General features: G+C 41.1%; 1 protein-coding gene across 2 annotated transcripts; it reads left to right on the top strand.

Annotated features, from left to right (window-relative positions):
• The first annotated feature begins 20564 nt into the window (after positions 1-20564).
• On the top strand, positions 20565-45365 carry CLDN18 (claudin 18). Of its 2 annotated transcripts, none has more exons than XM_063115294.1 (5): positions 20565-20784; positions 38324-38488; positions 39534-39651; positions 43673-43783; positions 45194-45365. In XM_063115294.1, the coding sequence occupies exons 1-5, from the start codon at positions 20565-20567 to the stop codon at positions 45363-45365; spliced, it is 786 nt and encodes a 261-aa protein (XP_062971364.1). The 2 variants fall into 2 exon arrangements, with proteins under 2 accessions (XP_062971364.1, XP_062971363.1); XM_063115293.1 differs by lacking the exon at positions 20565-20784 and adding an exon at positions 30073-30292.
• The last annotated feature ends 26724 nt before the right edge of the window (positions 45366-72089 follow it).

Genomic DNA, 72089 nt, shown 5'->3' with positions numbered 1-72089 from the left:
TGTATATCCTTTGTTACTTTCTTCCTCCTTGATGTTTATCTTTGCAGTTTGGTGGTTTTCTGTATTTAAAAGGTCCAATTCCTTTCTCTTTCTAATTTGCGTATCTACTCTACTAGTAAGTTTTACATTTTCGGGTATTTTCATGATGGTTGTTATTATTCTTTCTCTTCCAGATGTAGGATTCCCCTAAGAATTTCTTGTAAGGCTAGTCTCATGGTGATGAATTCCCTTAATTTTTGCTTGTCTGAGAAAGACGTTATCCTTCCTTGATTTCTGAAAGATACCTTTGCTGAGTATAATATTCCTGGCTGGCAGGTTTCTTTTTTCTTTCAGTGCTTTGAATATATCATCCCATTCTCTCCTGGCCTGTAGGGTTTCTGCTGAGAAGTCTGATGTTAATCTCATGGGGACTACCTTATAAGTGACTTGACATTTTCCTCTTGCTGTTTTCAGAATTCTGTCTTTGTCTTTAACTTTAGAAAGTTTGACTATAATGTGTCTTGAAGATGACCTATTTGGGTTGAATCTATTTGGGGACCTCTGAGCTTCCTGGATTTGGATGTCCACATCTTTCACAAGTTTAGGGAAATTTACAGCTATTATTTCTTTAAATAGGTTTTCAATATGTTTTTTGTTTCCTTCTCCTAGAATGTTCATATTTTGAATATTTGTTCACTTATTAGTCCCATAGATCTTGTAAACTTTGTTCATTCTTTTTTCTTTTCTTTTTTTAATCTTCCTGTGTTATTTCAAAACTGCACTTCAAGCTCAGAAATTCTTTCTTCTGCTTGATCTAATCTGTTTTTGAGACTTTCAAATGTATTTTTTTATTTCATTCATTGAATTCTTCACTTCCAATGTTTCTGCTTGATTTTTTAAGTGATGTCTATCTCGTTGTTGAATTTCTCATTCAGACCATGAATTGATTTTCTGGTTTCATTGAATTGTTTGTCCATATGCTCTTGTATCTCAATGATATCCTTAAAATCATTAATTTAAATTCCTTTTCCAGCAATCAGCTTTTTGGAATCAGTTAATGGAACATTTTATTTTTTCAGTGGTGCCACATTACCTTGTTTTTTCATGTTTCTTGTTTTGCTGTGTTGATATCTGTACATCTGGTGGAACAGTCACCTTTTTGATTTTTGTGTAGTGGCTTGTGTGAGAAAAGACTTTCACCTGCAAATGCATCCTAGGGTGTCAGTTGGGTAGAATGCAATGGCTTTGTTCCAGATGGATGCAATAGTATAGACTCTGTGTAGATTCTTCAGCTGTAATCCACTTTTGCTAGGTCTGCAAGTGATTTACTGACTTATGCTTTGGAGGTTTGTGGTGGCAGTGGCACAGCTTTGCAGGGGGAGGTATCACTATGTTGATTCACAGGCTGGAAGTGTGTACATACACCCTGCATGTCAGTCATCTCAGGAGCTAACTCACTGGAGATGTAGTTGCTGGGGTGATTCTCAGGCTGGGGGTGTGGGCATATGGTGGGTCAGGATCTCCAAGACTGGCTTGCCAGTGGCACGGTCACCATTCTGCTTCTCTGACCAGGGGTGGGCCCACCAAGAGCATGTCAGCCAAGCTGTTTCTCACTCAGATGCATGTGCCTGTGATGGCTCAAAGACTCAGTGGCAGATCTTCCAGTAGCATGATAGCTGAGCTGTTTCTCTGAGCCAGGGGTGTAGGTGCACTTTGGCTCCGCTAGCCGAGTACAGGTCTGCTGGTGGTCCTTCTGTTATGCCAGTTCTTGGAGCCCGATTTAAGGTAATGATTTCCTCTGCAGTTTAGGAACTGGACTGCCAAGGGTGGAGCTGCTGATCTGCTTCCAAAAAAGTTTTTTTCTTTATCTCCTTTCTTGAAAGATATGTTTGCTGAATGTAAAATTCTAGGTTAGCAGCTAACTTTGTTCAGCACTTTATAGATATCATTCAACCATCTTCTGTCTTCCACCCTTGCTGACAGTCTAACTGCTGCTCCTTTGAAGGTAATTGTGTTTTCAGTGTCTGCTATTAAAATTCTCTTTATCTTTGGCTTTCTGCAATGTTGTGATGTGTCTAGGAGTATTTTTTTTTTAATCTTGCTTAGGATTTTGAGACTTCTGGAATCTGTGCATTGGTGTCTTTCATCAGTTGTGGAGAATTTTCAGTGATTATTTCTTCAAATATGCATCTGCTGCATTCTCTCTCCTCCTTTTTGGATTGCAATTAAATATATGGTTATACCTTATCACTGTATCTTCCAAGACTCTTACTTCATCTCTCTCTCTCTCTCTCTCTCCTTCTCTCTCTCTCTCTCTCATGAAGTCTTACTTATGTGCATGCCTGGTTATTTTTGGCTATATATTGCATATTATGTTGTATATTATATTTTTAAAATTACTTGAAGGAATAATTTGAGGCCCACAAAAAATAGAACTCAATGGAAAATTCGAGTCTGCTTTATGCCAGGTGCCTGGGGTCATTGACAGTGTGAAAGCACCTTAAACCAAATTATCTGAAATACCAGGGAATTTTTTTAAAGTTATAATTCTGAATTTCTGCATCACTCTTATTCTAAAGATTTAGCCTTTTGAATTTCCAGTTTATTGTGGGATAGTCTCTTAACTCCCCAGCTTCAACTTTCATGGAACCTTGATTTTTGTTCTCTGCACAAAGCCCACAAGGTTGTCAAAACAAAGGTCCTAATTTTGAAATTGGGCATCTTCAAATGCCCTCAGTGAAAAATGACTTCCATACTCATTTATTTCTCAAGGTTCTGTATTTTCCTTGACTTTTAGCCTAGTTAAATATTATCTTGGGGTTTTTTTTTTTCTCTTTTTTAATGTTTTAAGAAGCTTTTTTTCTTAATATTTTATTCAGCCTTTTAAATCGTGTCTTGTTTACGAATTGATCAAATAACCTAGCCCACCATTCCTCGAAACAGGAAGCCTCCCTGTGTTGTATTTCTACTGCCCATTCTGAGGTCAACAGACCAGCTCTCCCTACTCTCATCAGCATCCTTTTGCTGCAGAATCAGGAATCCAGCTTCTTCTCCCCCTTGGAAACTGCTACCACCTTTTCTCTTCAGAGTGGGATTAAGGCCAGGCCAACCAGACAGCTGATAGTAGTGACAGTCCATATGGAATATTAAATCATCACTGAATAAGTTGGAAATATGATGTCAATTAATTCAGGTTTTCTCACATAACTCTTTCCCTTTTTGGTGAAAAGTTAAACAGTGCCATTCTCTCCAAAGTAGAATAGCCACTCTAGGAGAAATTTTTTGAACACATCTCTCCAGAATCTATATATTTCTCTTACACTGCACTAACCCAAAGCTAGCCCATTAGCAGCTGCCTAATGTGTCTGTCACAGAGAACTAAAATCATAAAACTGAATCATACATTGCATAGTGCCATTTACTGAGATTTTTTTTTTATTTTAAACTCTTTAACAAGCCAAAAAGGAGATGTCTACTTTAGAAAATCATATAACTATAGGGTAGAATGAGACCATAAAAAAGTGAGGAATATTTTACAGAAAGTTTTTAGGACAGCTTTGATCAACGGAAGTGAGTTATTAATATAAATAAGTTTTTCTTGCCACTTCTAAATAGACATCGAATAACTATCTAATGACTGTAGTTTTCTAAAAACTTTTGGTTACACAGAGGGCTCTGAATTATTAGTCTGCCGGAATGTTCTTTGATTTCTTCTTCCCCTAGCTTAGCTGCTCCACAAAATACACTCAAAGCCAGTTTGTAATACAGGTTGTCAAGATTTTACTGTTAATCACTCTGGAGGGGAACATATAGAAATAAAATAACCAATATAATGAAGTAATAAAAATCTGGGATTTTCCAAATCTCTTACAGCACTGGTCTTGTATTAGTATCCCTGATTTCTCTCTGCAATAATAACCAGGTCCCATTAGACATCAGTTCTCCACTTTTATTCCTGACCATCAAAATTCATAACACTACTGATTATCTTCTTTACCTTACTTGAGGGAGGGCTGCAAGCTACTTGCACACCTTCCCCAAAGATGCAGAATGGACGAGGCCTTCTGGGTGAGACAATATATATCTCCTTGTCTCTATCTGATCACCACAAACTGTATTTTCCAGTAGTCTACCAATTAAAAGTTAGAAAAGCCCAGTTCAAACTGGCTTTAGCAACAGGTGGAGTGGGATGGTGGACGCAGAGGGAGCCGTGTTGCCTCACATAACTTCTCCACCTCTCCTCTCTACTTTTCTCTATACTGGCTTTATTCAAGATTCTGAATGGTGGTTCTTAGCATCTTCAAGTGCTCCTCAGACTTGCTGCCAGCAATCCAATAAGAACAGCCCCTCCCAACAGTCCCAAGGTACCTTTTTTAAGTCACAACCAGACATGATCTGGTTGTATCATGTGCTCACCTGTGACTCAGTTACTGTGACCAGAGAGGAGAAACATGCTGACTGGCCAAGCTTTGGTCACATGTCCACCTCTGGAGAAGAAGCCACTCTACCAGGATCTAGTGGACTGTGAGGGATAAGAGGCTATTCCTAAAAAGAGCGAGCAGAAGGAGCATGCCCAGGGTCCTAGGCAGGAGCCAAGGGCAGCCCACACTGCCCAGCAGCAGGCAAGGAAGATGTCAAAAACATCACTTCCACACAGGTGACACACCACAGCCACTGCCACAGCCATGGCTGCCACAAAAGTGGCTCATCCCCACAGTACTGGTCACAGCCACTATGCAGGCAGCTCACCAGACACTCGACTACATTGACACAAGGAGAGTCACCAGCAAAGACCAGAAAAAGAAGAGGAAGTCTCTGTCCTCAAAGCCAACTTCAGAGTAGTAGAACAAGCAACTGCTCTACCAGATGACCAGACATCAACGTAGAGATACCAGAAAAGTGAAAATTCAAGAAAATATGACACCACTAAAAGAATAGAGTAAATTTCAAATACCAGACCCTACAGAGCAGAAAACCCTTGAAATGACTGAAAAGGAATTCTGAGCAACAATCTTAAGCAAACTCATTGAGATAGGAGAAGACTCAGTTAGATAACATAATGAAATGAGAAAAAAAAAAATCCAGGATATGAAGGAGGAAATTTATAAAGAGATTACTACATTAAAAAAGAATGTAGCAGAACTCATGGAACTGAAAGATTCACTCAATGAAATAAAAAACACAACCTAGAGCTTAAGCATCAGGCTAGAACAAGCAGAAGAAAGAATTTCTGATCTTGAAGATAGTCTTTTTGAAACTACTCAGGTAGACAATAAAGGGAAAAAAGAATTTAAGGAACTAAAGAAAATCTAAGAAAGCTAGAAGACAACTTTAAGAGCACAAACTTTAAATCATGCATGTTCCAGAAGGGGAGGAAAAAGGAAAAGTCATGGAAAACCTCTTCAATGAAATAATAATGGAAAACTTTCCAAGTATACAGGGAGACAAAGACCTTCAGATCCATCATGCTCAAAAATTCCCAAATAGATTGGACCTAAAAAGATCCTCTCCAAGACACATTATAGTCAGACTGTCAAAACTCAAAAACAAAGTGAGAATTTTAAAAGAAGCAAGAGAAAAGCATCAAGTCACCTATAAGGGAGACTTTGTCACAGTAAGTCCTTGAACTCTCAAAAGGGGAGAATGGAACAGAGGACACCAGAGGTGGGAAAAAAAGGAAGGAGGTGGGGGTTAAGAAGAAAGTGGTAAAGGGCCACGAAAAAATGTTTACATTGTGTAATGATAAAATTTTTAAATGTTTTTTAAAAAGAACAAGCAAGGTGCTATAACTAAGGGTAACGAACCGTCCCAGTTTGCCTGAAACTGAGGAGTTTTCCTGGACCTAGGGTTTTCAGTGATATAACTGGGATGGTCCTGAGCAAAGCAGGATGGCTGGTTTCCCTAATGTTATTGAATGACTGAAAAAGCTAACACTGAGCCACAGTGCCCTGTGACCTATATATCAAAATCAGTGCACAATTCTCCCTTGAGATTTATGGCTTTTCCCTCTTTCAAGTCTCATGTAAGCCCTTCCCACCCTGTTCTCTGCAGTTGAGCACAAGCCGTCAGTCATCCTTGTATGACAGTGTGGGGTATATCTCATATGGACAGCAGGTAAATCACAGACCCCGTGTTGGGCTGTTCACTTAGCTGGGTCCAAATAAGCCCAATCCACTCCAATCAGAGTTTCAAGCTCTGCCTCCAGGGACACTTGCTAGGTTGTTGATTGCCTATCTCTTCCCCTAGCCCCAAGATTCTTTCTCTCTCTCAACCTCTCTCTCTCTCCTCTCTCCCCATCTGAAAAGAAATGTGAAGAAAAGTGAGGACAATGTGGAACAGAATACAAATATGTACATCCTAGCTGTTGATGGCTGTCCTTTATTCAGAGATTGTGCTTTTCTTTTTATATAAAATATTTTCTCCTATAAATGATGTGATTATGGTAATTAGTTACTATCCTTACTTGGCAAAATAATACTTTGGCAGTCCTTTTTGGATCCTGTAATCTTTTGTATGAAAATTTACTCATTCATAAAATCCAAAAGTCTGGGGATCCCCAAATCAGCAAACAGAAAATGTTTTGCTTAACTTTGCTTTGAAAGTGGAGAGAAGTTGATTCCTAGAGTGAAATACAAATAGTCTAGAAGAGGTTATGAACAAAGCCTTCCCAATTAATCATGGTGCCTTAGCACATCTCTTCCCTAATGACAGATTTTAGAGATGGGAGGATGCACGAGGAGCCTGGGGCCATGAGCATCCAGGAGGAAAGAAAGTTCCAGAGAAAGGTGGGGATGGGGAGGAGAGGAGTTTGAGGATTATCTTATCTGTGATGTCATCACACCCTTGCCAAGGACTTCTGTCTTAGAACTTTTGTCCTAAAAAGATCTCCTATATCTCAGGGTGCACCTTGATGTAGGCATGTGCTGGCAACTGGAAAAACACAGTATCGTGGATAGTGTACATACTACTGCTGCAGCTTGCTTTATCACCAATGGAAGCAAAGTTCGAGCTTCCCAACTGAAACCCTACTTGTCAAGCAAATACAGACCTAATTCTCATCCAGCCTGAGATGATACATGTTGGTTCAAATTCTTTTTCAAATATGCTTGAATTTATGAAATGCTTTTAGGCATTTTTTAAAATTGAAAATTCACATGCCATTAGTCACTCAAACTGGGGCTCAAAAACATAGCCAGAACTAGAAAGCCAATGATCACTGGGAAGTTTTTTGGTTAGCCATGTTTTCTGGCTCTAGAATAGACTCGAGACTGCAAATGGGGTAGGATACTTAAGCCATGTATGCCTCCTGTCCACAGTCAGTGGAGTATTATCTTGTTACTCCCACAAGCCAAACCAAGTGGAAATGAGTCACTACTTGGCTGAATTCTGTCCTTGGAAACGCCCTCATTAGGCGGAAACTCAGGATTCCACAGTCATTTTTCTGAGTCATATATGACCTGGCAACATGAGCTCATGACAAAAACATGCTGAGTTTCTCCTACAGAATCTGAGATGGACATTCCACATGGAAAGAGCCTGTGGGCTCTCTCACTTCTGGAAATCTGAATTTTTGTCAGAGCCCATTCTTAGTGCTGAAGACTTCTGAACATAGTGGTATTCACAGTCTGTTATTTTTCAACATGTTCCTATACTGTGGATAAGAAATATTTCCTATTTCTTTGGAGAACAGAGGCTCGGGTTGGTGAAATGGTGTAAGTAAAACCCAACAATACTGTTAGAGTTAGGACATGAACTTCTTCACATGTATATGCTGAGATTGCTTTGCCCCTGATTCCCAGATTTGAAGGAAAAAAAATTCCTGCAAGTTTCTAAAGCATCCTTGACCATTGACAATCTGGACAGAAGGTTAGACATCATGAGAGTTATCTTGGCCACAGGCTAAGTTGTACATCTGCAGGGTCATCTGGACTCTGGAAGCCAGAGGGGCAGAGCTACAAGGAGCCAGCCTCCAAGTCACTGAAAGGCATTTTGAGTCACAATTTTCTCTTCTAGTCTAAGCCTCACACGTGCCCCATCACTGGGGGTTTGGATGTGTGGACTGACTTCAGTCCTGTCCAGGGCTGAGCACTTCACCAAGGTAGGACCCCTGTTCCTTTGACTTATCATGAACTGATATTTCCCCTAGGGGTTCCCTGTCCCTGAAGATCTAAATAAAATTTGTTTGAGCCCTCATTCCACACCTTGAGAAAGTCCACTGCCCTCCCCAAGATTTTTCAGAATACCCAGGAATTTTACATTTTCATGGTCCAGCTCCCTGCCCCTACTGAAGTCTGCCCCAGTGACACAGGATGTAGAGCATGTTTTCATATGCTTATTTGCCATCTGCGTACCTTCTTCGGTGAGTTATCTTTTCAGATCTTTTGTCCATTTTATTATTATTATTATCCTTTTTTGATAAAATATGTATACTTTTAAGGCATGCAACATGATGTTTTGATTATATAAACAGTTAAATGATTATTACGGTCAAGCAAATTAACATATCCATCTCCTCACATAGTTACCGTGTGTGTGTGTGTGTGTGTGTGTGTGTGTGTGTGTGTGTGTGTGTGTGTGTGTGTGTGTGTGTGTGTGTGTGTGTGTGTGTGTGTGTGGTGAGAGCACCTGAAACCTACTCTCAGCAAATTTCTGTGATTTTTTTATCCATTCTTAGATCACTGGGCACATAGGCTGTTTCCTTATCTTGTGAGTAATGCAGCAATGAACACGAGAACACAGATACCTCTTCAAGGTACCAATTTTATTTCTTTTGGGTATATACCCAAAAGAAAGACTAATGGATCATATGGTAATTATATTTTTAATTTTTTGAGGAAACTCCATACTGTTTTCCATAATAGCTGTACCAATTTACATTCCCATCAACCGTGTACAAATGTTGCCTTTTCTCCACATCCTTGCCAACACATATCTTTTTGATAATAGCCTTTATAACTGATGTGATATTTTATTATGGCTTTGATTTGCATTTCTCTGACAATTGGTCATGTTGAACATTTTTCATATGCCTGTTGGCCATTTGTATATCTTCTTTGGAAAAATGTCTCTTCAGGTACTTTGCCCATTTCTTAATCGGGTTGTTTGGGTTTTTTGCTATCGAGTTGTGTGAGTTTCTTACATATTTTGGATATTAACCCCTTATCAGATAAGTGCTCTGCAAATATTTCCTCCCAGTCCATAGGTTGTCTTTTCATCTTGTTGATTGTTTCCTTTGCTGTGCAGAAGCCTTTAGTTTGTTGTAGTCCCACTTGTCTATTTTGCTTTTGTTGCCTGAGCTTTTGGTGTCATATCCAAAAAACCATTGGCATGGCCAATGTCAAGAAGCTTTTCCTCTGTTTCCTTCTAGGAGTTTTATGGTTTTCGGTCTTATATTTAAGTCTTTAATCCATTTTGAGTTGATTTTTGTGCATTGTATAAAAAAGAGTCCAATTCCATTCTTTGTATGTGGATATCCAGATTTCCCAACACCATTTATTAAAGACTGTCTTTTCCCCTTTGTGTATTCTTGGTGCCCTTATCAAAAATTGGTTGACCATATATGCTTAGATTTATTTCTGGGCCCTCTATTCTGTTCCATTGGCCTATGTATCTGTTTTTATGCCAGTACCATACTCGTTTGATTACTATAGATTTGTAATATAATTTCAAGTCAAAAAGTATGACGCCTCCAGCTTTATTCTTCTTTCTCAAGATTTCTTTCACTATTTGGTGTCTTTTGTGGTCCCATACCAATTTTAGAATTGTTTTTCCTATTTCTGTGAAAAGATGTCACTGGAATTTTGTTAGGGATTGTGTGGAATCTGTATATCACTTTGGGTAGTATGGACACTTTAACAATATTAATTCTTCCAATCCGTGAACACAAGATATCTTTTCATCTATTTGTTTCTTCAATTTCTTTTATCAATGCTTTATAATTTTCAGACTATAGAACTTTCATCTTCTCGATTAAATTTATTCCTGAGTATTTTGTTCTTTTTGATGCTATCATGAATGGGATTGTTTTCTTGATTTCCTTTTCAGCTAGATTTCAATTCATATAAAGAAATGCAACTGATTTTTGTATGTTTATTTTGTTTCCTGTAACATTACAGAATTCATTTATTGGTTCTAACAGATTTTTGTGTGTGTGTGTGTGAAGTCTTTAGAGTTTTATCCATATAGAATCCTGTCATCTCCAGAGATAATTTTACCTCTTTCTTTCCAATTTGAATGCCTTTTATTTCTTTTTATTGTCTGATTGCTCCTGCTAGTACTTCCATTTTTAATCATGTTCATTTTCTTATTGAAAATGAGTTGAGCTTTAAGAGCTCTTAGGATTTTTTATCTTAGAATCTTTTATCAGATATGTCTTTTGCAAATATTTTCTCTTAGTCTGTGGCTTGTTAACTCAATGTCTTGAGGTTAATAGCTATTTTTCTTCTCAGTCTTTAAAGATATTCTACCATCTTTCTGTTTCAATTGTTGCAATTGATATAATGGCTATAATTCCTTTCCTTCAGGTTTTCGAAAAGGTTTTTCTTTTTGTCTTTGCTATTTTTCAATACTATAATACATCCAGGTGTGGATTTATTTTTACTTACTTTTCTTGAAACTTACTGTACAACTTTACTATGGGATTTATGTTTTTTGTCAATTCTAGAAAATCCTTAGCCAATAACTCATCAAATATTGTCTTTCCCTCATACTATTTATTCTCTTCTTCTGGTTCTCCTATTAGACGTCTGTTGAACTTCTCATTCTTTCCTCTGTTCCTCTTCCTGCTGTTCCATATTTTCCATCTCTTTACTTCTCTGTCTACATTTTGCATGCTTTTCTCAGTTCTATCTTTTAGCTTACGAGTGCTACCTTCAGCTGTGTTTAATCTGCTAATTACCTGTTTTTAGTTTTCTATTGCTGCCATAATACATTTCCAGAAACTTAGCAGCATCAAACAATACCCATTTATTATCTCACAGTTCTTGTACATCAGATGTCTGGCATGATACGCTTGAATACTCTGCTTAGAGTCTCACCAGGCTTAAATCAAGATTTTCTCCATGCCTCTGGTTCTCTTACGGGTCTTGGGGTTCTCTTCCAAGCCCACTGTTGATTGGAAGAATTCAGTTCTTTGCAGCTGTAGGACAAGGTCCCTTGACATGTTACCCCTTTCATCTCCAAGTCAACACTTGTACATCAAATCCTTCTCAGTCTTCAAATCTCTTCTGACTTACCTTTCTGATGCATCTTTCTTTCTTTCTTTTGTTTCTTCCTTTCTTTTTAAAAACTTGTCAGTGTGCAGGGATTTATTCGTGTATATCGTTCAAATTTTAATGATATGATTCAGTATGTCACTGAGGACAAATGGTCCCTTTTCAGCTTCATTTTGTTTGAACTGTTTTAATAAATACTTAATTGGATGATTTTTTAAAGTTTACCAAGATGCGGAAAATCTATATTTAGTAGAAACCCAAGGCATACTGTAAGTCATTTTCCAGTAGGATTAAAATTATCAGCATGTTTCTCAAATCCTAAAAGAAATACCAAATTCCTGACTATATTCAGTTTTATATTCTCAATTTCAGACTGACGTTCTTGTTCCATTGACAAGGGATTCTTTTTCCAAGATCACTTAATAAGGCTTCCTTGCCTTCAGGCTACTTCTATGCCTGAAAAATAGTGTGCAAGCACCTCTTCTTGCCAGCCCAGTGTCCTCTTTCCAAGCCACTCAATACTAAAGAGGTCTATTTCTTTAATTCTATTTCAATCTCCCACCCACCTTGGGTGAGAGGTACTGGAAGAAACCAGAATATATATACATGTGCCTTTATTTCATGAGAAACCTCTCTTTATACTTGTACACTTTTCTTCTCTATTGCTCTTCTGCATATTTCTGAGCTAGTAAAGGATTACAAAGAGAAAAGATAACAAATATGGAGCCTTCATAACATCCCCTGTCCAGATATTTGGAAAACAATTAAGCCACTCAGCAAATGCACTTTCTTAGAGAAAATTATACTATTGACCTTAATTTCTTTTACCAACATTTTTTTATCCTTACACAATGTAAACATTCTTTGTGGCCCTTCACCAATTTCTCCCTAACCCCCCCCCCATTTCCTCACTTTGGTGGCCTCAGTTCCGTTCTCTGCTTTTGAAAGTTCAAGAAATTTTTGTAATTGTTATATCTCTTTCTTTTAATGTCCTCACCCCCCCCCCAGCTTCCATTTATGAGTGAGGACATGGGGTATTTCTCTTTCTGTACCTGACTTATTTCACTTAACATAATTTTCTCTCAGTTCATCTATGTTGCTGTGAGTGGCACAATTTCATTCCCTTTTATGGCACAGCAGTATTCCATTGTGCGTACATTTGCCTCATCCAGTCATCTGATGATGGATATTTAGGTTGGTTCCACCTCTTGGCTATTGTAAACAGAGCTGCAATAAATGAAGGAGTGCAGGTATCCTTCCGACATGATGATTTCCTTTCCTTTGGGTATACACTCAGCAACAGGATTTCTGGATCACACGGCAGTTCAGTCTGTAGTTGTCTGAGTAACCTCCATATTGTTTTCCATAATGGCTGTACTCATTTACAGTCCAACCAAAAGCATAGGAGGCTTTCCCTTTCTCTGCATCCTTGCCAGCATTTGTTGCTCTCTGTCTTTTTGATAATGGCCAGTCTAACTGGCATGACATGATATCTCAATGTGGTTTTGATTTGCAGTTCCCTGATACTTAGTGATGTTGAGCATTTTTTCACGTGTCTGTTGGCCATTTGTATGTCTTCCTTTGAGAAATGCCTATTCAGCTCCTTTGCACATTTTTTAATCGGGTTACTTGGGTTTTTTACTAACTTGTTTGAGTTTCTTGTATATTCCAGTTATAAATCCCTTGTCGGATGCATGGTTTGTAACTATTTTCTCTCATTCTGTAGGTTGTCATTTCATTCCATTGACTGTTTCTTTTGCTGTACAGAAGATTTTTAGTTTGATACAATCCCATTTGGTTGTGTTTTTTTTTTTTTCTTTTGTTACCTGTGCTTCTGGGGCCTTATTCATGAAGTCTTTGCCCAGTCCTACTTCCTGAAGTGTTTCCCCTATGTTTTCTTTGAGTAGTTTTATAATCTGGGGACTTGTATATGTCTTTAATCCATTTTGAGTTGATTTTGGTATATGGCAAAAGATACAGGCCTACTTTCATTCTTCTACATATGGATGTCCAGCTTTCCCAGCACCACTTATTGAAGAGGAAGTCCTTTTCCCAATGTATGTTCCTGTTGCCCTTGTCAAATATCAGTTGGCTGTAAGTATGTGGGCTTATTTCTTGGTTCTCTACTCTGTCCCATTGGCCCAAATGTCTATGATTATGCCAGTACCATGCTGTTTTGGTTATTATAGTGTTACAGTATAATTTGAAGCCTCCAGATTTATTTTATTTTATTTTATTTTTTTGCTCAGGATTGCTTTGGCTGTTCAGGGTCTTTTGTTATTCCATATGGAATGTCAGGATTATTTTTGCTATTTCTGTGAAGAATGTCATTGGTATTTTGATGGGGATTACATTGAATCTTTAGATGACTTTGTGTGGTACGGACATTTTCATAATGCTAATTTCTTCCAGTCCAAGAGTATAAATTGTCTTTCTATCTTTTTGCATCCTTTTTTAATTTCTTTCAGCCGTGATTGTAGTTCTCATTGTAGAAATCTTTCACCTCCTTGGTTAAGTTGATTCCTTGGTTTTTTGTTTTTTGGTTTTTTTTTTTGGTGACCATTGTAAATGGGCTTGCTTTCTTGATTTCTTTTTCTGCTAGGTCATTATTGGAAAGCAAAATGCTGCTGATTTGGGGGTGTTGATTTTTCATCCTGCAACATTATTGAAATTGTTTATCAGCTCTAAGAATTTGTTGGTAGAGTCTTCAGCTTTTTCTATGTGTAGGATCATGCCATCTGCAAACAGGAACAGTTTGACTTCGTCTTTTCTGGTCTGGATGCCCTTTATTTCTTTCTCTTGTCTGATTGCTCTGGCTACTATTTCTAATCCTATGTTAAACAGGAATGGTGAGAGTGGGAATCCTTGCCTTGTTCCTGTTCTTAAGGGAAAAGCTTTTGGCTTTTCCCCATTCAGGATGATATTGGCAGTGGGTTTGTCATATATGGTTTTTTTGTGTTGTGATAACTTCCTTCTATACCTAATTTGCTGAGAGTTTGTATCATGAAGGGATGCTGAATTTTGCCACGTGCTTTTTCTGTGTCTATTGAGATAATCATATGGTTTTTGTACTTGGTTTTGTTGATGTGGTGTATTCACTTGTGTGTGTTGACCCATCCTTGCATCCCTGGGATGAATCCCACTTGATTGTGTTTTTTTTGATGTATTGCTTTATTCTGATTGCTAATATTTTGTTGAGGATTTTTGCATCTATGTTTATCAGAGATACTGGCCTGTAGTTTTCTTATTGTGTTGTATCTTTGTCTGGTTTGGTATCAAGGTGATGCTAGACTCATAGAATGAGTTTGGGAGAATGGCATCTGTTTCCATTTTTGTAATAGTTTGAAGAGAATTGATATTAATTCCTCTTTAAAGGTTTGGTTGAATTCAGCAGAAAAGCCATCCAGTCCTGAGCTTTTCTTTGTTGGAAGACTGCTGATTACTGTTCCAACCTCATTGCTTGTTATTGGTCTGCTCAGGTTTTCTATGTCTTTTTGGTTCAGTCTTGGTAGTTTGTATGTGTCCAAAAATTTATCCATTTCCTCCAGACTTTCAAATTTCTTGGCATATAGTTGTTTATAATAGTCTCTAATGATCCTTTGTATTCTGTGGTATTGATTGTAATGTCTCCTTTTTCATTTCTGATTTTTATTTAGAAATTTTTTTTTTTTTAGTTAGCCTAACTAATGGTTTGTCTATTTTGTTTATCTTCTCAAAAACCAACTTTTTGTTTCACTGTTCATTTGTATCATTTTGGGGATCTGTATATCATTTAGTTCTACTTTAATCTTAGTAATTTCTTTCCAACTACTATTTTTGGGATAGGATTGTTCTTGTATTTCTAGTTCTTTGAGGTGTAGCATCAGGTTGTTTATTTTAAATCTTTCTATTCTTTTGATGTGAATGATTATTGTGAGAAACTTCCCTCTTAGTACTGCTTTTGTGGTATCCCATAGGTTTTGGTATGATGAGCCTTTATTTTCATTAGTTTCAAGAAATTTTTTGATTTCCTGTTTAATTTCTTCTTGGACCCATAGATCATTCAGGAGCATGTTGTTTCATTTCCATGTACTTGTGTAGTTTCCAGAGTTTCACTTATTATTGATTTCTAATTTTAATCCTTTGTGCTCTGAAAGGATGCTTGAAACGATTTTAATTGTTTTTAATTTGTTGAGACTTGATTTGTGACCTAACATGTGGTCTATCCTGGGGAATGTTCCATGTGCTGATGAGAATAATGTACATTCTAGAGTTGGGTGAAATGTTCTATAGATATCTGTCAGGTCCAATTGTTCTAAAGTGTAGTTTAAATCCTGTGTTTCTCTGTTGATTTGTTGCCTAGGTGATCTGTCCAGTGCTGACATAGGGGTGTTCAGGTCCCCCACTATTACTGTACTGGGGCTCTAGCTCTTTCTTTAGGCCTAATAGTGTTTGCTTTATTTATCTGGGTGCTCTGGTGTTGGGTGTGTATATATTTATGATTATTATGTCTTCTTGTTGGATATATCCCTTTATCATTATATAGTGGCCTTCTTTGTCTCTTTTTACGGTCTTTCATTTAAAGTATATTTCATCTGATTTAAGAATAGCTACTCCTGCTAGCTTTTAGTTTCCATTCAAGTGGTATATCTTTTTCCATCCCTTCACTATTAGTTTGTGTGTGTCTTTACAGGTGAGGTGAATCTCTTAAAGACAGCATATAGTTAGGTCTACCTTTTTTAATCCAATCAGTAAGTCTATGTCTTTTCAGTGGGGAGTTTAATCCATTTACATTTAGAGTTGTTATTGAAAGGTATTGTCTTACTCCTGGCATTTTATCAATTTTCATTTGGATACTTTAAATATCTTTTGTTCCTTTCTTCCCTTTCATTGTTTGTCTTTGACGTTTGTTGGGGTTTTTTGGGGGGGGTAAGATTTAGTTTCCTTCTTTTTCTCATTTGCAATTTTGTTCTACCAGTGGGTTTTGTTTGTTCTTGTGTATTCATGGTAGTGATTTTCATTTGTCAGATTCCAGATCATTTTTCAGATTCCAGATGCAGGACTCCCTTGAAGATTTTTTTGTAGGACTGGTCATGTGGTGGTGAAATCTCTCAGTTTTTGTTTGTCTGGGAAATACACTATTTCTCCCTCATTTCTGAAGGATAACCTTTATTGAGGGTATAGTATTCTTGGCTGGCAGTTTTTTTCTTTATTATTTTGAATATGGCATCCCATTTTGTTCTGGCCTGTAGAGTTTCTGTTGAGAAGTCTGCTGTTAGTCTGATAGGGGCTTCCTTATAGGTGACATGATGCTTTTCTCTTGCTCCTTTTAGGATTCTCTCTTTGTCTTTGAGCTTTGCCAGTTTGACTATAATGCATCTTGGAGAGGTTCTTTTTTGTGTCAAATCTGTTTGAAGAACTTTGATCCTCCTGGATCTGAAGGTCCATGTCTCTCCCTATACCTGCAAAGTTTTCCATTATTATTTCATTGAATAGTTTTTCCATGCCTTTTCTTTTCTTTCCCCACTCTGGAATACACATGATTTGAATGTTTGTGCTCTTAAGGTTGTCTGCTAGCTCTCTTAGATTTTCTTCATTTTTTAAAATTCTTTTTTCATTTTTTCCTTTTTTTTTTTTTTTGTCCACCTGGGTTTGAAAAGATTATTTCCAAGATCAGAAATTCTTTCTTCTGCTGGTTTTAGCCTGCTCCTTAAGCTCTAGGTTGTGTTTTTTATTTCGTTCAGTGAATCTTTCAATTCCATGAGTTCTGGTACATTCTTTTTTAAGGTATTACTCCCTTTGTAAATATCTTCCTTCATATCCTGGATTTTTTTCTCATTTCATTATGTTGTCTAACTGAGTCTTCTCGTATCGCAGTGAGTTTCCTTAAGATTGTTGCTCAGAATTCCTTTTCAGTTATTTCTAAGTTTTCCTACTCTATAGGGTTTGATATTTGAGATTTACGCTGTTCTTTTGGTGGTCATATTTTCTTTGATTTCTGTATTTTTAGTATTTCTATGTTGATATCTGGTCATCTGGTAATGTAGATGCTTCTTCTATTACTCTGGAGTGGGCTTTGAGGAGAGAGAGTGCCTCTTCTTTCTCTAGTCTGCTGGTATCTCTCGTCATGTCAATGTAGTTCAGTGGGGTGATGGGCTACCTGCACAGTGGCTGTGGCTGCTACTGTGGTGGCAAGCTGTCTTTGAGGTGACAGTGGCTGTGGTGGTGGTTGGTGTGGACCAACTGCACAGTAGTGGTATTTTGGAGGTGCTCTTGCCTTCTGCCAGATGGTGGGTGTTGCCCATGGCTCCTCTGAGGCATCTTTCTCATTCCCCATTCTGCTTTCTTCTGCTGCATTTTAGGGCTCACTTGATTACATTGGGCCTCCCTGGATAATCTAGGCTAATTCCCCTAGTTTAAGGTCAGCTGATTAATAACTAACTATATCAGTAAAATCCTTTGTTGCCATGTAATGGATTATAAACATGGGAGTAACATAAGGGCTGAAGATCATGGATAGGAGGGGGAGGCAAAATTGTGCCTACTACACTATTCATTTAGTTTTTGTTTCATTATCTATATATCCATTCTCTAGAAATTCTATGAGGTATGGTGTCAAATCTTCCTGTTCTTTTTTTTAATGGTGACATTTATTTACTTATGGTTTTAGCTCCTTCTTTTATGCCTTTAATATTATCTAATTTTCTTGGGAAGTTTTATTGTAACGATTTGTCAAGTCTTGTGATATCATTCATAACCAAGTGATGTGCTCTAGTCATCTTACAAGAGCTGATGCTATGTATATTTTCCCAATTTTGCATTCAGTGACTTTGCATTCACCTTTGTAACTTGAAACCTGCCATGGTGGGAATATTTACACATAAAAATTAGCAAATGTTATAATTTAGAGTGATTTTTTTTTCTTTTGAGAGTTGGTTTACTAATCTACTATTGTTTATAACAGATTTTGAATTTTGGGTTTTGAGCTCAAATTTGCAAGGTCTTTAAGTTTAGAAGTCCTATGCAATCTTCATTGAGGGCTCTGCAGTTGCCTCTGCAAGTCATTCCAGACATAATCAGCCTGGAATAACCTTTTAAAGCTACTTTCTTAGTATGGAAATTCCAGGACCATGATTGGGATGTGTCAATTAAAACTCTGGTCATGCATGATACAGAGGTTCGAGGTAATATAGTCTCAGAAGATTTTTTCTTTTTTTCCACATATGGACCAACTCAGACTAAGGCTCTCATGTTTCCTTGTTTTTTCCCTGGGTCAGTGAGCTGATTTTTCTAGTTCATCCCTTCACTTTATGAATCATTGAATAGATTATTGAATAATCTTGTCCAGTGGTTTTCAAATTATGTTCCCTGGAGCCCTGTGGGACTCTAGTAAATGAACCCAGAGCCTACTTCAGGAAGTGAAAGAAAAGTAGGCAGATTCTTCCCTCCATCCTACAAACCAGACTAACAGGTGTTACCTCCTTCCTTCCCACTGCCACACAAGCATACACATGCAAACACAAACACACATACTTTATAGTTACATGATATATTGGTCTTCTTGACAATATCATGGTCAAAGAAAGGGATTTCTTTATTTAAAAAATTATGAAATTTCTGAGATATTCTGAACTCTTAACTTTAGAAATGGAGAAACAGAAACAAAGATGTTAGCCAACAATGTACAATATAGCTCCGTGAGATGGTAAAAAGAGTTTTTGAGACTTGAGTCCAGGTTGAAAATAGGTAGAAATGATATTTGGAAAAAAAAATTAATCCTTTTCTGTAACTAGAGACATTTTGTTTAATGAGTCTGGCATTTAATTTTTGATCATTGTGAAGACACCCAATGTGAGAGTGATTATCGACTACTAAAGCTTTTAGTTATGTTATTAGTTTGCCCTAGTAGTATTTGCTATTATTTTCTGAATACAGTGCTCCACATGCAATGCTTAATATTTCACATGTATTCTCACATTTAACCTACAAAACAATCCAGGGAGCTAAGCACTATTATTAAGTCATTTTACAGATAAAGACAATGAGGCTCTTAGAAGTTAAGTGATTCAGCTGTTGTCTCACACGGTTAGTAAGCAGTGGAGTGGGGACTGAACCCCAAAGCCATCTTGCTGTTTACCTCTGCTCTCTTCCCTCCTCCACAGTCTCTCTGTTGATAAAGGCAGAGTCGATGCCACAGAAGCTGCACACAGTTTAACCACATTAACTAGTCAGTTCCCTCTAATAACGACTATGGTTGATTATCATTATTCACATATCTCATATTTGAGAATTTGTCTATGTGCTAAAATTTGTTTTAATCCCCAAGTCAATACTCATGGCACTTCCACGGTCATAATTGGACGTGTGCAGAAGGTGAGAATTTGAGCTGCCCGAGTTGCATGTTCCCAGCTGATGTTGAAAAAGGGGCCGCTCTGCCTTTTTGTTTCAGTTCTCATAGTATAAACAGTACGTTTATACTGTAAATATACTTCAAAAGGTGTCCTTTTCAAAGTATCCTCAGTGCCACATTTCCCACATTTCTGTGCTTTTTATTGATTTCACTGGTTAAAATGGTAAAGTGCTGAAGGGCTGTCTACTGTTTATAAGCACCAGCAGGCTGTGATGGGTCTGATGGAGAAAGCACTTGTGTTAGATGAGCTTTGTTCGGGTATGAGTTACAGTGCTGTTGGCTGTGAGTTCAATGCTATGAATCAACCATCCATATTAAATAAGGTGTCTTTAAACAGAAACACACATAAAATAAAGTTATCTATAAATGATGAAAATGTTGTGACCACAGGCTCACAGGAACCTAACCCTGTATTCCCCCTATGGGCAATGACTCAGTATTTGCTAATTCGGTGTTGTGACCGTCTAGAACACAACGACTGTGATTAATGAGAATTGACTTCATTACACCTTATAACCAGCCTTGCCTAAGTTTTTTAACTAAGGTGGCAGCAAAAAACTCACTTAGGACAGCCACATGGATGAAGCCCTTGTATCTCCACATACTTTGTGGCTTAAGCACTGGAAGCCCTGCCAGACCAACCTGCAGACCCTCCAGGAAGCCCCCTCTGCACTTGCTTACCCTTTATGCAGGGGAACCTGGCTAATCAGAAAAGAAACTCCCTTGAAAGGTAAACAGTGAGTAGAGTGTACATATGGTGGAAAACAAATGGCTCTTGGTACCATGGTGTGCAAATTATCTCGCTTAGATAGATAAAGGAGCAGGGCGAGCCCGGGTGGCACTGGTGAGGCCCCCCCTCCATTACATGGCCTATTCGTGACGTGTGAATCAGCCTCTCCAAGAAAACTCCATCCCTACACTCAGCACTCTCAGAACTGGGCTGTCCACTTGTGTGGCATTCTGTGTCAACACTGCAAGCCACCATGGCCGTGACCATCTTCCAGGGCTTGGGGTTCGTGGTTTCACTGATTGGGATCGCTGGCATCATTGCCGCCACCTGCATGGACCAGTGGAGCACCCAGGACTTGTACAACAACCCAGTGACAGCTGTATATAACTACCAGGGACTGTGGCGCTCCTGTGTCCGAGAGAGTTCTGGCTTCACCGAGTGCCGGGGCTACTACACCATGCTTGGTCTTCCAGGTAAGGGCCAGGTGCTGGGCAGCCTGGCAGGGAGGCTGGAGGTGGAGAGGAGACAGCGGCCTCTGCCTGGGCCACCCCGAGAGGGACTGCTGGAGAGGGAGTGAGTAATTGCAATTCATTTGGGATAGGAGCAAAAGCCACCACCACCAGGGACGGAACAGGAGTACAAGAACGTTAGGAAGAGGAACTGTCTGGAGCTGTCGGAGCTCCTGTTCCACTAACTGGATGGTGCACAATTCTCCCCAAGGAGCGTATTTTTTAAATAACTCCTATGTGAGCAATGGCATAGTCTCAATCCCTCACAAGACCATGACTCGGGGGCCTAGACTTTAGCCACTCTCTTCCTTTAGCCCCAAAATTCCCCTTCGCTGAGTTGGGGACTGTCGATCTCCTGAGCAGAGTTCCATCTCCAGGCCCCTTTGTGCCTGGCCCCAGCTTCTAGGGTCATCTAAGCAAGCAGCAGCAATAGAAATGGGGCAGGGGAAAAGACTGGGTGTCTGTGTTTCTCCGGGGTGTGCTGAATGGGCCCCTGCTCTGGAGCTCCAGACCCCTGAAAGAATTGGCCACAAGGAACCAGACTCCGGGCACTTTCTGTACAGAAGCCTCTGCTATGACAAGTGAACTGTGCCATGTGGGGAAAGGTGTTGCGGCTGTCATGCCCCCTTCCCCAGCTTGACATATTAGCTACACAAGGACTGTGTATCTGTTTGCTTAGAAGGTTGGTCATTTTAACTTGATGAAAAATTCAAGTCACAAGAGTAGAGAATGTTAAAAGTGTCTTTCACTTAGGTAATACAGTAAGACAATAAGTTTGTCATTTTTATTTTTGCTTATTTTTTCCTTCCATAAGTATATATCGAAGTCTTAAGAGGGACATTGATGTCAGGCAGGCATCACAAGGAGGATCAGAAGTAGGAAACACAGGGCTTTCTCCTCCAGGGACTTGCCATTTAACCATAGGATCAAGACTTACACACACAGAAAAAGTAACAAGTGATGACTTCGGTCACACTGTGATTCTTTTATACATTGAACACTTACTTATGGAGAGCTCCCGATAATCTCAGGATTCTGTGGGCCTAGCGTCCTGCAAAATATGAAAGCATGAACCATGCTGGGTATGACAAGGTGCCAAGTGAGGAGGACAGAGGGCTGATGAGATGAGGGTGAAACTGCTCAGGGAAGACTCCACCAAGGTGGAAAAACCACAACAGACACTTGAAAGGTAGTTAGGATCTGGAGGGGCAGCACTGCAGAAAGAAAAGCAGCACGGGCAAAGGCCTGGACGCTACTGCCCAAGTCATTGGGGGTGGATGAGAGAATGACCGTGGCTGCAGGAGAGGGTTTCATGGGGAGGATTATAAAGGGCATCAAATATTAAGCTAAGGTGTTTGGAAGCCTATGTGAGGTTTGTTTGTTTTCTTTTTAATGATGCTATTTCAAGAATACTAATCTGGCAAGAGGCTGCAGAAGAGACTGAAGCAGGAGGACAGACAAAGGCAAAGGCAGGGTGACAGGGGACGACTGGGCATAAACAGGAGAGCATGAGCCAAGCGGGGGGGGGCAGGGAGGCGGGGACAGCTGCTGGTCAGTGGGGTCTCCCTCCACTAGGGACTGGAGAGAAGGTGAACCACTTGCCCTTGAGATGCTCCCTCACCTCAGATGCAAAATGCCCAAAATCTGTCCAGAGGCTAGGACCTGGGGTTCTTGCAGAGCTAGAGGCCATAGCAGACACAAACAACTTGCAGCTGACCTTATGCAGCATGCAAGCACCACGGTGACATCTGAGGGCTTCACATTGCTTCACAAAGGGAAATAACAATGGGCAATCACGAACGAGCGCTTGAGTAAGCAACTGCCTGGTAGGATTTTGTGTAATCTCTACAACCACCTTGTAAGCTTGGTGCTATTATTATCACCCTTTGAGACAAGGAAACAGAGTTTGAATGATTTGCCCAAGGTCATCGCCAGGGCTCAAGCCCTGTACTGTATGAGCCTAAGCCCTGGCTCGCAACCCCACACAGCACCAGACCTAAGCAAGAGAAGTCCTGGGTGGGCTCCTGGAACAACAACAGCTGTCAACACAACAGGTGTCAATATCCCCCCACACTTCTGTTACTAATGAAGAGTTAGAGACTCAGAGGAGCAAGGTGACCTGCCCAAGCTCAAAGAGCTAAAAACGGTCAGACTGAAACTGCCTGTTAGGCTTTCTCTTAGAAGTGTGTGTGTGTGTGTGTGTGTGTGTGTGTGTGTGTGTGTGTGTGTGTGTGTGTGTGTGTGTGTGTGTGTGTGTGTGTGTGTGTGAGAGAGAGAGAGAGAGAGAGAGAGAAATCCCATGACTAGATAATTTAAAGAAGTACTTTCCAAAGAAAATATGGTAGGAATCCCTTTTAAAAGAAAAAAATATTGCAGACCTTCAATGTTGATTTAAATTATACTTATTTTAATGTTACTTTAATATACACAAGTATAACAATAGATTTAAATTGTTTATGCATATGTCTTACACAAGTACAAAAACCAAATTTGCAAATGTATTACAAATAACACTAAAAACTAACAAACCCAAATTTAAAACTTAATTTAGTGTGAGAGACAGTGTTAGTTTTCACTTAGAGTATAATAGGACAAAGATAGCCTCAAATCCAGTTTTGTATTTCACCTGTGTCAGTGCTTTGATTTCAGTATTACTGACACGGATTCTCTATTCACATAGGTTTATTTTATAAAATAGTATTAATAACTTCAGGGTAATCACAGCTCACATTTAGCCACAACCCGATTGAGAAATCATCCTCTCACTTCTGTGGTAATGAGGTGTCTGCAACTTGACAGTTTTCTGCAATGGTCTTGTTTGTTTGAGGAAAAGTTAAGTTGTAGTGCTCCTGAAATCTGGCTCCAATGTCTGTCTTAACCCAATTATTCCTGGAAGTGGACAGAGAAAGATTTTTACTGTGCATTTATTGCCAATAGTTGTTGCAATCTGGCCTGCACAAAGACAGGACAGTACAAGGCTTGTGGGTGATGCTCATGTACTGACCACCAGGGCAGGGGGTTGAACTTGGAGTGTGCATACCATCAGGTGGGGAGAAACTCCCCCCACTTAGTTTCCTGTTTGAGCTACAGTGAACCCTTTTGTTCATTAGCAGTTGAGGACAACATTTGGCTGTTTCCTGGTGCAACTATGATCATGAACACCAACATAAACGTAAACCATAAGTGGTCAGCCAGAGGATCTGGAACATGCTTTGTTAATTTCTTTTTCATTGAGATTGAAATGAACGAACAGAATTTTTAAATTTCCTTTGAGAAGCTATGCACTCCCAAGAATGCAAACACAGACTCTCAGGCTTAGAGGGAAGAAGCTAGACACAACCAAACCCTTCAGAGAAACCCTAGGCATAGGACTGGTAGCCAATTTCTTAGACAATGTCATTTCACTAGGCCCATTACAGCAGTCAGCCTGTTCTGGGAAGATGGGATTTAGACAAGGTCCCTGCTTGGGAGCACAAGAAAGGAAAAGCAAAGGCCTTTGGTCTTCTCATGTATGCAGAAATAATAGGGAAATAATCAACAACATAGGAATTGTGGCATTAGAAGAAATGTTTATCCATCCAACAAACATTTTTTGAGCACCAACTGTGTCCCAGGCTGTCTGTATACAGGGAATACAGACATCAAAGGACTCATAAATCTAGAAAGATATTTATGGTAAACATACCATTGCACTACAGGGTTTTTCAGTCTTGGCACTATTAACATTTGGGGACGTATAATTCTTTCTTGTAGGGTGCCGTCTGTGCATTGTAAAATATTTAGCAGCATCCCTGGCCTCTACCCACTAGATGGAGATACCACTTCCCCTCCCCACCCAAGTTGTGACAACCACAATGTCTCCTGACAGTGCCAGATGTCCCTGGGGGGCAAAAATCATCCTTGGCTGAGAACCCCAGCAATAAAGTGTAGTAAGTGCAGACCATGAAGAAAGGGAAGGCTTCTGAAAGGAAATGACAGCTGAACTGAGTTAATAAGAGCATGTTTGAATTACCCAGAAGATAAAAAAGTAAAGGGTTTTCCAGAAAGAGAGACCATTATCTTGGAAAAGACACACTGGCATGAGAGGTACAGTGCGTGAAGAGAACTGAAAGAACTTAGTTCCATTTGAGTATGATATGGGCTGGGGAAGGGAGGGGAGCAACAGTACAATGGCATATGTTAAATACTTAAGGATGATATGTTTAAATATTTGGGAAGAATCAAAATGAAAAAAAGTTTTACTAAGAGATATGTTTAAAAAGACTTAAGTGGAAATATATACTACAAGTGCCTAGATGTGACTACTATCCAAATGTGAATTTGTCTCTAGTTAATGTATAATAATAATAATAGAATTTATTGAGACTTTGCTATGTGCTGGGCATTGTTTTAAGAAATTAACATACACTAATATACATAGTTATATAAATTTAAATAAATTATACACACATGTCTTTGCAGCAACCTATGAGGTAAGAATTATTATCTCCATTTTATAGATGAAGAAACTAAGGCACAGAGAGGTTGTAGAATCTGCCTAATGACAAACCAAGTAGACTTTTTCCAGAGCCTGAGCTCTTCTCCATTATAATAATTCTAACCAAAATATCAGTAAGAGTGTTCCCTTGGGAACTTGGCAAAGTATATATCTATAAGAAGCAGCAGTTGAGAAACCTAAAAAAAAAGTTTTAAGAATAAAGAAGTTATGGGCTAACTCTGCCAGATATTCACCAAATCTTAAAGATGTGACAATTAAAAATGTGCTTTGGTACAATAAACAAACAGATTAATGAAACAAAATCTAAAATTAGAAAAACGTGTGTGAACTTAATATAAGGTAGAAAAGGTTTTACAAAGCAATGGAGAAAAAGGAAGGTTATACAATAAATCCCACAGAAAGTATTGACTACCTTTGGGGAAAGAAAAAAAGGAATTATAGTATCAATGAACAAATATACCGAAATAAATCCCGGACTAATTAAATGCAAAAAAATACACAAAATACTTTTAAGTATTTTAAAATTATAAAATAATTCTAAAATAATTTTTATCTCCTAAATAGAAAATAATTCTCTAAGCACAGAAACAATGGAGGAAAACATGAAGGAAAAGTAAATTTGACTACATTAGTCAACAAATATTTATTGGGCACGTTTTATGCACCAGGCACCAGGAAGCACATAAAATAAAATACATGGAATATTTTCTTTCTAAAACCATGAATGAAGTTAAAAAGCAAATTACCAATGAGAAAGGTGTTTTTAGTAATTATAGCAATGTATTAAGATCTTTAGCAAATAGTTCTTATAAATTGATAGGGCTAAAAAAAAGTGCTAAAATTCTAGGAAATAAATGAGGAAAGAGTACAAACTGACAATTCAAGAAAATACTTCATAAATATTTGTTTTTTAAAGAAAGGCTCAAGCTCAGTAATCAAAGAGATGCAAATTAAAACAAGTAATTGTGCATAACTTACCAAATTCACAATGTAGATAAGGGTGTACTAAGGTAAGTTCTTTTAAACACCACTGTTGAGATGAAATTCATAGCAAGCAATGTGGTTCTATGTAAAAAAAAAAAAAATTTTTTTTTTAATTTCTTTTTAGGCAAAAATTTAATTTAAAATAATTATTCAAAGTCCTAAAATGAAAAAAAAAAAACAAAGTCCTTAAATCACTCCCAAATAATATACATAATTTTATATACAAGCACTTGCAAATTACATACAATATAAATGTATAATTTTTTGATAATATATAATAAGTATGTATGTGAAAAAATCAATTTTACTGTATATAATGCATTTCAGTGAGCTCACGTATTTGGATTCCTGTCAGATAAATGTTTACCTGATACCACTCCCAAGTTCAGGGTAGCCCAAAAGGCCTTCTGCAAAAGATTTTGTGCTAACCATAAAGTCATCAGGAACTTCCTTAGTGACTTCCAACCATTACCAAGGAAGAAAATATCCAAAAAGAAATGGGATAAATTTAAAAACCAGGGGGACCATGGAAGAGAGCATATTGAAACATCGTAACTAGAATTCACCAGGAATCTATTCTAAGAGTAATTAGAAATGCTGGCAAAAAGTTACGTGTAAAATGTTCATCATAACATTAACTTTCATACAGAAAAACTGGGGGAAGTTACAATCTAACTAGATAAGAATAGACACTCTGTAAGTGAATAATAGCACTGCTATGAAATAAAATATTAATACACTCATATTAAATGATGTTTACAAGAGCTTTGATAATTATATTATGAATATAACTAAGTGAAAAGTGCAAAACATCAAACTGTATAATCCCTTAATCATGTAAAAAAAATATGGAAAATTAATAAAAAGAAATTATCCATATTAATCCAAATATTTTGTCTAGGGTTTAAAATTATGGGTTTTAAAATTTGTTAAAATTTTCTCCAAATTTTTTATTATAAACACCAAAAGGTGGAATCAGAAACTAGGGACCTATGATGTGGTAATATTTTAAAAGAAAAAATTAATAGATGTGTTACTATGTTTTTGCTAGTATGCTAATTTTACTCTTCTGTAATTCTTAGCTATAATACTTTATATTACTATTTTGTGCCACTATTTTTGCCTAATTTACCGTAGATATCTTATTAGGTGTTGTATTAATATTTCTAAAAAGTTGTAAGAAAAGTTGGAAATATTTTCTCCAAAGTCAATAAAGCAATATAAGCTCCTTGCAAACTTACAACCTGAAATGACACTGCCAGAGCCACATTTAAACGTGAATGCAGCGATGATTTTCCCTAGGAAATCGGCATAATATTTTGCTCCAATTTAAAGGTGATTAAACAAAATTATACCAACCCCACTATTGTTAAATACAGACCAGGACTTATGTCATAGAGATACATGTGATATGTTTCAACAAAGCCTATTGCAATGAACGAGAAAGTCATTTTTTGTCAGAGACCACTAAAGTAGTGGTCCACTCATTTCAGAGCACAGAAAACTCACCAGGAAGTGAAAAATACCATCTTCCAGGTTTTCTATTATTTCATATAGAAGTGTGTAGATTTACAATTTCTCTCTTCTCATTCAGTATTCTGGATCAGTAGCGATAGCTTTAGTTTATCTTTTAAAATTAACTTTCTCTTCCTCCAAAACAATAAAGTCATTGCCACCATGTCAACCAAGAAAGAAAGCTTAACTCATTGTTACTGAATAACTTTCTTCCCTATTCTGAAATTTTGCACTAAAAACATTTGCATGGAGAAGTCGGGTAGGGGGAACTGCCATGAGTGAGAATAGATAACTTATAATAACCTATTTTTTTTTCTGCTTTCAATCTATCATTTTGGTGGCATTATAACCAATGTCGGTATTAGACAATGTCATAAACTGAACAGCTGGAAACCAAACTGATAGAGCTCTTTAAGGTTAAAAGCCTGCTTCTTGGTTGAAATAAGAGTAGGATGGACTCTGTCCATGGAAACAGTGGCAGAATCATTTCTGAATTATTCCAACAATATTTGACAATCTAGTCAATCTGTGTCCACCAGCAGAGACCAGAGTCACTTCATTTAGTTGTCCCCTCCCCACCTTTTAGACTTGCCTTGTAGCTCAGCTCAGTGGATACACAGCCATCAACACTATTTCACTTTAAGCCATATAACTCTTGCTTATGCTCTTATTTTGGGTTTTCTGGCTCATGTTTCATTCTCTACAAACACCGACCACAGAACCTATAAAGTAAGGTGTGCATTCAAAGGGAGTGTTGTCTCCACTCAAATCAGGAGACCATCCACATTCACCCTTTGTGTTTGCTAGGAATAAAGTCCTGGGAGCGGTGGCTGGGTACACTCAAGATAACGTTGAAATGTCCACACACACTGGCTCGTTTCCTGGAGAACCTGTAAAAGTTAGAGATTGGAGTGTGGGTGTGTGTGTTTTGGGCCTTGAAATTCAGATTTTTGGAAGGTGTAATGAAAATGTCTTTGAATTCAGAGGCCAGACATACATAACCCTTAGGAAGCAGCAGGTCGATCAATTCTCTGACAAAATTGAGTTATTCAGACTAAACACAGCACCCGTTCTCTTCAGCCAACTCTATTTACTGTGATTATACAATTCCTGATTTTGACCAAAGGTAGTGAAAACTTTTCTGTAAAATTTAAAAGGTAGTGTGTGAGATCTGATAGGGCTCTGAAGTGTTCTAGTTTAGTCCCCCATATGTTACAAATGAAGAAACTGTGGCCTACGCCAAGTCGCCCAGCACACAATGTTAGTGACAGTGTCAGAAGCAGACGCTGTCTCTCAGTGGCCAGCTCAGATTCTTTGGCCCAGCCAGCCCTGATCCCTCATCTGGCCTTTGTGGACTCTTCTGTGTCTGCCACGTGGTCCTCACATGGCTCTTGTGACAGGAGTCAAAGCCTGAGAGTGAGGTCAACAGAATCCCCAGGGTTCCTCTCATCCCATTTCTAACACCTGTGGACCAAGGGCGTATCTCTAGGACTTGGCTTCCTGTTCTCAAAAGTGGGGGCAACTTTGCCAGCCCCTGTCATTCCATATGGAAATACAGAAAGGGCATTAGACTGGAAGTTGCAGTGGCAGCCTCATCTTTGCCATTTTAAGAGCATCTGCGGTTCAAGGCACTTGGACAAGTTCCTTAACTTATTTCTACCTCACCTGACTCACTTAAAAATTACAGGAAACAATACCTGCCCTACCCATTTCTGTAAGAACAAAATGGAAAGATGTAAGTGAAAAGCAGTTTATGAGTTGTAAGGAGAAAAGGTGAAAAGTCTAAGTTTATGATGGAGCATGGGGGTGGGGTGGGGAGCTAGCTGAGTGCTTCCTAGGGCCATTTTATTTTAAGTGAGGTCAGCCAAAGTGACCCGGGTGATGTTCTCAGTGGCAGTGGACAGGTCGGCTTCTCCCCACAGGGTGTGTGACCAGGGCAGAGCTAGCGCTGCAGCCTGGAGGAGGGGGAGGGGGGAGGAGGGGGGAGGGAGGAGGGGGGAAGGGGGAGGAAGGGGAGGGGGAGGGGGGAGGAGGTGGGGGAGGAGGTGGAGGAAGAGGAGGTGGGGGAGGGGGGAGGGCGTCCTGCCGCCCCTCGCACCCATCCAGCCGCACAAGTGCCTCTCGGGCCGCCTCCCTCACAAATGAAAAACAATGCCCTTGAACCGGGAGTGAAACTGAACTATCAAAGAAAAACACAGCGAGCAAACAGCGAGCGCTGAGGGACGCCGTCCGACTCGGAGAGCTCCCTCGGGGCCATGGCCACCACCACGTGCCAGGTGGTGGGCTTCCTCCTGTCCCTCCTGGGGCTGGCGGGCTGCATCGCCGCCACGGGCATGGACATGTGGAGCACCCAGGACCTGTACGACAACCCCGTGACCGCCGTGTTCCAGTACGAAGGGCTGTGGCGCAGCTGCGTGAGGCAGAGCTCGGGGCTCACCGAGTGCCGGCCCTACTTCACCATCCTGGGCCTGCCAGGTAGGCGCCCGCTCCGGTGGGAGGTGTGAGCAAGACAAGTGGGCCCGCGTGCAAGAGGAGAAAGTCGGAGGATGAGGTGCCTGGAGGGAGGCAGGCGGTGAGAAGGGGGCTGCTGTCGGGGCGCGCGTGGGATGCCCAGGAGGAACTATGTTGCTCAAGCGGAAGGGAACTGTGTGCTTCCGCGCACCTGCCACCTGCTCCTGCCGCACCTGCCACCTGCCCCTGCCGCACATGCCCGGGAGCGGGAAGGATGGTGCTTAGCAATTTGCATAGCCGGAGTTGATGGAGAGCTCATTTCATTTCATTTTCAATTCAATTTTTCTCCAAAAAGTTGGGAGTCTGTAGGTGCCCAAAAATATTGCCATTAAATTGTGAATATCATTTTTTCAGCATCTGTGTGGAGAACTTCTGGTATACACTCCTAAAAATGAATGTATGTCAGAATATAGGTATAAAATTATAATTATACTATAATAATTCAGAATATACATATAATTACAAATGTGACATCTTTTTATCCCTGAAGATGAAATAAGCTAAGCTCCTGCTTTTAATACAGATAATTATTTCAAATATGTATTATAGCAACTTTGCATTCTGGATACTATGGGAGCTCGATTTGTACTTTTTTTTAAAAAGCAAACAAAAAAATAATAGGTCAGGTGAATCGGTGGCTCCAATGGCTGGCCAACACGTGAGTGTGGTGGGGAGAGGAGAGCCGTGTTAGGTTTGGCCTCTCTGAAACAAACACCTGGTAAACAGGTAGATAGAAATAAACTTGAGAGAAATAGTCAAGAGGCTGTGGAGCCCTTGAAATTGAATTGGGAACAGCACTTCAACTAATTCGTCTTCATTTTCAGAAAGAAATAGAAGGTGGGCATCAGAGTAGAAGAATTGGGTTATTAATTCTGTTTTTGGAAGCCACTCGTATTGCAGGACCAACAGGATCACTGACTTGGTGGAAAGTCCTGTTTAAGGAGCAAGAGAGGTAGAACCCGGCCAGAGAGAAGAAAGCCAGACTGACAGGAGATTATGCTGTAGTGGGAAGGAAGAGGTCAGAGGGAGGAAATGTGAGACCCAGATCATACACCTAATTTTAACTATCCAATAAAGAAAAAAGATTGACCTCATTTTCAGACTTGACATGACATCCCATGACTTCATGCTCAGAGACCTCTTCCCAGGGCCCCACCACACGTGATCAATCTCGTGCTCACTCTGGATCGATTTCCACACCTGGGCTCCCAAATATTCTGCTCCTCAAAATGGCCAAACCCCATTGCCACCAACCTAACTTGTCTCTCCTACTCTAGCGAGGGATCCTCTCCTCCAGGAGCCCTCTCAGAATCTCTCCTCCTCTCCTCCTTGGCGGTTCTGCTCTCTGCAGAACAAGATCCCCTCCTTCCTCTCCTGTCCAAGGCCAGTCTCTCCACCAGGGCTCTGAAGGCCCCTGCCGTTCTGTCTGCGATCGTGCCCTGTTGATCAGCCCCTCTCCTTCCTGCCTCTCTCATCTCTTCTCCTCACTTCACAAGTTTTCGGTAAAGGAGGTGTTTAAAATCACTGATAATTTGTGGACACAGAGAACAGCGTGGGTTTAAGAGCAGCCAGTCCTCATGCAGCAGAAGTAGCTGCACTATAAATTGGCATATAATTGAAATATAATATTTGCCTGATGACTTAGATTTAGCCAACTGAAATAAGGAATGGGCAGGAAGATTACCAGGAGGAAAAGGCTCAAAAGAAACTCAAAAGCTGAAGGCAGCAGTATCCGGAGATGGAGCAGCCCAAGAGGGAGCTAGAGGGTGGCTTGTGGACACTTGTGGGGCTCCTGGGGGAGCTGGAAGGAGTAACATTAACCAGCCAGGATCTAACGCTTGGAGAGGACTCACCATCAGAAACTGCTGCTTACAGAATTGTCTTGAGTGTGAACAAGGGTGTGGAGAAGAGAGACCAGAAGCAGAATTGTTGAATGAAAGGCCTGGAGGTAGAAATGAAAGGTTGCAGAGAGATGGTGAGGAGAGTTTAATTTTGACCTTGAACCAGGGAAGTACCACCCTCCAGCAAGAAGTAAGCCTTCAAGTGTTTACAAAAAGGCAAGAGGCAAATACCTATAACACTTTAGTTAATACTCAAAATAACCACCACCAGTATTAAATTCTTCCTAAGTACGAGCTCTTTTCTTACACAATCTCACTTAATATTTCATTCATCTGATAAAAATGTATCACATCTATTTGGAACTTACAGCCATAGAAGAATTTAATTATGTTTTATTAAATTCTATTTATTATTATGTAACCTATAGATAGACTAATGAGGTGAGTAGTGGCGGTAGCAGGACTGTTTGCCTGTTTAAACGATAGCCCAAGACTCCCTTTCGTTGTGTTCCACACAGTCACTGCAGCACACAGTCACTGCAGCACGCAGTGCTCTAGGACAGTGCCTAGAAATTGGGATAGCTACCACTTATTGGACTGCACATTGACTCTCCAGTTTAACCTTCACAACAATCAGGGATGTATGTCTTAGCTTTATTTTTACAAAGGTGGAAGCTGAGGCCCAGAGAGGGGGCAAGGTAACATGCCCAGGGTCCCACGGATAGAAGATGGCAGAGGTAGGATGTGAACACAAGGCTGGAATGGAAGCCTTGCAGGTCTGTGTCCTTTTCCCCTGCCCCATTTCCAGCCATGTTTCTGCAATCCAGCTAGGAATGGGCTGCCTTTAAAATTGAAGAGATTAGTCTGGGCTTGAGCACAATAAGAGCAGAGAGTATGTCAGCACCTTGACGCATTTATAACAGTATTGTTAACAATGCACAGTTAGGATCATTAACGTTTAAATCACAGATGATTTGCATGTTGTTCCCGTTTTCCCTCCCTGGACTCAGTGAAGGGAAGAGCAAAGGGCAATCAACCAGCAGGGTGCAGGGGGGGACAAAAACCTGGCAAACTCGTGTTCCCAGCTCCATGACAACATCATGGTCAAGTAGTATAATTTTTTTTGGTTTTGTCTTTTGTTTTTAATTGACACATAATAATTGTACATATTTATGAGGAACGGTGTGACGTTTCAATACATGTATACATTGTGTAAAAATGAAGTCAGGGTATTTTGCATATCCACATCTCATGCATTTATCATTTCTTTGGTGAGAACATTCAAAATCCTCTGTTCTAGCTATTTTGAAATATACAATATTGTTGACCATAATCACCCTACTGTGCAATAAAACACCAGAGCTATTCCTCCTGTCTAACTGTAACTTCCTATCTGTTAACCAACCTCTCATTGTCCTCCCATCCCCCTACCCTTCCCAGCCTCTGGTAACCACTACTCTATTTTCCTTCTATGTGATCAACTTCTTTAGATTCCACATATGAGTGAGACCATGTGGTATTTGTCTTTCTGTGCCTGGCTTATTTCACTCCACATTGTGTCCTCCAGATTCGCCCATGTTGCTGCAAATGACAAGATTTCATTTGTTTATGAGTCAATGATACCCCATTGTGTGTATATACCACATTTACTTTATCCAATTATCAGTTGGTGGACACTTAGGTTGATTCCACGCTTAGGTTGGCCATAGTGAATAGTGCTTCAATAAACATGGGAGTAGGGATATCTCTTCAATATACTGATTTCATTTCCTGTGGCTGTATACCCAGTAGCGGGATTGCTGGGTCATAGGGTAGTTCATTTTTTGAGGAACCTCCATAACGTTTTCCACAGTGGCTATACTGTTTTTTCCAATGTGTTTGCAAACATTTGGACTGAATTTGGTGCAGTGGCAGGCCCTACAGTGAGAGGCAGGTCAATTGGAATCAAGGGCACAGGTTGGCCACTTATGTCTCTTGACCTCGCTTTTCCCATCTGTGAAATGCCTCACAGTAAGGCATTTGTGTGAAAGTGCTCTGCCACCCATTTACAAGATCTAGCTCTTGGCACCATTAAATCATCACGGCTGTGTCTACACCACGCAAAGCTTCAAACAGGAAATTTGCTCTTCCAGATTTTTTTTCGCTTTTCAAAATCCAAATATCTTTTATAAATCCAAATATCCAAAGTAAAGATTATTTGGGCTTCTTTGTTCTCCTTTCCTGCCTCCATCCTGGGAACCTGCGTCCTCAGCACTTCACCATTTCTCAGCCCCTTTGTAGGCGCTGAGGGTCTTGATCCTTTTTCATGTGACTGGCCACATTTCCCCCTTTCTATCTCAATGTGTAAAAAACAACAGCCGCTGCAGAGTTAGGGAGTTTCCCATTAACCTGTCAATTATATTTACACACACAGGAATGAGGTTTTTAACCAAACCCCATTTAACTCAGAGAACAACTGCAGAATCTAAAGCAACAATCCGTAAGCGGAAAAAATGATACTGCTCTCAAGTACCATTTCTCAAGGCGCTGCCCTGTTTATATTTCTCCTTGCTGTTGGCTGGATGTTTTCACGTAAAGTTTAGTGCTCACCGTCTTGTGAAACCAGTTTGTCTTTCCTCAATTTCTGATGGAAGAAACTGGCCCTAAGAAGTGAAGTGATTAGAAGTTAGTTATAAAGGTGAAAGGAGACCAGGGAAGCCTCTTGGTTTTCAGTCAAGCTGCATTCCCTCTCTTCAAAGAGAAACATGCCTTTTTAAATACATGGACAAACATAAATGTTTACACTGATTTCTCAATGATCAGAGGTAAGACCCAGGAATCAGAAAGCCTGCTCAGCTTGCGGCTGTGGGGCTGTTGTTTTGATGACAGGGGCAGCCCCCCCACAGAGCACCGAGGATGCTCTAGGATGGCCTAGGCAGTGGTACAGCGTCATTTCTTGGTGGAAAGACACAGCATTAGAGCTGTGAAGTTGAGCCTCAGCTTAGAGGACAAAAGAAGGGCAGTGAGGGTGGAAACCACCTACACTAACCCACCCATCAGCCAGCCCCCAGCTTATTGCCAGCCAGATCCTGCGTCCATCTATCCTGGTCTTTCCCCCCCTACTTTGGTGCCTGTAGGTCCAGGCCTTTCTCTTCCTCCTCTTCTCAAACCTTCTTCCTCTCTTGGCCATCACAATCCCACACTCATGGCTATTTTGAATCTTCAACCATATTTTACCACCATAGGTTCTTTTTAGGGCAGGGAAGGAAACATTTTTGTTGAGTAGGGCTTAGTTTTATACTGGTGCCAGGTAGCATCTGATCCTCACAACATCCCTATGCAAGAATTATCTTTATTCCACTTCAGAGTTGGGGAATCTCAGCCTCGGAGATATTAAATGACTTCCTAATGACACTCACCTGGCATTGTTCTGTAGGATTCCACGAGATACAAAGGACTTCCATATTGGTTCCCTGGAATCTCTGGCAAATCTAGGTTCCTCCACTTTGTTCTGAAGAGCCATTCCTCTAGAGTCTGGTCTCAGACCCCTCCTCTAGGGTCTCCTCCTTTGGACTCCTCTGCCAACTCTTCCTGCCTCCAATCAGAGGTTAACCTGTGCCTGAAGGTGTGGGTCCTCCTGTGCCCCTCCTCCACCAAGGCTCCTGTCCAGGCCTTTGGCTCCCGATGAATTGCTGTCTCATCAGCCCCACCTTCTGCTAGCTCAGTGGTGTCGGCCCTTGGGAACTCTCTTGCTCTCAACTCCCTACTCTTAGCACCTCCTCCTAAGCCCTATTTGAGGGCTGTTTTCCCATGTTATTCCTTGAAATTTTATGTTATTGAACAACTAACTGAAACTCTCTGGAGGTATGGCCAAAACATTACTATTTCTTTAAAAGTTCCCCCAGGAGACACTCAGGAGCAGCCAGCATTGAGAACCACACCCGAGGGCACCTCACCTGTCATCCACAGCTACTCTGGGGAAATAAGATATTTTGCAAGAGGGAGGGAACACTGAGTTCCCATTTTTCTGTTTGCTTCTTTCAGCCCTGAATCTTGCCCACCCCTCAGTTCTGATAACGCCACATTGTTCATTGGGAAGAATGCTTTGGTCACACCTTTGGTGCAGGGAATGAGTCTACAGAGCCATTGACTCACTTGTTACCAGCTGATAAGCCTATGCCTCTTGATCTGAATATCAAATAAGAGATAAAGCAGTGAAAAGAGAAACTTACCTTCTTTGGGGCCAGTTTTTCTATTTACCTATCTATGGGGAAGGATGAGAATCCCAGATGGTAGAATCTTCCAGCTGGAAGTTCAGGTCACCATCATGTGTCTCCATGGTCATTACTAGACACAGGGAGTTTCTATCAGTGAGGCACATTTTCTCCCACTTCTTCATATCTGCCCCCATCAGAGTTCTCACTTGCAGAAGAATCCCCCAAGGGATCTCCAAAGCAGGGAAGACATTAGTTCGTCCATCCAAGCCCAGAGTTCTAGCTCTGACAGTGGCCCACAAGATACAAAATAATGTTGTATCTTTTCCAACCACAGACTAAGAGATGGGGGTAGGAGTGAGCCAGTAGGAGGTTCTAAAAAATGAAATGAGCTCAGGGTCAAAGTGGACCCCTGGTTCAAAGCAGGAGCCAGAGTTAATCAGAAATCCAGCGGTCAAGAGACAGCAAGAAAGAAATGAGGCATTGTCAGTGAAACCTGACTCAGTAGAGGCAAGAAAACACATGAGAGCCTGAGTCAAAGGTTGACCAGGACAGGCTGGCCAGGGCTCAAGTCCCACAGCCCTCCTGTGGCACAGCAGCAGCAGCCGTCCACATCAGGCAGGCCCGCAGTGCTTTCACCTCTTTCTTGCCAGTATTGCCACCCCTTCTCATCCATCAGTGTCAGGGAAGGCCACACACCTCAGCCACAACCACGGCAAACACAGGATGTGTTTTCAGAAGCAAACCACTCAATCAAAAGAAAGAAAGTTTGGATTCCCAAGACCACATCTTACTCCTTCAGTGCCTGGAGAAAGACCGACCTGATACTCTCTGTGTCCAAAGTACAAATATGCAGCTCCTTCAGGAATCATGTGCTTAAGAGAGGAAAGGGGAATATACTGGAGGGATAAAATAATTGGTGTCCAGCACATCACATGTCCCCACAGCTCGGCTGTTCAGCTCTGCCACACAGACCAACCCACACTGGGGGCCTTGCCCTCTGGAAGACAACAAAGAACTAATTTGCGTTCCTTGTAAAATTCATTATGCTTGTAATGCACATGCTTAATGACTGTCTTTCCCCTCTTTGACATAAGCTCCATGAAAACAGAGACCACGTCTGACTTGTTAACCACTGTCATCCTGTGCCCAGTGGTGGGGGCTCAGTAAATAATTGCTGCTATGAGTGGCTGCACTTTAAGGAAGCACTAGAAGCAACTTTGTATATATCTGGAGGTAAGGTCACTACAGGAGAGTTCCAACAGGACGTACAGCTACCGTTTATCCCTAGAAAGGGGACTGCTGACAAACTGGTCATGGTGAACGGCCTGATGCTGATATAGTGATGTTCATGTTAATATCTGAAACCTGTGACTCACCATGACCTTAGTGGTTCCTTTTGAAAAGGGACAAAAATGGGGTACCCTCGGTATATCACTTAGAGACCTTGGCTTCATTATGTGCCATAAATGAATACTGGGTTTTCCTAAAGCGGACACAACTACACGAAACTTAGAGCTCATGGAAAGAAAACAGAAGAAAGGTGTTCGGGTTAGAAGTCAAAGCTACATGGTTTTACTATAAGCTCTATTGATAATTTGTACTGTTACCTTTGACAAACAAGTTTCCCTTTCTGGACTTCAGATTATCAAGGTTTAAAATGAGGAACTAAAATAAATAAATTTTAACAGCCCTCCCAGCTCCAACCGTCCGTAATTTTCTCATTCCATAGACATCTGCGTGTATGTCCTTTATCATTCAGAGGACTGTAAGTGATGAGTCTTATTTCCCACAATTCCATACCTGTTGACAATGACAAGGCTCCCCGTCTGTGGACTTGCTGTTTCTCAGAGATTTGGTGCTGGTTATTTGTGGTTGCTTTGTTTTATTAAACCAGAGCCTACTCAATTGTGTTGAGGTGGTCTCATTTGTCTGCTTGTGTCTTGCCCTTTGTCCCACAGCCAGGCTGCAGGCAGTGCGAGCTCTAATGATCGTGGGCATTGTCCTGGGTGTCATTAGCCTCTTGGTGTCAATCTTTGCCCTGAAATGCATCCGCATTGGCAGCATGGAGGACTCCATCAAAGCCAACATGACACTGACCTCTGGGGTCATGTTCATCATCTCAGGTAAAGGCAGAGCCTGGGGTTCTCACTTCTGGGAATGCCAAAGCAAAATCATTTTAGTAGGGAAATGTGGCTCCTCCCTACTATTGAACATGGTTCAGAGCATTTCACACTGGGATTCAAGATCTGAGGGTGGAGGCTGAGCTACACTCTATAGAATCATCATGAATGCTAAAGTCACTCTTAGCTGCCACCCCAACCCCAATGTAAGAGGTTCTCAACCCTAAGGTAATCATGTGACTCGATCCCTAAAAGGCATTTTCTTGGTGAGACTCTAGAAAGTGATTTTAAGAAAAGAGCTCTTAACATCACCAAAGAATTAGACCCAAAATATTTTGACTACTGACCCTTGGTCCCAAGATGCATGGAAGATCTCTTTCTGTACTGTATTAGTCCATTTCTGTTGCTTATAACAAAATACCTGCAACTGTGTGATTTATAAAGAAAAATGAAATTTATTGCTTACAGTTTCTGAAGCTGGGAAGTCCAAAGTCCATCTGGTGATGGTAACAGTGACCCAGGGGTCTCACATTGCAAGATGGTGGAAGCAGAGAGAGCATAGAGAGAGAGAGAGACAGACTCTCCTCTTCTTTTAAAGCCCTCAGAACCACACCCCTGATCACCATTTTTAATCCATTCACTACTGCATGGTCCTACAATCCAATCACCTCTTCAAGGCTCCACCTTTCAATTATCATAGTAGGATCTCCGACCCTCTTAACAGAGTGGGGACTAAGTTTCTAATACATAAAACTTGGGAGACACAATTCAAGCTTCTATGAGTTTGGGGGGAACATAAGTTAATTTACTACATATACACATATCCTTCCACAGTTAGTGAGGTAAGAGATTCTAAGTGTCTATCACAATGCCTAGCACACAGTGGGAATTCAGTAACCAATGCTCAGACTGATCATTCTGTCAGAGAATTGGAATATTGGGAATATTCTGCAACCTGCTTCTCTAAACTTGTTTAAGCATAAAATGCCTCATAAACATTGTGATCCCTGCATGCTGACTCTGGACCTTTCCTGTTCTTTGCCCACAGGTCTTTGTGCAATTACTGGAGTGTCCGTGTTTGCCAACATGCTGGTTACTAACTTCTGGATGTCCAACGCTAGCATGTACACCAGCGTGGGTGGGATGGTGCAGACTGTTCAGACCAGGTAACCTCCTGTCTAGGTCTCAGCATTCCATGGTGAATATTGTTATAAGAATCTGATTAAACTCATGTGCCTAATATGACTGTCAGTGCCTGAAACAGCAAAAATTTATCAGAAGCAACCATGCCATATCATAAATCAACAATGATCTGTAAATTCATAAATTTCATTTCACTGAAATATCCTTGGTGATATGGCTTGAGGCTGATCTGACATTTACATGGAAGTACTGTGACAATTCACAGTATTTATCTAATGCTCTTACACAAGCCCCATTGTGGCAGCAATGAAACAGGCACTCTTAACCCAGGCATGTAAATGAACATTAACTTTCGTCAACAGCCCATAATGAGAACCTGGCTAGGAACAGGTAAAAGCTTGAATAGAAATGAGCAAGGTGCAGTATAGGCGAAAAAAATAATGTTTCTTCCTTGTACAGCTGCCTCTTTCTCTCATTCATCCATTCATTTATTCTACAAATTTATTGAGCACCTGCTGTGGGCCAGGAAGTGTTCTGAGTGCTGGAGATACAGACAAGGTCCCCACTGTCACAGAGGATACAGTCTAACCAAGGGAGATGAAACCCCCACTATAATTTGGTGCCTGAAGGGAAGCAGAACTTTTAAAAGATGTAAAAGCAATGCCAACACCTGTATTCATTTAGCCACTTCAAAGGGATGTGTCTCATAGCAAGCAGCAGCAGCAGCAAATCCCTGAAGGAGAAAAATCTTGTTCTGGGAGATCGATATAAATATACCTAAGTGACCCGTTGTCTCCAGAGTGGATGCACTCAGCATTTCTCCTACACCAGCATGGGCTACAGATAGGGTGTGAGGTTCTGATAGATTCATTACTCTCTGGCTCCCTGGAACTCCAGTTCCCATCCATATTTATGCTTTGTTTCAGGAATGGGAAGGAAGTCATCCTATAAGCTGCCTCATCCTCCTCTATGTTCCTCCCGTGGTCTCTTTGTTACCAGGACAACCTAGAATTAGGTTGACCAACTCATTCCAGTTTCCCCAGGACCTTCCCAGTTTTAGTACTAGAAGTCCCACATCCTGGGAAACTTCTCTGTCATTGGGCGAACCAGGATGGCTGGTTACTTAGAAATGTGGGTTACTCAGAAAAACCTGTCTTTTCCAGAGTATCTGGGGGCCTGGTATCACTGCCCCTGCCCAGAGGAGCCACCTACCAGCCACCGTGCACCCAGAGCTAATGATACCTGCCGTCACTCTCTCGCACCATCTCCCTAGCACCTGCCCCTGTCCCCTGGGCAGGCAGCTTCAGTCCTTGGATTATGACTGAAGGGTTTCGAAAAGCCTCCTGGACTTTTCCCTCCATTGATGGGCAGCTGTCTTTTCCCTTCTTTCTGACTTCTCCTTTTTTCCACCCAGAAGACATACAACCTAGCCCAGCTGCCAAAAAAGATCTTGACAGTCAACTTGATGGGCTTTGGTTCCAGTGCCACATTTGGTCCTATTATTCCCTCCTTCTCCTGTGCCCCATTCTGTCATTGCCATATTGTGTATAACACTGGCAGAGCCTAAGCTCTGGACTAGAACGACAGACTGCCTGCCTTCACACTGTACACAGCCTGCAAAGTGCTTTCCATTAGCCTAAATATTTAATATTATAATCTGAATTAATCACCAACTTTTAAAACTTAGAAGTATCACAGGTTGGGCTCCTCAGAAACAGATCCTGAGAAGAGCATCCATGTTCAAGTGTTTATTAAGGAGGGGGAGACAGGTTAGGGAGTGAGGGAAGCAGGTCAAGAAAGGGGAGAAGCCAAGCAAGGGTGATTCAGGTGAGGTCACGGATTCGGCCTGATCCTGAGGGGAGCTGTGCAGCGTGAATTACTCCTCAGAGTTGTCCCCAACTGAAGCCCCCTACACAGCTGGGCTTTCATGCCTCTGCACCAGTCGTTCCCTGTGCACGGGGCAAAGTGGCTCCATGGCTGCACCAAAGCTGTACTCCAGAGACAGTCACCGGGTTCAGCAGGTGAAGGCAAAAGAGCACACAAGCTGGGGAAGGGACACACAGAAATGGTTAACAGGGCAGAGGGGATCTGAGCAGAGCATCATTACCACACACACAGACACGCACACACACACAAACACACACCTGTATTTTCCAGCCTCTTGTGAAAAAAGAAAAAGAAGCTCTGGCAGCACTGAGCCCTCATTGCCATATTTCAATCATCTTTGCAGCTGAGGGGCAGCTGCCCTTTGAGCTAGGGCTCCCACTCTCCAGTTTGCCACAGTCCCCACTGCTCTCAAATGGCCCAACTATGGAGCCCCGTATCGTTGTGCTTATGGGTTTTTTCCCCCATATACTAAAAGTCAAGAAAATAAAATATGTTCTTATATTCAGCTCGCTTCACTCATTTACATTTGTCACCTGCCCCAGAGAAGTGAGTTTGCTAACCTTGAGCCAGAGTGTCTGAGCGGAGGAGGGGCTCGTTCTTCATGCACAGAAGGCAGCGTCGCTTAATGATCAGCAATGAGGGTTGTGAAGGCAGAACGACCTGAATTTGAATCGAAGACCCTCCTTGGGTCTTTGGAGAAGTTACTTAACCTCTCTGAGCCTCAGTCTCCTCATCTGTAAAATGGGAGTGTTAAATCCTAGCACAGTGGCTATTGGGAGAATGAAATGAGATAGTGGTAAACAGTGCTTATCACAATATCGGTAAGGGCTCAATAAATGGTAGTGATTGTTGTTGTCATCATCAACATGATGCAGTCACCCAACCGTCTATGGGGTATGAAGGACAGGGGCTGTGGCTGTGTCTGTGTCAAGGTGATGGGACCAGGGCTGCCCCCAGGAAAGCCACCCAGGGGTCCTCCCAGGAGGAGCCCCAGGAAGAGGTCTGCTGTTCAGCCACCAGCCACTGGGTATGGAGACGAGGGCGAAGGATGGGGTTCTTTATTACAAGGCAGCAGCCCTCAAAACAAATATCTATATTCTCAGTTCAAAGGAAATGAAAACACCATACAGGTAAACTTTCTCCCAGAACTTTTTCAAGGCCTGAGCTCACTGAACCAGTTTTGCCCTATACACTGTACTTGGTCATGAGGCCTTAATTGTTTGCTTTAATCCTGCTGAAATGTGTGTGCTTTTTAAGCACATCTAAGATATTGTACAGTATTTTCTTAGGTTGCAGAGGTCTGCAAACATATCAATGCTGGTATAATGTTCCTAGTTCATAGTAGATTTTAAACATATTAGTGATTTGTGGTGTTCTACAAACAGTCCCCATGCTCTCTGAGGAAACCTCCAAGAGGAGGCATGTACTGTGTTGAGCTCTGCTTTTCTGCAGGGCTCTCGGAGAAGGAGGGCAAGGTGCCAGCTAGCATTAAAATACCCACTGACATCCTAACAGTTTTTGGTCACTGAGGATTTGGGAATGCTTCGCTCCACCATCCAAAAATGTCCGTTTGGAATCACGATTATTTTGTTCTCAGGAGATTTTGTTTTCAATCCCTTTCTGATGTAATTGAGTTCCACTGGAGGCAGCCCTCTTAGGGGCAGGGCACCGGTTTGGAGTCAGACCACCCTAGGTTAGAATTCTAGTGTGGGCTGGTGCAGAAGCACCATGAGGGCAGCGTCTCTTTCTATGTCACAGTGCCAGGCACACAGTAGGAGTTCAATAAATACTTGTTGAACCAATGAGTGAACAAATGAATGAAGGCATGAATGGTCACTTCGACTTAGCTCTTTCTGAAGATAAGACTCCCACCTGCATGGATGGTTGCATTCACCTTGAGGGAAGATGAATGCTTCCTGGCCCACAGTGAGAACTCAAGGAACTAAAATTCCTTCAGAAATAGTCACTTGAGACTGATTCCATCTCTCTCCAACTTCTCTTGCCAGACCTTCAAGACTCTCCCCTGTGACAGTACGGAGGGGAGGGGAATTCCAAATGGCGGCGGGGGCGGGGGGCAGAGAGGATGGGCTGGGCCAGTGCAGTGGGTGGAGGCTGGAGAGCGAGTCAGCCACACTCACAGCCTCATCTGCCCCTCAGGTACACCTTTGGTGCGGCTCTGTTCGTGGGTTGGGTCGCTGGAGGCCTCACACTAATCGGGGGCGTGGTGATGTGCATCGCCTGCCGGGGCATGGCACCCCAGGAAACCAAGTGAGTGTCCCCATGCCTGCGCAAAGAGACATTTCGTTTGTTCACAGTCCACTCTAATGCATGATTTGTAGCCAAAATGATTAGTCTAGGTATAGGGAAAAATTTCATTGACAAAAGGTTCATTGAACCTTCTCTTTTATGGGGAACCTAAAGAACACAACAGGAATGTTTCAGCCTGGGCAGATGTAGGTGTGATCCTATTTGAAGGGGGTAAAAAAACCAAAACAAAAACATCCCTCTAGATTCCTTCTAGCTCCCGTATTCTATAACTCCGTGGTTCTCCTCTAGGAGCAATTTTGCCTGCCTCCCTCCCCAGGGATATTTGGCAACATCTAAAGACCCTTTTGATTGTTACAACTTAAGTGGGGGTTGGGGGCAGTGATACTGCCGTCTAATGGGTAGAGCACAGGGATGCTGATAAACATCCTCCAGCACTCAGGACAGTCCCCAGAACAGACTCATCGATTCCAAAGTGTCAGTAGTACTGCAGTTGAGAGAGTACTATGTATGGAGTCATAGCTCCATAACTGGACTTGGAGTTGGTAGAGCTGGATTCTTAGTGTGGTTGTACTGCTAACTAGCCCTGTGACCTCCGGCGGGTCATTTGCTCTCTCTAGGCCTCTGCCTTAGTCCATTTATAACAAAATACCACAGAATGGATAATTTATAAGCAATAGCACTTTATTTCTCACAGTTCTGGAGGCTGGGAAGTCCAAGATCAAGGTGGTTTGGCTAGCAGTTTTGGTGTCTGGTGAGGACCCAGTCTCCGCTTCCAAGATGGCATGTTGTTGCTGCATCCTCTGGAGGAACACTGTGCCCTCACAGTGTGGAAGGGACAGCAGGGCAAGAGATCCCTCCCTTTGACCTCCAGCCCTTTTATAAGGCACTAATCCATTCGGGAGGGCAGAACCCTCATGACTTAATCACCTCCCAAAAGGCTCTGCATCTGAAACCCATCACAATGGGAATTTTCAATGTGAATTTTGGAGAGGAGACATTCAAACATAGCAGACTCTATTACCTCACCCATAAAATAAGCAGATTAGAGGAGAATGGGTTAAACATAGGTACCTTCCAGCTCACAAATTCTATGATTCTTTGGCCAGAAAATGTTCCTCCGGACATTGTTTCTGTTTCACCTTCATTTTAATTGATTACCAAAGAAACTCACTAGTCACTAATTACCAGCTCTGCAAAGTTCTAATACAAAGCTAGAAATTCCACTCCACTGCAGAGGCAAAAAACCAGTGTCCCAAAGACTAAGGTGACCACCTGTCCTGGTTTGCCTAGGACTAATGGATTTGCAGGGACACTAGACTTTCAGTGATAAAACTGAGACAGTCTAGAGTAAATGAGGTTGGTTCTCCTACCAAGACACCTGTGGTCATGGAGTGTTTCTTTTTCTTTCAGCTACAAAGCTGTGTCTTATCATGCCTCAGGTCACAGTGTTGCCTATAAGCCTGGAGGCTTCAAAGCCAGCACTGGCTTTGGGTCCAACACGAAAACCAAGAAGATATACGATGGGGGTGCCCACACAGAAGAAGAGGTACAATCTCAGCCTTCCAAGTACAACTATGTGTAGTGCTCCAAGACTCCTCGGCATGGGCAGAAGAAACCCCCCAGCGAGTGTTCACCTGAAAAACAAGGAGATTCTACCTTGGTTTCTTATTGCTTTTAATTCGCAGTTGGAAGTTCGTAAAACCTTGATTTCATCTCTAGTGAGGCCAGATGGTCTTGGCCACATGTCTCTGTCTCTAAATATTCCATCACAAACAGCTGAGTTATCATTTATAAATGAGAGGCTGTAGCTCATATTTTCCAATCCTCTATTTCTTTTTTTTAATATAACCTTTCTAATCTGATGATAGAATGTGGTTTGAAGCCCTGTCTGACATTCTGATGATTTAGACAGACTCTTTCTAGTCAATAAACTCATTGGTGATCTGTTTCTCAGCCTGTCCCCAAAAAGAAAGGAAAAAAAGAGAGTAGATCAAAAGACACTATTTTCTGCTGGTTTATTTTTGCTTCCCCACCCTCAAATTGCTATTAATAAACACTAACTGAAGAAGAGGTGATAGGGGAAAGATATTTGTAATCTCTTTTGTCCATTATCTGAGTTTTCCTATACTGTGATCTTAAGAGTTACTGGACCAATGTGATTTTTAGTTTGAGGCCACCAAGCCTTTCTGCTTCTGTTGGCATCTGGTAATTCCAGCAGGACCATCCAAGGGGATTCCTGAGCTCTCCACTGGAGGTCCCCTTTTGGTCACAGGTCAGAAATTGTCCTCATAAGAATAAGAAAAGGATTTTTTTTTTTTTTTTGGTTATCTAAGTCCTAAATATAGTTAGAATAAATAATGTATTAGTAAAATGATATGCTATCTCTGTGAATTAGTCTTACCCCTGCACATGGATAGAAGGAAATGAAAAAATAATTGTTCTGATATTGTCTATATTTTACTTTGTAAAGTCATACTTTAGTCTGAATTCCCTGAAAATCTCACTGATCCTGATTCTTCCCCTTTGAGGTCCCCATGACTTTGATTACACATGATAATAAGTGTAACACATGTAAAAAACAAATAATGGAACACAGCAAGTCTTATGAAGTGGATTAATACCAATTCTTTTTTTTTTTTTAATGATAAGCCTGAGTTTAATGTTATATTTCCAAATGATGAATATCCACACTTGCGTGGCTACGGGCCACTGCCAGTTGACAGTAGCACTTATTTGGCACTGTCATCAGTTTTGTTACTCTGAGAGCTCTTCCCTTCACTAAGTTCACCTAGAGTGGTTCAACCACTGGATGTTCAGTCAGAACTGAAAACCCTTTGCTTTCAACCACCTTCCCTGTGCTTACATCACTGCACTTCTAAGCAGAAATCCTAAACTCCTTCTTCCAGGACACCAGAGTCCCATCCTAGCACTAAAGCCAGAATAGGCCCCCTGGGAAACCAAGATAAAAGCAGTCTCTAAAAGCAACCAAATCAGATAGCAGCCTTAGCGCTGGGATATCTGGCCATGGGGTTATTATTTGGGGAAAAAAAGAAGTCTTTACATCAATAGTTCATAGGAAATTGGCCTCCAAGGAGGTTGGTGAATACTCATAGGGGTCTTCAGCCTAAATACACTACGACTGGAGAGACCAGATCATGGCCCCATTAAACAGTAAGGAGTGTGTTCACCATGAGCCAGAGCAGTAAACTCAGAAGCCCTCCCCACTGAGACAGCAATGGTTTCTGGCCAAATCAGAGAAGGCACTCGAGGAACTCATTGCCCAAGATGGGTAATAGATGAACAGAAAAACCAGTTCAAGAAAAAAGGGAGGGGAGATGAGCAATTTATGGTGTGAAGATTATTAAGAGTTTTCGGGATTTGAGTTGATGGTCATCCCTTTGAGTCGAAGGCATGGGGCACAATGAGTTCTCCTTCCTGCCACCAGAAAGTCCCTGGTCAGGTCTGAGGCAATGAGGTGTGGCTCAACTGGGTTTTTAATTAGCACATTCTCTATCCAATACTTAATTGTTTGAAAGCCTCCATATATTTAGATTGTGCTTTGTAAAATTTTTGTTGTTGCTCTGTCTTATTGTATATGCATTGAGTATTGACCTGCATGTTTTGTTACTTAAATATTAAAAACAATGTTATCTTACATTTGAGTAGCTTCTGCTCTTTTTTCCTAAGCTTTGAGAAGTGGAGGTGGGAAGTCCCAGCACATCAAAGCTAAATGCATCTTCCCAGGAGTGGTTCTGTATGCAGAATCTGTGTCTGCTCAGCAGCAGTCTGGGTGCCTGGAGGCCAACTAGTTCTGAGTTCAGTCCAGTCAGTGGTTTCTGCAAGTTGGGAAGCCTTAATAAAAGGGGTTCCCACAGCAACTGGACATGCAGCATGGAGTCCGAGGACGAAGTTTAGCCTGTCTGACCCCAAGCACAGCAGCTTGAAGTATTCAGTGTCATTGGCCTGTCCACTGGTCAGTAAAACAAGAAAGCCAGTGCCTGCCCTCTTCATTCTGCCAAGGGTTGATCCTGTAGAGTCAGAACAGGCCAACCTCAAATCCAGGGCATATTACTTCCCAGCTATGTTAGCTTGAGCAAAGCACTTAACCTTTCTGAGTCTGTTTCTTTATCTTTATAGGATAATAAGGATAAAGGAGTAATGCAAGTAAAGGACCTACTTAAGTGACAGACATCCAACTTGCACAACTTTAAGACAAACAGGGCTCTGGATCATGTAACTAGGACATCTGAGACTAGTGTTAGCTTCAGGCACAGCTGGATCAAGTGATATAATCAAGATTCTACCTTCTCTGCCAGAACCTCATTCTGCTTTCCTCTCTGTTGGTTTGCTTCTCAAGGAGATTGTCCCACAGGGTAGCAGTGATGTCTATTCATGTTTCTAGGCATAAAGCCATGTTTCAGCTAGGGAATCTAGCCAAAAAGAGGCATCTCTTTCCTGATATCTGTATGTGAAAAAATCTTGATAAAACTCACTGGACTATTTGAGTCATGTGTCCATCCCTAAACTTCTTCCTATAGCAATGGCATCTAGCTGGGCCAAGCCTGAGTCCCCCAGTCAAAACATGGAGATTTGTCATATGCCACAAAGACTGTATTCCAAAGACCCAAAGCCCTTAGAAATCAGGTAAACTCGTTGCCTGGCTTCATTTTTTTTCTCCTGGTTGGCCCTGAACTCCAAGAAAAGTTTCAGAGATCTAACTTCTGAGCCAGCCTCTCTGACCAGTTACCAAACAGCATTTAGTACAGAAAGAGGGGATCTGAGAGATTACTGCAGTTCTCAAAGAAAACTGTTAATTAAGGGCTAAAAATCACATAAAAAATAAATCTTTCTATTCAATTTGAAACAAGTAAGATTACATAAGGTTGGTAGAAAACTGTACTCAGGTATATAATTTTGAGCTATAAAAATTTAGGTTTCCTAAGATTTAGGGACATTTTGAAGAATCCCTGTGTAAAAACAGAAATGGAAGGGCCGAGCCCGTGGCGTACTCAGGAGAGTGCGGCACTGGGAGCGCAGCGACGCTCCCGCCGCGAGTTCGGATCCTATATAGGAATGGCCAGTGCGCTCACTGGCTGAGTACCGGTCACGAAAAAGACAAAAAAAAAAAAAAAAAAACCCAGAAATGGAAAAATCAAGCCATGAGTACATGCTCAGGATATGACTCACCACTGTTACCATAGAAATCACTGAGAGTCCCTAATAGCTGATGACTGTTTCACTGTTGCCTACCTTAAGGCCCAAATGTAAGGGACTTAATCAATCATTCCATGGGGTGCTCAATTCTTTTACCTTTTTCTTGGGTAGTGTCTCGTCTCTTCCTGCCTCTGTAGGACATTATATAGGCTTGACCACTGCAGTAGTCACCATTTTTGCCAAAATGCCTGTTATCAGAGTTAACACATTCCATTGAACAGAGCACCGGACTTAGAGTCAGAAACCTGGACATCTGGTCCTGACTCCACGGTCAACCAATTATGTGACCTTGTAGGATCAATCACAATGATTCACTAACATGTTTTCATTATTTTATTTCTTCTTTATTGGGTCCTCATGATAATCAGTAGTGTGCTTAGTGCTTTACGTACTTTAATATGCCAAAAACCCTGATCTCTTCCACTAATCTCCAACTTGTTACCAGTCTGAGTGGCCCAAAGCTCCTAGACACACCCGTATATGCACATGCACACAAGTGCACACACATTAACACATATTCACACACACTTACACATCCAGTTAGATTTCGGGATTGTCATTAGAGACCATAATTTCTTTGATTATTCCATGCTTAAACATTTGCATATGCCTCAGAACTGCTTTTGAACTGTTACATTTCTCACAGCTGAAATCAGGCTGATTTTTCATACCACCCAATTCAAAGAAAGGAAAGTGGTTGTTGTCCTCGTAAGAGCCCAAATAAATGTGCAGTGAGTATATGAGGTGTTAAGAGTTGAGAGCAGAAAGTTTCCTTGTGGTCTAGTACTAAATGTAAGATACTATGTTGTGGAGAAAAAAACGTAACCAAAATGCTTTAAATGCATTCAAATTCTATTCTAGAGCAAGGGTATTTAACGTAGATACCAAAAAAAGTATCGATTAATGATGATTTTTAGTATGCACACCACAATACTCAGTACTAAAGGCAGCTACCACTTAATGACCACATAAAATGAAATCTCTTAGCCACCACTGCTACAGAGGATTGCTAAAAGAAATCATAGACTTCTTCCTTGGAGAAACACCAAGAGAGAGTTGGGTCCTACTTGGAGACCAAGGAACATACAAATCCCATCTGTAGAAAACATTTTATTTTGTCCTATCTTTTACCTGAGATGTCTGGGAGAATGTAAAGATAATGTTATATCAACCATGAAAGAAGGCTGAAAATGTTTGTCCTTTAATTCAGCAATTCCTTTTCTTTTAATTTCTCCTAAGGAAATAATTATAAATATTTATGCCTAAAGATATATATCAATTGTTTAAAATAGTACAACTGAATCAATCTAAAAATCCAATGAGAGGAAGACTTATAGCAGTTTTTATATATAAGTAAACTAGTATACAACCATTAAAATTATTAAAACTTTTTTTCTAATATTAACTCTATTAAATAGTGCACTGAAAAATGCCCTGGAAAGAAGTATATTCCAAAATACTTTTAAAGTGGTTGCTTCTGGTTGGAGATACTTTTCCTCTTTTTTTATACTTTATAATAAAGTACTTTCCAAATTTGTTCAATGAAAATATCTTTATTTCATATCTAGAGAAAAAATAAAACAAAAAACCAAGGGGAGAATAAAAAATATAGAAAATGACATTCAGACATGAAGTCCACAAGGGCAGGGATAGCCTGTTGCCTGGAGACCTGGCCATTTCGGGCAGCTGGGAAGGAGGAAGCCATTAAGTCATGGCTGAGTAGCACTCTCTGTTTATTCTGAACCAATGAATAAAATGGTCATGAGTCCAGAAACTGACCTCACACTGGGTTGGTTGTTTTTCTTCCCCGGTAGAGGCCCCTTGGCATTCATTTCTCCATCTGATCACCTCTACTCACCCCAGAAGATGGGAGAGCAAAGGCTCACACCCCTGTTGTGGGCAAGGACCAGAAAAGAGAAAGGACATGCTCAAAGGCCCATGCTCAGGCTTATTAGAGAAGCCAGAACAGGGACCAGAGTCCATACCCAGGTCAGCCTCTTGCTAGCTCTACAAGGCCACCCAGACCACTTCTCCTTACTGCCACCCCTTGGCCTGCCTGGTTTCTATATCGTTTCTCTGGCCAGAAGGGCCAGCCAGAAAGAACCAGGCTAGGCTTGCTTGAGAGTGGGAAGCCTCATGTAAGCAGGTGATCTGGCCTAACCAGACCCACTTGTGTAGGGAAAGATCCAGAGCAAACCCTCCATCCCCAATCTCTCATCACCTGGAACTCAGACCGGCATGTGACAAAGAAGTGGCTCAGAGTGAGCTGTGCTCACAATATCTCATATCTAAAGAAGGCTTTTGGGTCCATCATGAGTTTCTCAAGGCTTCTAAAAGACAATCTCAATCTCAGTCAGTGTGTTACCATTAGACTCTACTCAGAGATGTTAAGAGTTAGAGAAAATTCAGCTTTTTAAAAAAATTGGACATGGCAAATCTTCAGAAACCCAGGCTTACATAAAAATAAAAAGAAAAGAAAAAATAATCTTCTCCTCCTTGAACAGACATTAGAAATGAAGAGAAAAGCATTTATGGCAAAAATGGATGATGGTGAAAGATCACTTTGAGCCTTAAAAAGTACAGATAACTATTAATGTTAATATTATTATCATTATCATCTGTTGAGAATCAATAAGATCCCAGACACAGTATCAGGTCCTTTTTACTATCTCCAGCCTTCAAAATAACCTCTACGATGAGACAGGGACTATGACCCCTGGTTCACAAGGCTCAGAGAGGTTAAGTATCTTCACCAAATAAGATGACCAACAGCCCCAATTTGTCCAGGACTGTCCAGGGGGTCAGCACTGAAAGTCCTGTGTTCCAGGAAACCTCTCAGTCTGGAGCAGACCACGACAGCTGTGCCAAGGCTATGTAGCTAGTGACTAGAAAAGCATGGATTCCAACCAGGGTTTGTCTGGCTCCATGCCTTATTCTCTTTCCACTATGCCAGAAGGAATGCCATTAAATGGGCAAAATAAATTCATATATACATAAAACGGAAGGAAGGAAGGAAAGAAGGGAGGAAGGAAGGCATGTAAATCTACTTTAAAGAAAAATATATTTGCCTATAAGCCAAGAAACATAATACTTAAGTTACTGCAATTTTTTAATTTTTAATACTCAAATTTTTTAAAATGCTGAATAAGAACACATCTATTATAAACGGTACACAGACAGATGGTGGGGGTGGGGGAGGACATTGGGCTACCTGGTGCCTCCTGAGATGACACATTCAGCCTCTGCAAAGCTTTCCATGTGCTCTGTGATGTGTGTGCATTCTCAAGGCTAAAGAGGGCTGTGGTGTGATGCTTCCCAGAAGGGCAAGCAAGGCCCCAGAACCCCCAAAGTGCACTGTCTATAGGAGAAATACCTGTTTCTTCCTTCCACCAGTGGCAGCCAAAAGCTGCCCAAACATTACTGAGGTTGGGTTTGGGCTGGGGTTCATTTTATCCCAGGGATCATGTTAGTTTACAGCTTCCCCAGCAGTGCCTGGGATCCAAGTCAGTTTCCATCAACACCCAGAGGTTTCCCATTCCTCTCTTGTCTCAAGTGGAGCTGGATATAACTTGCTCTCTCTGGTTTCAGGTTTTTGACCAGTTCAGGCTTTCCATGTTATCAAAGCTGCCGCCCTTAGTCCTTGTTGACAATAAAAAGAGTATTTATTTTGTTCAACAGGCCAACTTGAATTTCCCCAAAGAATTTTTTGAAAGGTAAAATATCAAACATATTAAGCATGTAAGACTTTGCTGCCTGTACTCACTGCCCAAAGGAGGGAGGTTGCCATGGCAATGCCTCTGGTGAGGAGGCTGGCGTCTGGCTGAAGGATGAATAAAATACCACAGTGGCGCACAGGCTGCCCAGCCAGCCAGCCAGCCCCTTATGATGCTAGGAGTATTTGCCCAAGTCTTAGGAGTGAAGTCATACTTAAGAGAGAATGAGAGACACAAAAATCTCCAACTGCAAACAAATATGCCAAGAGATGGGGGTAGGGAGAGGGGCCAGAGTGTGGGCAGAGACATTTTGAAAGTCAACAGAGAGTGGATGTGACTGCGCCTTCTCAAGAGGTCTGGCAGAACCCTCCCTCTGGTACCTTTTGTGCAGACAGACCAGTCCCCATCCATCTGCAGGGGGCACAGGCAACGGAGCAGAGAGAACACCACAAGGAGCTCACTGGACAGTTGACGTCAAATGACCCTCACAGCTTCTTTGGTAAAACAACCCAAGATCCACCTGCTCATTCTGTGACCCAGTAGTCCCTTTCTTAGGAACATGCCCAAAGGAAATCATTCTCGCTCCAAAAATGGCTGTGGATACAAAGATATTCAGTGCAGGGTTGTTTTTAATTCTGTAAAACTGAAAAACAGAAAGAAAAAAAAAAACTTAATTCTAACAGCAGGGGAGGAGTTAAACTGTGGTGCAGTAACATAAAGAAATATAATGTAGACAATAAAACTGAGGTTTAAGAAGTCTTCACAATAGATGGAGAAATTCTTATCCTTTTCACATGAAAAAGTAAAATTCATCATTGTAAATACAACATGATCTGAATCATGGGGAAGACAGAAAAGAAACTGGAAGGAAATGCATCAAACTGTTAGCAGTTCTTGTCATTAAGCACTAAGACTGTGCTGAGTTTGTTTTCTTCTATTCTGTTTTTCTGTTTTCTATAAAGGGCATGTAACTTTTATGTTTGTAATAACAATCAACTTTTGAAAGATGCAGGATGTGTTGTCTCATCCCACACCCATTCCCAATTTTCTTTGCCCTTGCCTGCTTCTACGGGAGAGACTGGAACAGCTCAGTCACTTTTCAAGCCACTTTTGCAGGTAGCAGAAGCCACATGACACAATTCCAGCCGATTAGATGCATGTGGGGGCCTTTCCCTTTCCCCTTCCTCGCTCTACCTAGGATGCAGACATAGTGACTGGTGCTGCAGCAAGCATCTGGGGACCTAGCTGGAAAGGCCAAGAGAATCACAGAGATGCTGGCCTTAACACTGCCAAGTTTCTGAGCCAATGCCAGCACCTGACAGTTGTTAAGACTCTGATGAAAAGTGTTGGGAGAAAGCAGCATGGTAGTAAGGCCAGGGCAGAGGTTCTCAACCATGAGAGTCATGTAAGGAGATTTTATAAATACTGATGCTCAGGTCCTGGCCCCAGAGATGCTGCTTTAATTGGTGTGGGCTCTGGCCTGGGCATTGGGATTTTTTTTTTAAGCTCTCCAGGTGATTCAGCCAGGGTTGAACCAAGTTCTTGAGGCACATGGAAAAGGAGATCAGGAGTAACTAATGCCCCACTAACCAATGGTTCAGATTTCCTATTACGTGAAACCAATAAACTCTATTGTCACTGGATTATCTGTTAATAGAAGCTGGATGAAACATACTGTGTCTAAAGGCTGGTCCAAGTATGTGCACACATGAATAAAAAAATGTAAGATTCCATAGCACATAGTAGTAACATATATGTCTATATTTCTCAATGTGAACTTTTCCCCTTTGAAATCACACCCAAAGACCAGATTTATAAAGTATGGAACAGTACAATTTCTGTGCCAAGACAGAGCCACCAAACCTTCAATTTCATACTCTTTTGTTCTTTATATGCTTCCATTGGTATTGTCCTACTGTGACAGACACCGTGAATTATGTCAAAAATTCCACACCACATCCTGCCCAGATCTCAGGCTCCCTCGTCTTGATGTTAGCACCTGGCTGTACCTCAGACCTTAAGAGTTTGCTACTAAAGTATGGCCCAGGAACCAGCTGCTTTGGTATTCACTTGAGAGCTTGTTAGAAATGCAGAGCAATCTTGATACCTTCTCCCAGACCTACTGAGTCAGAATCTGCATTTTCACAAGATCTTCAGATAATTTGCATTCTCATTAAAATATGAGAAGTCCGGAGTTAACAATGTTTAAAGCAATGGGTCCTACCTTTAAGACACTCCCCTTTTGGTCCTCTTGTTGTTTGAAAAAAAGTGTGGGAGGGGAGAAGGAAAGGAAAAAGGCAGGCATATTCTGGAGGGTAGTTGACACAGCAGGAAGGAAAGGCACAAGGAGAGTTCACATTTTTGTGGCTTCTGGCTCAGGGGCAGGCCAAAGTTGGGTGGCATGGAGTAGCTAAAACTCTATTAGAAATCTGCTGTCTTTCTGGCCTGAGGAACCAGGGAACAGAGTTCAAGGCAACCATAGTCACTACTAAGTGATGAGGGAATCTTAGAAAAAAGAGACCCAGAGAGGGAAAGTCCAAATTTTGTGCATAAACTCTTCCCTGGGTCTGTGGCTAAACCCTGAACCACTCAAGTGCAGGGCTGACTGCAAACAGTTGGCTCAGGATAAAAAGCTGAGTGAAGACTTAAGGTGTCCCCAAGAAAGAGTTCGCAATGAAAGAGTTTGCAATGTGAGTACAAGTAAGTCAATTGTCTACTCAAACAAGCAAACAAGCAAAAGAAATCAATACTCTTTGGAAGAATATAATAGAATCCAGAGTCTTTAAAACATAATATTCCCAATGTTCAGAGAATGATCCAAAATTATTCGATATGCATGAAATGACCTATTTTTAAAAGAAAAGGTGATCAGTGGAGACTGACCCCAAGATTACCCAGATTCTGGAATTAACAGGCAAGGATTTTAAAGCAGCTATTGTAATTATACTCAAAATACGCTCATAATGACTGAAAAGATAAGAAATATCATCAGAGAATTAGAAGTTATTTTTAAAAATAGAAATTCTAGAACCAAAAATATGATACATGAAATAAAGAATGTGTTGTATGAACTTAAAAAGCAAACTGGAGATATAGAGAAAATCATCAGTTAACTTGAAGGTAGATCAGTAGAAATAATTCAAAAACAGAAAAAAAAAGCTTTAACTTTTTTTAAACAAAACCTCAGGACTTGTAGGACAATATCGAAAAGAAAGAATGGAGGCCTGAAGATAGTGGTTTATCTCTAAGGGTCTGAAAGAAAAAATCGTCAGCAGAAATACCCTTGGAGAATGAAGGCAAAAGATAGTTTTTGGGGCCAACCCGGTGGCTCACTTGGGAGAGTGCAGCGCTGGGAGCACCGCGGCCCTGGGAGCACAGCGGTGCTGGGAGCGCCGAGGCCGTGGGTTCGGATCCTATATAGGGATGGCCAGTGCACTCACTGGCTGAGCGAGGTGTGGGTGACACCAAGCCAAGGGTTGCGATCCCCTTACTGGTCACAAAAAAAAAAAAAAAAAGATGGTTTTTGGACAAAAGGAAACCATGAAAATTCATTGCCAGCATTTTTGCACTATAAGACAGTGCTAAAGGAAGTTTTTTAGGAACTTCCTGAAGAAATGAAGAGAAATCATACCAGATGGAAACTAGGATCTTCAGGAAGAAATGAAGAGCATCAGAAGCAGGCCTGGTCGGATAGGACATTGAATATCACTAGACACAATGAAGACACAAAGCCTGCAAATTTGAGGCAATCACTGCCCCTGGCCTTCCCCCATCACAGGAGCTCTGGCAGCTGTGAGCGCTCCTGCACCGCCCCACTGACATCAAGCCACACAGAGAAACATATGTCTGCTTATGTACAGAAAGGAAGCACAGTAGCATTAAATAAGTAACAGCAATAGATAAATCTCGGCAGTCTCTGAACCCAATACTAAACCAAGAAAACCTTAACTGTGAAAACTGAATTGAAAGAATGTTTTTGAAAATGTTACCTTAGACATATTTGATGTTTAGATGGAAGTTTCCAAGCTGAGAATTTCCCCACAATCCTCATATCTCAAAGGCATTTCTTATAGGTCTCCAGATGATAAGCAAAGCCAGTACAGAAGGCAAAAACTAATCAATGATCATTCCCTGCATGTCTTGTCTCACGCTAGGAAGTAGTATCATCTCACTGATAAAATTTTAAAAACTATTTTTACTTCATATTCCTCACCAAGCTATTGGTTTGTAAAACATTTGTTTTCATGTTTTGATTTCCCCCTTTATGTGTGTTAACATTAAATATTTTGTGTAACGTGTGGATCTCTTTGTTTTATGTTTATCAATAAATCAAGTATCACTAAGAATAAAGTCAGTTCCATAATCCTGGTTCTCGATCAGAATGTGCTAAGGAATGGGAGACTTCTGGACTCCTGGCAGAATAATGACAAAAATGTAATTTTATGCCTAGCACATTGAGTTGATTGATTGAAAATATCTGCTAAAATAACTTTTCCACACTGGGGTGGTAATGAGAGAGTTGTGTGTACATATGAAAGTTGTAGAGAGATAAGATTTAATAAGAAATGAAACTCCACCACTGCGTTTGCTTTTAATCACCCAGAAACTGTTTTACAAAAAGATTACAGAGTATCAATTAGTCATCATCACTGATGGCAAATAGTTTGACTCTCCCCTCCCTTTAGGCATATTTCCCTCCTGGATATGAAAGAAAAGGCCTTTCTGAAGCAACAGGCCTCAGGCCAGATTCCATCAGGAAATTATTGTGGCCCCTGCAGCAGACAGTTTAACTCCAAAGCAGCTACTGAGGGGTATGGTTTGCAGAGCAGGATGTAGCTGACAGTGAATGTAAAAATGCTGTTGTGAAACCTCGTAGATGGCCACCCTCCAATTCTTCAGCTCTGCCCTGATTCTCGTTTGGATGGAACGGAAACTCCAAAGAGAGGCTGAACGTGGGTCTCCTCCACTTATGTGTAATCCCTTAACGTTCTCTTCTCTGCATGGAAGCTAACTGTCCTTCCTATAAACAGAATTGTCACTTCATTTATTGTTCTCCAAATTGGGTTTTATATAAGATTCAGTTGCATTCACTTATTCAAAAAACATATATTAAATGTCTATTTTACACCAACATAAAGAAACGTTGCAATTAAATATAATACTTATATGCCATGTAGCAAAATATTTTTTAAATCATCAAAAAATAAGAAAAAAAAAACTAGTCTAAAATAGGTGAAACTGTTGAGTCCCATAGCAGGCAATTCATATGGATGCATCCACAAGCTTCCATACAAAAACATCTTTCACTAAAGATAAGCTTGCAGGCTCTCTATCAAAAATTACAGAGCATGTGAGGTAACAAAACATGATGAGGGAATCACAAGATGTGATAAGCAAGAGAAATCACATCTCAGGAAATATCTCAGGAAAAATTTTTAAAAGACTATAAAATAAGTATATTTCAAATGTTCCAAAAAATAAATAATTTGGGGTAAGGGGAAGACAGGTGGGATTTTTAAATGAACCAAATAAAAATCATGAAAATTTAAAATACAGTAATTGATATAAGAAACACATATAAGTTAAATAATGGACTAGACACAGCAATGGTGACTTACAAGAGCAAGTAAAGGAAGTGACCCAAGAAGAGGAAGAGACTTCATGACTGAAAAAGATCTTTAGATACATGACACACAGGATGAGGAACTTCAATATACATTTAATCCCAGTTCCAAGAAAAGGAGGTCAGAGTAAGGACAGGATATGTCTCTAGAACTGAAGACATTTATTGTAGTATTGAAAACATTGTCTCCTTAACTGGATTAAGTCATACTTAGCTACCATGTAGTGAAAATGCAGAATATATCCAATACAAGAACATCTTAAAATAAGGGAAAAAATCACTTATTAAAAATCCATGTCGGGGGTTTTCAAGATGGCGGCGGCTGCGGCGGCTGGCGCGGAGTAGCTGAGGTGGAAAAGGTGGCCACTGGACCTCAGGCAGCCGGGAAACTTGTGGACCTTCCTCTGGCCATCTCTTAAGGGAGGACTGCTGCTGCTGGCCGGTCGTGGGGGCTCAACGCCACTTTGCCCCCGGCAGGAGAGGCTGCCTCATTTACAGGCAACAGCTTTGAAGTGTGGAGCAGGAAAAGAACTGATTCTTAGCTGCAAAAGTGAGTCTTGAAACAGGGAACACGGCGCCAGGGCTGCTGTGGATGCAGCCAGGATCCCGGAGGCTGGGGCCGCACTGAAGGCGGCCAGCTGCCCTATTCAGGATTCGAGGTTTCAGGCCGGCATTAAAGAAGATTCCTGGGAGCGCCCGAGCGGCGCCGCGACTGAACAGCCCGAGGCGGCAGCGCCGAGAACACGGAAGGCAACAAACCAGAGACAGAGCGAGCGCCCGACCTGGCACAGCACTGTGAGTGATCCCTGGCACAGCTCTGTTCGGGGGGTGGATGCCCACGCGGCTACCGCCTGCACCACCAGGCCACTCACTGCCCCCGGTGCTGCCTCCATTTTCCCAGGTGCGGGCAGCTCCGCCCTGCTCGGCCATCACTGAGCCCATTTGCTTGGCCTGGCGCGGGGCTTTCCGGACCCTGCGGGCCGACCTCCTCTCCCACTCCCTCCGCGGTTCTCTGGCAGGACTGGGGGTGTGGGGCGTCCCGACCAGTTTTGGGAGGGCTAGGAAGTACGGGCGGGCCGACTGTCACTCCACCACACCCTGGACTCCGGCCCCGGTAAACTTCCTGTTACTGGGAGGCAGATACCATCTCTGCGACCACCAGTTTGGAAAAAAGCCTAACGAATTTCTGGTTGGGAATAGTGCGGTAGGAGAGTTCCCAGGTCCGCTTGAACCTGCCGGAGAGCAGGCTGCAGGCGGGCACTAGACTCGGTTTATACCAGGGGGATACAAAGGTGAACAAGACCCGAGAAAGATCTACACAGTGCTACAAAGGCACCCAGAGAGACCGGTCGTCTGTGCCTAGCAGAAACCTGGTAGACTTCCTGGGCGAGGCGGTGCTGAGCAGGGTCTTGAAGGCCCAGCTGATAGACGAGGGGTGCAGAAGACACGCCCCAGCCCAGCACAGTGTGCACAGAGGGGGGAGACGTGCGGCCAGGGAGGCGGAGTCTCGACAGAAACCACACACCCGGTGGGGTCGCCACTGCACGATCTAACAACCTGGGCCAGAGCACACGGAACGGGGAGAAGTCCTGTACAGAAAGTGAAAGCTCAACAGAGATCACACACCCTGTGGTACGTGATCCACCAGCCCAGCAGAGTACAAGCTGACCAGAAAGGTGGATCCCCGGAGAAGCCCAAGACCCGAGGCAACCACACACACAAGACACTAGAGGCCAACTGAGCAGTCACGGTGGGAGCCATACCAAATTGGCAACCACAGCAACATCCTATTAGTCATTAGTCTTAAACCGGTGGACTGTGAAACCCCCTGCAACAATGAATAAACACCAAAAAAAAGACACCAGAAATACAAAAAATCAAGAAATTACACCACCAAAAGTTAATAAATCTCATACTCTAGATCCTATAGAACAAGAAGCCCTTGAAATAACTGACAAGGAATTTCGAGTGATAATTCTAAGGAAACTGAATGAGATACAAGAAAACTCAGCTAGACATCATGATGAAATGAGGAAAAGTATACAGGATCTGAAAGAGGAAATATACAAGGAAATCAATGTCCTGAAAAAAAATGTAGCAGAACTTGCTGAACTGAAGAAGTTATTCAGCGAAATAAAAAACACAACGGAGAGTTTAACCAGCAGGCTTGTCGAAGTTGAAGAGAGAACCTCTGAACTTGAAGATGGGCTGTTTGAAATAACACAAGCAGACAAAAAGAAAGAAAAAAGAATCAAGGACATGGAAGAAAATCTGAGAGAGATATCAGACAACCTCAAGCGCTCAAATATCCGAGTCATGGGTATTCCAGAAGGGGAGGAAAATGGAGATTCCATTGAAAACATATTCAAAAAAATAGTGGCAGAAAACTTCCCAGGTATAGGAAAAATCACAGATCTTCAGATCCAGGAAGCTCAACGATCTCCAAACGTATTCAACCCAAAAAGGCCTTCTCCAAGACATGTCATAGTCAAATTGGCAAAACTCAGAGACAAAGAGAGAATCTTAAAAGCTGCAAGAGAGAAGCGTCAAATCACCTATAAGGGAGCCCCAATCAGGTTAACATCAGACTTTTCATCACAAACCCTAAAAGCTAGAAAGGAATGGGATGATATTTTCAAAATACTAAAAGACAAAGATTGCCAGCCAAGAATACTCTACCCTGCAAGGCTATCCTTCCGAAATGAGGGGCAAATAGTATATTTCTCAGACAAACAAAAACTGCGGGAGTTCACTACCACAAGACCACCCTTACAAGAAATCCTCAAGGGAGTACTGGGTTTGGTTCCTGAAAAATAACTAACACTGCCATAAAAACCTAAGAAAAATCTAAACCCGCTAGTACAATAAAAATGGCATTCATGAAGAGAAAACAAGCTAACAAAAACACTATCTACAACCTAAGGAACCAACAAACAAAGAAACCAAACAGTAAATCAGAAAGCAAGGAACAAAAGACACCTAAGACAACCAAACAACGAATAAAATGCTAGGAATAAATCAACACCTTTCAATAACAACTCTTAATGTTAAAGGCTTAAATTCCCCAATTAAAAGACACAGACTGGCTGACTGGATCAAAAAGCAGGACCCAACTATATGCTGCCTACAAGAAACCCACCTCACCCATAAAGATTCACACAGACTAAGAGTGAAAGGATGGAAAAAGATTTACCATGCAAACAGAAAAGAAAAACGAGCTGGAGTGGCTATTCTTATATCTGACAAAATAGACTTTAAACTAAAAACCATAAAAAGAGACAATGAGGGACACTACTTAATGATAAAAGGACTGATCCATCAAGAAGACATAACAATCATAAATATGTACGCACCCAATGTTGGAGCAGCCAGATTTATAAAACAAACTCTATTAGACCTAAAGAAGGAAATAGACACTAATACCATAATAGCAGGGGACCTGAACACTCCACTGTCAATATTAGACAGATCATCTAGGCAAAGAATCAGTAGAGAAACACAAGATCTAAACAAGACTCTAGACCAATTGGAATTGGCAGATATCTACAGAACATTCCACCCAACAACCTCAGAATATTCATTCTTCTCATCAGCACATGGATCATTCTCCAGGATAGATCACATATTAGGTCACAAATCAAGTCTCAGTAAATTCAAAAAAATTGGAATTATCCCATGTATCTTCTCAGACCACAATGGATTAAAACTAGAAATTAATAACAAACAAAACTCTGGAAACTATACAAACACATGGAAATTAAACAGCATTCTACTTAATGACATATGGGTCCAAGAAGAAATCAAGCAGGAAATCAAAAAGTTTATTGAAACTAATGAAAACAATGATACATCATACCAAAACCTGTGGGATACTGCAAAAGCAGTATTGAGGGGAAAATTTATTGCATTAAATGCTCACTTCAGAAGAATAGAAAGATGGCAAGTGAACAACCTAACACTTCACCTTAAAGAACTAGAAAAACAAGAACAATCCAAACCTAAAGTTAGCAGACGGAAAGAAATCATTAAGATCAGAGCAGAACTGAATGAAATTGAAAACCAAAAAACAATTCAAAAGATCAACGAATCAAAAAGTTGGTTTTTTGAAAAGATAAATAAAATTGACAAACCATTAGCATGGCTAACAAAAAAAAGAAGAGAGAAGACTCAAATAACAAAAATTAGAAATGAAAAAGGCGATATTACAACTGATTCATCTGAAATACAAGGAATCATTCGAGACTACTATAAACAACTGTACGCCAACAAATTTGAAAATCTGGAGGAAATGGATAAATTTCTGGACACACACAAGCTCCCAAAACTGAACCGTGAAGACGTAGAAAATCTGAACAGACCAATAACAATAAAGGAGATTGAAGCTGTTATCAGAAGGCTCCCAACAAAGAAAAGCCCAGGACCAGATGGATTCACAGCAGAATTTTACCAAACATTCAAAGAGGAATTGACACCGATTCTTTACAAACTATTCCAAAAGATTGAAACGGACGCAAATCTCCCAAACTCATTCTATGAAGCAAACATCATCCTGATACCAAAACCAGGTAAAGATATAACCAAAAAAGAAAACTACAGGCCGATATCCTTGATGAATATAGATGTAAAAATCCTCACTAAAATACTAGCAAACAGAATACAGCAACACATACGACAAATTATTCATCACGATCAAGTGGGATTCATCCCAGGGATGCAAGGTTGGTTCAACATACGTAAATCAATAAATGTGATACACCATATTAATAAACTCAAACACAAGGACCATATGATCATCTCTATAGATGCTGAAAAAGCATTTGATAAAGTTCAGCACTCATTCATGACAAAGACCCTCTATAAGTTAGGTATAGAGGGAAAGTATCTCAACATAATTAAAGCCATATATGCCAAACCCACTGCCAATATCATCCTGAATGGGGAAAAGCTGAAAGCTTTTCCTTTAAGAACAGGCACTAGACAAGGATGCCCACTCTCACCACTCCTATTCAACATAGTGTTGGAAGTACTAGCCAGAGCAATCAGAGAAGAGAAGGAAATAAAGGGCATCCAGATTGGAAAAGATGAAGTCAAACTGTCCCTGTTTGCAGATGACATGATCCTATATATCGAACAGCCTAAAACCTCTACAAAAAAACTCTTGGAATTGATAAATGATTTCAGCACAGTAGCAGGATACAAAATCAACACACAAAAATCAGTAGCATTTCTTTTCTCCAATAGTGAACATGCAGAAGGAGAAATCAAGAAAGCCTGCCCATTTACAATAGCCACCAAAAAAATAAAATACTTAGGAATTGAGTTAACCAAGGAGGTGAAAAATCTCTATAATGAGAACTACAAACCACTGCTGAGAGAAATTAGAGAGGATACAAGAAGATGGAAAGATATTCCATGCTCTTGGATTGGAAGAATCAACATAGTGAAAATGTCCATACTACCCAAAGTGATATACAAATTCAATGCAATCCCCATCAAAATTCCAAAGACATTTTTCTCAGAAATGGAAAAAACTATTCAGACATTTATATGGAACAATAAAAGACCACGAATAGCCAAAGCAATGCTCAGCAAAAAAAATAAAGCTGGAGGCATAACACTACCTGACTTTAAGCTATACTACAAAGCTATAATAACCAAAACAGTATGGTACTGGCATAAAAACAGACACACTGACCAATGGAATAGAATAGAGAATCCAGAAATCAACCCACACACTTACTGCCATCTGATCTTTGACAAAGGCACCAAACCTATTCACTGGGGAAGGGACTGCCTCTTCAGCAAGTGGTGCTGGGATAACTGGATATCGATATGCAGGAGAATGAAACTAGATCCATACCTCTCACCGTATACTAAAATCAACTCAAAATGGATTAAGGATTTAAATATACACCCTGAGACAATAAAACTTCTTAAAGAAAACATAGGGGAAACACTTCAGGAAATTGGACTGGGCACAGACTTCATGAATACGACCCCAAAAGCACGGGCAACCAAAGGAAAAATAAACAAATGGGATTATATCAAACTAAAAAGCTTCTGCACAGCAAAAGAAACAATTAAAAGAGTTAAAAGACAACCAACAGAGTGGGAGAAAATATTTGCAAAATATACATCTGACAAAGGATTAATATCCAGAATATATAAGGAACTCAAACAACTTTACAAGAAGAAAACAAGCAACCCAATTAAAAAATGGGCAAAAGAGCTAAGTAGGCATTTCTCTAAGGAAGATATCCAAATGGCCAACAGACATATGAAAAAATGCTCAACATCACTCAGCATCCGGGAAATGCAAATCAAAACCACATTGAGATACCATCTAACCCCACTTAGGATGGCTAAAATCCAAAAGACTATGAACGATAAATGCTGGCGAGGCTGCGGAGAAAAAGGAACTCTCATACATTGTTGGTGGGACTGCAAAATGGTGCAGCCTCTATGGAAAATGGTATGGAGGTTCCTTAAACAATTGCAAATAGATCTACCATACGACCCAGCCATCCCACTGTTGGGAATATACCCAGAGGAATGGAAATCATCAAGTCGAAGGTATACCTGTTCCCCAATGTTCATCGCAGCACTCTTTACAATAGCCAAGAGTTGGAACCAGCCCAAATGCCCATCATCAGATGATTGGATACGGAAAATGTGGTACATCTACACAATGGAATACTACTCAGCTATAAAAACGAATGAAATACTGCCATTTGCAACAACATGGATGGACCTTGAGAGAATTATATTAAGTGAAACAAGTCAGGCACAGAAAGAGAAATACCACATGTTCTCACTTATTGGAGGGAGCTAAAAATTAATATATAAATTCACACACACACATACACACATACACACACAAACCGGGGGGGGGGGGAAGAAGATATAACAACCACAATTATTTGAAGTTGATACAACAAACAAACAGAAAGGACATTGTTGGGGGGGAGGGGGGGAGGGAGAAGGGAGGGAGGTTTTGGTGATGGGGAGCATTAATCAGCTACAATGTATATCGACAAAATAAAATTAAAAAAAATAAAAAAAATAAAAAATAAAATAAAAAAATAAAATAAAATAAAATAAAATAAAAAAAAATAAAATAAAAGTACCAATTTATAAAAAAAAAATAAAAAAATAAAAAAAAAAAATAATAAAAATCCATGTCAATGAGGCTGACATCAGCACTAACAAATGTCAGAAGACTTTGTAATCATATCTTAAAGTTCAGAGGGAAAACAATTGTCAAGCTAGAATTTTGCACCCAGTTAAACTATCAATTCCAAAGTTAGGTGCAATATTAAAATTAGCAACAGCAACTATGATCAAGGCCTTCGTGAGACCAGCATAGGAGATGCTGGAAGTTCCAGCTGTCATTGTGCTCATGAGACTGTGTGAGCCACCAAAGATTCTCTTAATGGAAAGAGGTCAGGTCTGAGGCACTGAAGATCATGTTAACACCATTAAGTAGGGACTCCCAGAAAAATGCCACTGAGGATTTTATCCAGACACTCAAGAGCTGGTGGGCCTTGAAGAGCAAACATTATCTTAGTTTTATTGTTCTTTACCCATCTGAAATTACTTAATTAGTTTAAGAACTGCAAAGGATACACACGTTAGGTGGACAGAGAACCCAATTTTAACCTAAGCTGTGCTCACCCTGAGATGCAAACATATATAAATGCCCTGGTCAAGTCTTTTTGTATGTAAGGAATGAAAATCCATTCCATGATTCTGGTTCTCTCTGCCAGCTGCTTACTCATCAACAAAAAAATGGTTGTCCCACCCAGATCCAATTCTGCAGAAAATTTTAGTTAAAGTATCTACTACTACCTGTGCAGAAATTATGTTTCTCTTAGTTTAAATTCTTCTCAAAAGATTAAGTCTCATTGACCACTAGCCAATGAAAAGTTTGTCCCTCCTCTGTAAAGAGTCCACTTCTGATCTAATCAGTTCTGTTCCTGTGTAGCAGGAACTATTGGTTTGCCTAACCATCATCCACTGGACTATTACTATCATTCTTTTCTTGCTAAAGAAGTATATCAACCCCTCCCTTTTATGGCCCTATCCCCACCTCAATTAATTTATTCTGATTGGCTAAGTCATGGTGACTCATTTCTCTTACCAGTGATTAGCTCAGGGGATGGAGCATATGACCCAGTTTCTTTTTATTTGGGTTTTTTATTTTTAAGACTTTATTTTTTAGAGTAGTTTTAAGTTCACAGCAAAACTGAGAGGAAGGTACAGAGATATCCTACATACTCCCTGCTCTGACACTTGCATAGCCTCCCCCGCTATCAACATCCCCCGCAAGAGTGGTACATTTGTTGCAGTTGATGAACCTACACCGACACATCATTATCACCCCAAGTCCATAGTTTATGTTAGGATTCATTCTTGGTGTTGTACATTCTATGGGTTTGGACAAATATATAAGGATCCACCATTATATATATAGGATAATATATATGTGTCCACCATTATAGTATCAAACAAAGTATTTTCACTGCCCTAAAAATCCTCTGCTCTATTTATCTCCTACCCCTCATCCCAACCCCTGGCAATCACTGATTTTTTACTGTTTCCATAGTTTTGCCTTTTACAGAATGTCACATAGTTGGAATCATACAATATGTAGGCTTTTCAGACTGGCTATTATCATTTCACAATATGCACTTAAGGCTCCTCTATGTCTTTTCATGGCTTGATAACTCATGCCTTTTTAGCACTGAATAATATACCATTGTCTGGATGTACCACAGATTGTTTATCCATTCACTTACTGAAGGGCATCTTGGTTGCTTCCAAGTTTTGGCAATTATGAATAAATCTGTTATAAACAACCATGTGCCATGGTGGTGGGTTTGTGTGGACATAAGTTTTCGATTCCTTTGGGTAAATACCAGGGAGTACGATAGCTAGATCATATGGTAAGAGTGTGGTTACCTTTGTAAAAGCACATAGCCCAGTTTTGATTCATAAAGGAAAGTCTACTGGAGGATTCCAAGAAATGCTTCTTCACTCCTAATGAGAAGATGGCAAAAGTAACAGCCTCATCCTCTAAAATACACACACACACACACACACACACACACACACACACACACCTTCTTCCTCCATCTGTGCATTATCATGACTATATGTGATGACTGAAAGCACTGGAGCCAGGTGCTGCCAGCTGAAGATGAAGCCAACACACAGATGAGGGCAGAACAAGAGAAGCCTAAGGAAGTAAAGCCAGAGCTCTAATTTATGTTCCTTACCAGCTGACACCCCACCTCTGAACTTTTTGTAATGTAAGATAATTTCTTTATTGCTTAAGCCAATTTCAGTTGGGATTTGTTATTACTTAAAGCCAACGCATCCGAATCAAAACATAAATGCCCAGGCCCAGCTTTCACCACAGACCATGAGTGGGTAGAGTTCACATAGAAATACCCACTGTGCCAAGTGGTTTGGTGGACTTGGGGAGCACAAGGAATGAGGAAAGTCCTGCAAAGTTCCCTCTCAAAGGAAGAAAAGTGAAAAAGAACAAGTTTACTTCAAAAATGAGTAGGGATAATTCTGGATGTGGTGGAATGGTTGTCATTTTATGGGTCCTCTAATCTAGTGGAACTCATGTCCGAGTTCTAGGACAAGTGCATTGCAAAAAGAGTAAAAATATTAATGGCCGCTTCACAAAATCTCTTAGGCATACTGAAAGGTGCTAGAAGCTTGGGTGCCATGACCTGTCAGAAGACTAACAAGCTTTCAGGGAGGAAGGGGGTTTTTGAATCTTGGGTACAAAGTGAGCACAAAAATCTCCCTTTTTGGAGCCAAGGACAAAAAACGATTGGATCTTAAATGCCAACTCAAACTGATTCCAGCTGATGGTTCAGAAGGACTCAGGTGTAAAATAATGTCATGATCAATGAGCAATGTTTGTCATGGAACTGGCTGGGATGCCTGCCACACTTTCATCCTCCTGAACCCCTTCCTAGGTGGACCTCAGCCAACCGCTCCCTGCATCACAGTGAGGATGTGCTCTAACACTCCATGTTACACATTCAAAAATCATACATATCTTTTTCTCTACTATTAAGCAAGGATACACTTACAAAAGTGCACTGTCTCCAACCAATCCAGTCACTGTTGAACAATCCACCAAACACAGGAGCTGGTCTTGTCACATTTATTGTCCCTTGTGCTTCAGGGTACTTGACGATCATCAGCTACTATGGTTTCCTGTAAAGCGACTGCACTCCATCTAGTAAACTTTAATTCAGAATTTTAGTACTATTGGTATTTTTAGTATTATTCATATCCTCCTGCTTCAACCTACAGATTGTAACCAGGAGTAGCTTTGACATGCTTCAGAATTTTTGTTCTTCCAGGGAGCTTTTGGAGAGGTTCCAACATCACAATGTCTCTGTGAAACAAGGCCATGAGGAATCTGTTGAATTTACTTCCACAAATATCTCTTGAGCACCTGCTTTGTGCAGGTGCCACAGCAGATACAAAGATGAATAAGGAAGAAAGGGGAGTATCATGCATTGAGATTCTGTATTATATGCTATGCAATGTGTCGATACCATGCTGGGGACACAACTTCCCAAGGCATCATTATCACAATGACAGCTGAGGAAACTGAGGCTCGGGGATATTACACGACTTGCTCAGTCACTCATCTAGCAATTAGTAGAGCTGGGATTTGGATCATGTCTGTTTGACTCAAAGCCCGTGATGTTTAATTCACCACAACATGAGACCAAATGAGAAGTATGGTTCACAGGCAAGGAGGGAGAGGGTGTCTTGGGAAACTAGGAGTCAAAGCACTTCCTAGAGAGTTGTGTGAAAGGGAGCCAGTTACTAACCTCTCTGAGCCTCCACAGCCCAGTCGACATGGGCTAATACCTACCTTGTAAGATTGTTATAAAGATTAAAGATAATATGTATAAGGCATACAGCACATGGTATGTGGTCAATGAAGAATAGCTATTATTATTCAGAGCAGAGCTATGTAAATTAGCATTTCTCAAAGAGGAAGGAGCCATTTTCCTACATACCAAATTCTTGGAACTTGCAATGGGTGTGAATTATAAAATCTAGGATCTAAGCTACCAAGATTTTGCTGTATTGTTTTGAGAAGGCATATGGTTATCTCAAAAATCTTGGGAAAGTCTGCAAGAAGAGAAAATTTCAAAGCAAAGGCAAGTTCAGAGACTTATGCTACTCCCAAATCCTCACTCAGCTGAGCTACTGGCCAGGAATGACAAAAGAATCGCCATTGTTTGAGCCTGCTTGTGAATTTGCATGAAGAGCTATAAACAACATAACCACTAGGTCTGGCCCCCTGGAATAGTCATGGTACCTGCTATTAACTAAACTGCCTGTAATCCCACCGCAAATCTTTTCAGAAAGGCACAAAATCACCTTGGATCAGGCTTTCGAGGGTCTCTGGGGAATGCTGACTTTGTTTGTTAATGCCACAACAAATGTGTCTCTGAACAAGGGAATTAACAGAACACCTGTCTCTGCATTGAAACCTGATTAAAAGCAAGTCCAGCCCCTTCTATTCTCTTAGGAGTCTTCACAGTTTCTAAGCTGTTGAGTCCTTTGTGGTTTAGAAATTTCTTGTTTCTTCCAGTGATAATCTACTAAGCACAGCTTGAATACTCAAGCTCTCACACAGAGAGAGCAGTGGTCTGCCTCCCAGACAGAAAGAAGCGTGGTGGCCTAAGTGGAAGGACTTGATAGGAACTGAAAACACAGCCCCATGATACCCAACCTCCTACCTCAAATAAAAGTTTTTCCCTATCTCCTGTTACTGATGCTGAAAATTCTGTTCTGGATGCAGAGTGACAAAGGCAGGCAGCACTTACCAAACTTTTTCAAGAAAGGACCCTCTATTAGTCTGTTTCTGTTGCTTATAATATAGATACCTGGAACTGGGTAATTTATAAAGAAAACTAAATTTATTGCTTATAGTTTTGGAGGCTGGGAAATCCAAAGTCCAGGGAACACAGGTAGTAAAGGCCTTGGTGGTGGTGACAGTGACACCAATGGCAGAGCAGAGAGAGAGAGATAGCTCCTCGTGCACTCTCCTTTTTCAGCCCTAGGAACCATGCCCATGACCACCATTTCTAATCCATTCACTAGGCTTGGTCCTCAGAATCTAATCATCTCTTCAAGGCTCTGCCTTTCAATTACTGTAATAGGATTTCCCACCCTCTTAACACTGTCGCAATGGGGGTCAAGTTTTGGGGGGACACTCAATCCAAGGCATACCCCTTAAAAACAGGGGAATAGTGGAGATGGCTGCCCAACACTGTGAATATACTGGAAACCATGGAACTGTATACTTTAAATGGTAAAGTTATGTTATATGAATTACATCTTAATAATAATAATAAACAGTTTTTTAAAACACACACACACATACTCAGCCTGTGTCCTTGGAGACCCACAGGACCCAGACCCAAGTAGACAGCTCTAAGTATGAACTCTTGGACAAGCTGCATTATGCTCCATAAGATATCTGCACTTGTTGCAATTTTGTAAAGTTGAAGTTATTTACCAGTTAAATGCTTTTCTCCCCTCAGATACTCAAATAAAATTGATACCCCAGGAAGATATACCTTAGTTTCCTAGGGGGTTGGAGAACGCTGTGGCAGCACTTCTCACTTGTGGGCTTGAGAAACACCAAGGGGAGACAGATTTATGAGTGTGGTATCCCAAGATGTAAATTCCAGAGTGTGGGTCCCAGGGTGCAGATCCCAGGGCATGGATCCCAGGGGGTGGGCCTCAGGGTGTAAATCCAATGGTGTGGATCTCAGGGTATAGACCCCAGGGTGTGGATCCCAGGGTATGTTTCACCGGGGGTGGATCCCAGGGTGTGGATTCCAGGGTGGTGTGGATCTCAGGGTGTGCAACCATGGGTGTGGGCTCATAAAATGGTGTTAACATGCTGACTTGGGATGACTTTCACTCACATTTTTCACAAAATAAGTTGATGGCTCTGGACGACTAATGGTCTGTCGCCATGTGTGTGGGCCCATGAGTCAACCCTCACCTTCTACATTCTGTGCATAGTGCTGCCTTAGCTCCATAACATCAATGGCACCAGGCATCGTTACCTTGTGTGACCCTCCCCTACTGGCACCCAGAGCAGTCTCCCAACCCTTCCTAGGCTCCATGCCATGTATCCAGCAGTCCTTGGGGAACGGTCTCACCTATGGCCTCTGAAGGTTTTCAAGACTTGCCCTGCAACACCAGTGGGCCCCTCCAGCTGATGTCATCTCTTACCTCCAGTCGAGGTGCTTTTAAGTCATGATGGAGAACATATGGGCATACCTTGCACATGGACATAAACTGCTCTTCTCAGTCCACCCACAGGCCTCTTGGCTGTCCTCCCTGCAGGTGGCCATGTGTGGAAGCAGGGGTATGTCAACACTGAAAGAAATCACATTCTAGGAATGTGGTAATTACAGCCTAAAACGTTCCAGAGAAGACGTGGTCTATAGATGTGCCATTCTACATTTACATTAAAAAATTCCAAATGGCCAATTGAACAAGACCAGAAAATCACCATTCACATCTTCCTGTGTACTCTGGGCAAGGCCTGCATCTGTGCTCATCAACAACAAAGCACACCAGTGACGTGGGAGAGAGCCGCTGGAAGCCAGTGTTAGCAGGCGGGTGACACACAATTCAGCACGCAGGTGCTGATGCAACAAGCAGCGTTACATGTGAAACTCAAGTG

The sequence above is a fragment of the Cynocephalus volans genome, chromosome 11, assembly GCF_027409185.1.
Source record: "Cynocephalus volans isolate mCynVol1 chromosome 11, mCynVol1.pri, whole genome shotgun sequence".
NCBI lineage: Eukaryota > Metazoa > Chordata > Mammalia > Dermoptera > Cynocephalidae > Cynocephalus > Cynocephalus volans.
The sequence above is the reverse complement of the archived record's forward strand: the minus strand, read 5'-3'. Positions and strand labels throughout refer to the sequence as shown.

Bases quoted from the DNA above. Each gene is read 5' to 3' on its own strand.
- CLDN18 (XM_063115294.1), top strand. From the start codon at position 20,565: ATGGCCGTGACCATCTTCCAGGGCTTGGGGTTCGTGGTTTCACTGATT. The intron at 20,785-38,323 runs GTAAGGGCCAGG...TTTGTCCCACAG, and splicing joins CACCATGCTTGGTCTTCCAG to CCAGGCTGCAGGCAGTGCGA. The intron at 38,489-39,533 runs GTAAAGGCAGAG...CTTTGCCCACAG, and splicing joins GGTCATGTTCATCATCTCAG to GTCTTTGTGCAATTACTGGA.